A 72089-nucleotide genomic window follows, 5' to 3' on the forward strand; every position below is an offset into this window, starting at 1 on the left:
TTTTGATTCTCATCACCCCCCCCCCCCCCTTCTAACAATTGGAATCAGAGCAAGGTTTTTGAAAGTCATTCAAGTTTTGATCCTAAACCTTTTTTTAAATGGCTGAAAATTACCCATTGGGGAGGGTGCGTCAATAAACAGGTCACCTCTATTTTGTGGACTGGATTATCAATTATGGAAAGTTAGAATGAAAATGTTTGTTGAATCAATTGATAGAGGAATTTGGGATGCTATTGTAATTGAAAAATATGATGTTTTCTTTAAGAAACCTTAGTCCCAATGGACTGAGAGTGAAACTAAAAAGGCTCAATATGATTGCATTGCTAAAAATAGCATCTCTTCTACCTTAAATTCCAATGACTTTTTTAAGGTCTCAAAATGTGCTTTTGCAAAGGAGATGTGGGACACCCTTGGGGATTTCCATGAAGGCACAATTGATGTGAAGAACAGCAAGGACAAAAACCAGCCATCAAACAGGTACAATACCAAAAATGTTAATGAATTTCATTTTACAAACTACACTTGTTTTGGATGTGGTAAATAAGGACACATCAAAGCTGAATGTCCAAGCAATGTGAGCAAAGAGAAAGGTGGTTACAAGAAGTATAAGAAGAAAGGCAAACCAAGAAGAGCATACAATGATGATTTATCTTCAAGTTCTTCATCAAAGGATGATGAGGAAGCCAATCTTTGTTTCATGGCAAAGGAAGAATCCGAATCAAGCAGTGTAAGATCAAACTCTTCCATTAATGTTGAAAATTATAGCCAACTTCTTGAGGCCTTCAAAGAGACTCATGAAGAAGCTAATAGGTTGGCCCTTTTGAGCAACCGGTTGAAAGGTTTAAACAACTGGTTAAAAAACATAGTCAAAACTTTGGAAAAAGAATTGAAGAATTCAAAATTAGATTTTGAAAGTTTGGAAATGATTTACAAAAACTCTTCTTCCAAGTGTCATTCTAGCTTTTGTGAAAATTGTGAATCACTTGAAAAAAAGTCCACTACCTTTTAAAAACCATGGACAAGTTTTCTAAAGGCCAATCCAATCTTGAACCTGTTCTTGATTCTCAAAAATGTGTTTTTGGCAAGGTTGGGTTGTGGTTTAATCCAAACAGCAAGAACAAATCTGTTTCAAAACCCTTTTCAAGTTTCTTTGAAAAACAACCTGTTGTTTTGTCGAAACAACCGGTTAAAATTTGTTTTTACTACATGAAAAAGGGTCATACTGTTAGATTCTGCAGAGTAAAAAGGTTTTTTGTTCCCAGAGGTATTTTGAAATGGGTTCCTAAAGTTTTTAAGTTTCCTAAGCTTTCTACTAACATCATTGGACCCAAATTCATAAAGGGACCAAATGTTGCTTCTTAATCTTTTCTTGTAGGTATCCTTGGCAGCCAAGAATCACTTTTGGGCTTGAAGAATGACTGTTAAAGGGGAGAATATCAAGAGAAAAGTCAATCTTTGTACCTACACTTTTCAATTGTATATGTCTTGCAGGGTACTTTGAAAGTCAAGAGACAACTTGGCACATGCATAGTGGTTGATCAAAAGAGAAACTTCAAGAATAAAGAAAGTATGTGTGTTTTCATTTCTCAATTTATGTAAGTGTGCCTTGTGATCATATGAACATCTCAAAGTCTTATTTTTTGGGTGAATCTATTGGGGTTCTCTGTACAAAGGTATGAACAAATTGTATATTGCATTTTCATCAATTTAAAAGGCAATTTTTTGGTTATGAAAAATGTTTTCTTTGCTGTCAAAGTAAAACAACTGATTGTTTTTTCAAAAACAACCGATTGTTTTTCCTCTAACACCTTTGTATAATGCTGCCAAGTTTGCTTAAGCATGATTAAACATATTTCTCTTTTTCAAATCTTGCTTTTGGACAAATATACATTGAGTGTGCCTCGGAATCTGATAATAAAATACTATATCCATTTGTTTTCTTGAAAGTTCTATATCATTTTCTATTCTTGAAATGTCAACATTGTTTGTACTGCTGGATTACTATATTATCATTCTGATTTCTCCTTTGTACAACCCTTCTCATTGTCTACTTGTGTGAACAAATAGGGGGAGAAGTTTATGCTTGATTTGGTTGAATAGATAGCTTTAAAATTGTGCATTATGTTGTTGTTCTTCTACACTTGAAAGCACTTGAATACTTCATTTTTTCTGGTTTTTCTGTTAATGTTGTATATGCAAAAAACTAGTTTGTGTGTGTCTTGTTATCTTGCTGCTATACTTGCTTTGTATATGCACCAAATCTATGTTGCATGACCTTTTAAGTATAGGTGTTATGCTGACGAATAATCAAAGTGATGCTTATGGTTCAAGAGCATACACCTTACTCAAATTCTTGACAAATCAAAATTCATGACCTATGTAAAAAGAGAGAATATTTCTACCAAATCCACCTGTTGATCAATCATTTGACCAACTCGAAGATGAACCTTTTTTAAGTGCTCCATTGCTGGGAACTGTTGGATGTAGAAAAGATAGGGGGAGAAACTGTGGTCTCCTTGTTGAAATTTCTGGGGTCTATGGTACTTTAATTATGTTGTTATCATAGCTATGATACACCATAGACTTTTGCTGCAATTCTGATATGGTATCACAGGTTTGTTGCTGCAATGGTACTGTTACACACATTGGTATTCTGGTTTTTCTTAATTCTGTTTTTACCCCTTCTTCTATTCTATTTGTGAAGACAAATAGGGGGAAATTATATGGTTTGTATGTTGCTAAGTATCTGCTACATATCTGCTTTAAAACTAGGTTTATATGATTTAGTTAACTGTTGCATAACTCTGCTTTTGCACCTTGTTTTCACTAGTTTTCACACTGATTTTGTTGGTTTTCCTTATGAGAATCACCTAGTGAAAACTGGTTTTGTGGTGCTAACGATATATGGATATGATTACTTTTGGTACATGCACATATTATGTTTTGCAGGTACTAAAAAATTCAAATAAAACATCACAAGCACATCACAAGCAAACCAAGGATTTGTCTTCATCCAATAGGGGGAGATTGTTGAACAAGATGCTTTGATGTCTCCAAATCCAAGTGGAAAGCTTGAAGACCTTGCTATTGTTGAGTGTGTGTGTGTCTAGTTCTTTGAAACTTGTTAATTCACTCCTTAAGATGATCCAAGCTCAATTGAATCTTTAACATTTTGAAAATATGGGTTTTCTAAAAGGAAGTGAAATTCCAACAGGTTGAAATTTTGAATCAACAGGTTGATTAACACTTAGTGGTTTTTAAAATGATTTGGAAAAGCTTTGTCTTTGCCTTTGCTGTCAAACAAAAATCAATCGGTTATTTCGAAAAATCAACCGATTGTTTTGCTGAAAACCTTAACAGAATTTTGTTAAGTGGTTTTTCTGTTTTAAATGATTCCAACAGCTTTTGGACTTTTGTTGTAACTATTTTAACCATTTGATTGAAAGATAAAAAGGTGGTTTTACACGTCTATGCATTAACTAAGTAAGAAAGATCAATCAAAAACAATTTTCAAGTTTTCAAAGAGCTTTTGGATCATCTCAAGTGTGTGGAATAGGATTGGGTCTTGTATTCTGAACTTTGATCTTGTGATTTACCCAGGTGTATTCTATTCCCTTCCTTCTTGATAATTTTATTTTTGTACTGATTTTGCCAAGAAGTGTTGTGTGTTCTTGAGAGGATCAAGATCAACACTCTTGGTTGTGGTTTTTTCCAAGGAGTGGTATATGTTCTTGAGGGTTCAAGATCATCACTCTTGGTGTGTGTAGCTTGTAATTTAGGGTTGATTACATAGTGAATTCTCAGTGGTTTCTGAGGATTAGATGTAGCTCAGGTGTTGAGTGAACCAGTATAAACTTTCTGTGTGAATCTCTCTATCCTTACACTCTTTAAACTGCTTTAACTTTGTTTTAATAAACTGCTGATAAAAACAACCAGTTGTTTCGTAAAAGCAAAAGGTTGATTTTCTCCATCAAGCTTAGAAACAGTTTTATATTTGGCTGGACAGATTTTTCATTGATTAATTCTTCATAGCTTTACACTCTACCTTCAATACATGCAAAAATCTTTCAAAAAAAATTCACCCCCTCTTGTTTTAGCCCTATAATTCTAACACTTTTAGGATGTTATATCCACGCCATGAACTGGTTAATAAAAAAAACCTCGTTAGTAGATGGTTAATTAGTAACATTCAGAGTTAAGTTTATAGTGTACTTACATGTCAATGATATTCTTAAGACTTGGAGATATCTTCTTGTGTAGGGAACAAAACCACACAACAGTCTTATCAACCATTGATAAGACAAGTAACTGTCAATGACCCCTATATCATCCATGAAAAGAGTTAGTAAATATTTAAAACAAGAACTAGTAATAATTGACGACATATAATTAAACTTACTCATTAATATAAGGGCATAAATAAATTTGTTTTCCCTCTTTTTCCAAGGTGGTAGTGATGTATGATTGGGTCTCATTTGCCTTTGCTCCAGTGAGATTAGTATATGCGGGATCTAAGAATCCATACACATTTTCCTTCTCCTCAGTGATAGGACACCATTCAAAAACCTACAAGTAATTAGTTAAAGCATAATGAATGTTAATTTAACATAAATTAAATTGAAATATGGGTAAAAATACTTACATCAGAAAAAAATACTTACATCATAAAAACATAAATTATATCATAAAAATACTTACATCATAACAAATTTGACATGTATATGTACAATGGCAACTCAGTTTTTGTTTCAAAAAATGTATCATCCCATGGAACTTCCAGAGGGTCCCGTCCAATCTGTTTAGCAACTTCCAGAAGGTTATTTGCCTTCACAATGGATTTATGAGCTTCTATGTAAGGTATAACTTCATCTGTGTTATTCAATATATACAAATGTGCTTGCAAGACTTCTAATCGAGATTTGCTTACAATATTCACACCATGTAAACATTTACTTTTAGAACGCCTGTGGTGCCATGAATTAGCTGGAAGACCTATTGAATTTGCTTTTGACATGTACTCTAAACAAAATTCAATATTTTCTTCAACAATGTATCTTTCAATCATTGAAGCTTCTGGACGATAATGATTTTTCACATAACCTTTCAAATTTTTCATATACCGCTCAACAGGATACATCCATCTTAAGTACACTGGTCCACACAATCTAACCTCTCTTACCAGATGCACAACTAGATGAACCATGATGTCAAAAAAAAGATGGAGGAAAAAACATCTTCAATTAACACAAGATAACAACAATTTCATCTTAAAGTTCATCTAGTTTTAATGGATCAATGACTTTACAACAGATGGAAGAGAAGAATGAGCACAAACGAGTTATGGCCTAACATTTTTTCGTAAGATCCCACGAATAGCTACCGGCAGCAAATAGCCGCATTTGTAAATCAAAGCACTTGATTTATGAATGCGGCTATTACAAATAGTCGCATTTGTAAATTAACTTAATTTAAAAAATGTCACCGCATTTTTAAAGACTGTGTCTGATAGTAAAGTCGCACTTAATAAACATTAGTTGTTTCTAAATTTTGTACTAGTGCCAATTGCAGTTAAATTTAGGAATTTAGGAAAGAATAGAAGTAAGAAAAGAAAAGAAATGCAAGGAGAAGTTAGAAAAGAATCTTTAACTCACATTGAGATAATTCAAAAAGAAAGTAACATGGATGAGGAAGGACAACAACACCTAGAAGAACACTTGTTAAATCCTATGGAGTAGTGGAGTTGGAGGACCCAATGTCACACAAAAGCTAGGTAGTCAGTGGTCAAAGAGTGAAACCTTATTTAGGTGATGAAATTGAAAGGCTCATCACATTGATTTTGTTGAAGGAGCTATAAAGAAACATGTGTCAAGCTATATGACGTTAAATAAGCGCTTGCTAGGAGGCAACCCAATATTTTAATTTCTATGTTTTATTTTTGTGTGTTTTGTTTAGTTTTTGTTTAAGTTGTGTGTTGAGTGGTGAAACTAGGTTTGATGACCCCAAAACAATTCAGATCATATGTTGCATGCATGACCAAGGGACATGTACTATTTTTCTGAGGGGCAGATCCAATAGATAAAGCAAGACCGTCTACAGTTGTAGACGACGATGTTAACACAGAAGTTGGATGAATCGCTAAGAAGAGAAGATTGAGCATAAAGCAGGACAAAAACATGGTTTTATCTTTCTAGTTATTTCTTTTCAATTGTTTGTATTTTTCAGTTGATTAGTTTGCTTATTTATTTCTTTTCAGACATTTAATTTGCTTGGATTTTATTGTTGAGTTATTTTTCAGTTTTAATTTAATTGTTGAGTTGTTTTTCTAGTTTTATTTTTTAAAACAATATCACAAGATCTGTAATATTAATTTGAATTGTGGAAAAAAGTATTAATCAAACTTTGTTAAACTGTGAAATATATTAGACACAGGTTTGAAAGGAAAATATGATTGAATCCATATTCAAATGTAGTTGAAATTGTGATACATGAAAATTTAACAGAATGATTGATTAGAAAATAGAATGACAAAACAATAAGGAATGGGACTAATTAAACCAAGTGAGTGTGTGAAGCTTAAATAATTTGAGAGATTTACTAGTGAATTGACAGTTGTGGTTGCTTAATTTTTATTTTATGTTACATCAATAAAAGAGCATGAAGATGATTAAGGCATTTGTGTTAATTAGGAACCCAGGGCCAAATAGTCAACCTTTATCTTATTAGAATTCATTTTTTTATATATCCCCTTTGAGCCAAAAAATTTTGTTATTATTGCACCCTAAATCTTTAACCGAACAAAACACAACATCAAGTATCTTTATACAAAGATTACATGGTACATTACCAATATTATAGAGGAAATATCTCAAGAATATTTATCAAGCACAATGGTCCTATTTGAAGTTTATATAAAAACAATGATACTAAAACATAAAAAAAAAAAGACATAATTATAACGATATTTTCTTATAATTCTTCTTGTAAAAGTTTTTTTTGTTAACTTATGGGAGTGTGATACACATTTATATTCTTTACTTTATGAAATCACTCACCTCCTAAGGAAGTAAATTGTCTATCCTCTCTTTGATAGTTATCTTATAAAGAAACTATTTTTGTTTTGAAGCCAAGGTTTTAGGATGTTCCCCAAAAATTTTAGGGTTTTGATCTTGTCTTACAAAGAGCTCAACAGAATAAAATATGTATCAAATTGTCACCAAAGTTGGTTGGAACCTATCAAGTGAGAGAAGTAGTAAAAGAGGGAGCTCTTGGAAAAACATGATGGAGGTATGAAACCTTGGACATGAAATGCAACAAGCCTTTAGCTTTGTTGTAATTAAAGTTTTGAAATATTTTAGGTAGGTTACATGATGTACTCTATCCCTTAAGGTTTTTTCCCTAATGAGTTTTCCTCGAGTTTTTAAGAGGCACGTAGAAAATAAATGAATTTAGTTTATTAATATTCATCTTGGCACTTGAAGCATCATGACCATCATGTTTTCTTAAATCTATTAAGGTAATAAGTGGCTTGGTATTGATATGTATATCACACGAAATTCAAACTTATTTAAGGTAATAAGTGGCTTGATCTTGATTCGTACATCATATTGAAGTTCAATCTTATTTATTAAGGTAATAAGATGTTTAGTCTTGATTTGTACATCATATTGAAGTTTAGCCTCATTTAAGTTAATAAACAACTCGGTCTCGAAACATACATCATACTAAAGTCCAACCTTATTTATTAAAGTGATAAACGTCTTGGTACATCCTATCAAAGTTCTACCTCATTTATTAAGTAATGAGTGATCCACTCTTAACTTGTACATCATATTGAAGTATAACCTCATTTCTCAAGGTAGAAAGTGAGTCAATACATCATATAGAAAACCTCATTTATTAAGGTAATAAGTTAATCGATCTTAATTTGTACATCATACCGAATTTCAACTTCATTTATTAAATTAATAAGAAACTTGGATGAATTTAATATAATAAGTAGCTCAATTGAGATCATTATATCAAACCAAAGTCCATTTTTATTTATTAAGGTAATTGACTGTTGGTGGACGTGGGACCACTTAAGTTGGGTCCCACGAGCGGCAAGGGCCAGCGCCTTGCATACGGTACGCCTTGGGCGTCGAGGAGTGGTCAGGCCTTGGTCATGTAAGGTGGGTCCCACAAGCAGTACATCCAGGGTGTGATGGATTTGTGCCTTCCTATTTTCGGATTTGTAGATGAATTGCGGAAGCTTCATGGATTGGAGATGGAACAAGATCCTCCTAAGAGTGGTGGTGACCTTGAAGGTGCATGAGAAGTAGAATTTGAGAGCGGTGAGGCCAACTCTACTTGGAAGGGGACGGTTTAGGAAGATTAAGAGCCTAACCTAGGAGGTTTTGGGCAAAGAGTGATATTGGCACAATTTTGGCAGCAATTCACTCATGTATTAATCTTGAATTTACATGACCCAAGCTCCTCTATATATAGCAAGAGTGGGTTGAATATGAAAAGATAATTGGAGGGAAATTCAAAAGTGTTGGCACATGTGAAGTGGCGCCTATTTCAGCCCATGTGAGGTAGATTCTAGAATGCTTCCATGTGCTAGAAACTCTAGAACCTTTCACTCACTCTAGGTTAAATGTGGGTCGGACCTATGTTCATTTAGAAGTAGGAATTTCTAATTGAACTTAGGTTAAACTTCTAAGTACCACTTTGCATGTTTCAACACAATTACAAAAGAATTAAACTATGCTACTTTTGAAAAGAATGTAAAAACTATTCTACACTAGAGTTTATGACATGTAGAATGTGTCCTCTTTACCCCTCTTTGACCATAACTCTAGTGGTTGCCTCAATTTGATATTTTGGTGGCCTTTCAATGGATTGGTGTTGGAGCCTCTTCCGTCATCCCCTCCCTCTTGAAAAGGATTTGTCCTCAAATCCAAGGCTTCATCCTTGTCATTAGTAGGTGGATGTATATGGCTGGATGGTGTCCATCATATCCTCCTTCTTGAGAAAATCTATCCTCAGATCCATAGGATCGATCTCGGATAACAGCCTCTTGCTTTGACAACTATGCTCATCCTCCCGGATCAAACGTCCATCTATGGGAGTCATCAAACAAAGAAAATGTGTTAGTTTGAGCAGTTGTATAAAAATCAATTTTATTAAGTTGCCCTTCTTGTTTTTTTATTGTTTTTCGCAACTTGTCACATGATTTCTTTAGAGAGGAGTACATAATTTTCTTTTCTAAGTTTTGCCTCCCTTGTCCTAAATTAACCTCTTTAAGAATTTTTCTATGTGTTCCTTTTATAAGACTTGAAGGTTGTTCAACAAGAATCATATTTTCAAATGTGTTTTTAATTGTTTCTTCTTGTTGAATGACATTGTGGGGAGGAACACTCTTTTCCCACTTCTTTATCTCCCTAAGGGCTTTTTCTTGGTTTTCTATTTTTATTATTTTTTCTTCCTCACTCTTTTTTTTCATTTGCACTTGATCCTCTACCACTTGTGAAGGTGATAAAGGATGAAGTATAAACATCTTTTCTTTGTGAGTGAAAGTAATCTCGTTGGTAAGACCATTGTGCATAGTTTTTTTATCAAATTGCCAAGGTCTACCCAACAAAATATGACAAGCTTCCATGGGAACTATATCACATAAAACTTTGTCTTTATAATTTCCCATAGACAACTCGACTTTCACTTGCTTATCTACAACTAATTCCCCATCTTCATTGATCCATTGAAGTTTATAAGGTTTAAGATGAGGTATTAATTGTAGATTTAGTTTTTCAACCATTCTAGTGCTACAACAATTGCAGCAATAGCCACTATCCACAATGAGAGAACAAAAATTTTCAAAAACTTTACATCTTGTATGAAAAATGTTTTCTCTTTGTGTCTCTTGGTTCACACTAGATTGGTTGTTGAGGGATCTTTGGATCATCATTAACTCCCCTCTAAAGCATATACTCTCTCATTATCCTCCCCCTCTTCTTTTCCACTAGGTGCTTCATCACAACTTGTATACTCATCTATGCCCCTTAAGAACAAGGTTCTTTGGTTTGAACATTGAGCTTGCACATGGCCTCTTCCAAAACATTTGAAACACTTAATATCCCTAGTGCGAATGGGTGGAGTGAGCATATCTTTACTTATATTTTTGGGAGTCTCTTTTGTTGCTTCCTTAAGTGTACTCTCCTCCCTTTTAAATTCTCTTCTTGGATAGGAGTTGAAGTATGAACCTTCCTTACAACTTGAAGTTTTCCTTAAATTTTGTTGTTCAACTTCGATACATAGTTGAACCAAGTCATTCAAGTCTTGGTAAGGTAGAAGCTCAACTCTGTCTCTTATCTCAAGATTTAGCCCACTTAAAAATCTAGCTATGGTGGTGGACTCATTCTCCCTAATGGAGGCTCTCATCATATATAGTTCCATATTTTGCCTATACTCCTCTACACTCATGGTTCTTTGTTGGAGTCTTTGGAGCTTGTCCATTAACTCCCTATTATAATAGGAGGGAATATGGTGACGTCTTAAGGCTCCCCTAAGATCATTCCAATATTCTATGGGAGGTTCCCTATGATGACGCCTATCCCTTTCTAGGGTCGTCCACCAATACATAGCTTTGCCTTGAAAACTAAGAGTGGCTAAGGGTACTTTCCTCTCTTCACTTACTCTATGACAAGCAAATAATTGTTCTACCTTCATTTCCCAATCTAAATAGACTTCTACATTTTCTTTTCCATGAAAATGAGGTAGATCTACCCTAACCTCTCTTGGGCTCTCTTATTCTTTTCTTTCTCTTCTAGTTCTCCTAAGGGGTGGCTGATAATATTCAATTATCCTAAGACTTTTTTCCCCAAAAGATTCATGATTGTGAGAACTAGATGCATGTGAACATATTTTTTTAGATTTTTGAGAGCTTTCATCCTTTTCTTTAGCCATTTTCAACTCTTTGATTTGTACCTCATGTTCCAATTGTCTATATGAGAGTGACTGAAAGTCCTTGGCTAATTGTTTTATAAGAGATTTAATGGACTTTATATCACTTTCACTAGATTTAGAAGAGTGAGTTGACATTACTAAAGCTTTGTGTTAAAAGTATTTTAACTCAAGAAAGAAAAAGGAAAGTAATGAAGGTAGCTTTCCAGGAAAGAGAGGTGGATCACTAGGATCTCTTAAGTACCAAGTCTTTCCTTGCCAAAACCTATCCCTCAAGACTTCACACAATTCTTTTTCTAAGTAATTTACTTAGATCACAATTAGGAATGAAAAGTCAATTTTTATGCAAAGGAAAACAATGCAAAGCAATTAAACAATGCAAAACAAGTAATTAAAGCAAAAACAATTACTAAGCACAAATTAAAGATTGCTAACTAGAAAGCTTTAAACTAGACGATTCCTAAGGTGAGGCTTCTAGACAGTTAGAGCCATTGAAGACACACTCACCGTCTACACATAATTAATCCACTAATTAATCAAGGTTGAATGTAATTACAACTCAGAGAAATACAAAGAAATTGAATTACACAAAATAAAATTAAAATTTCCTAAACTATGCACTCCTTGGCTTGTGATTGATCTTCCTTGTCGTATTCTACAAAGTGTATTTGTTTGTATTTGTATTTGTATTTGCTGCAGCTCCTTGCCTTAACCGCTTATGGTTAGCCAATTAAAATCGTCAAAACAGTACCTACTAAGTAGGGATAGACTCACCACAAGGTTAATTCTACTTATCAAGGCCCAACTTGAATTTTGTTCACCAACAATTTAGAGGTCAAGAAATAAAAGCAAAGAACAATTCAAATTTGAAATAGGACAACAGCAAATGGATTTGAATTATATGACACAACTAGAAAGAGTTCTGAATAATATTGGACAAGCAATAAAAATAGGCACTCAACAAAAGATGGCACACAAATTGAACCTAGAGAATGGCACTAGAATTTGATGGAAGAGGGCCAAGCACAACCTCACAAGAAAGACAAGAGCCAAGACATAAGCATCCAAAGCCAAACCAAGAGCGTCTAGGCCAATGGAGGAAGCGTCTAGACCCATGGGAGGAGCGTCTAAGCCAATGGAGGAAGCGTCTAGGCCAATGGAGGCAGCGTCTAGACCAATGTGAATCCAAGAAAGATTTGTGTAAGATACATGGACGGCCCATTAAGGGTAGCATGGTATTAATTGTGGTGTAAATAGCACACATGGTTTCATAAGGACTTAACCTAGATTTGTTAAGATTTGGTGCGTTTTCTAGAAGGAATCTTTAGGCTAGGGCCGGCCATGTGCCTTTAGTCTTTGGATGTAATTTGCATTTCATTTTGGTAGCATTAGGGTTGCATTATGGTCCTCCTTAGCCTATAAAAGGAGGAGCCTACACCTTGTATTTTCAAGTTTATTGTGAGTAAAGTTATGCTGCCATTTTGTGCCAAGTTTTGCTTCTCCCTAGAATCCTAGGCTCTAAACTTCAATTCCTTCATCTTTTCCCTTGGGCTGGCCGAACCACCCAATACCCACACTTATCATGCACCTACAAGATCAACACCACTCTTAGGAGGATCTTGCTCACCTCATCCATTGCTTCCGCCCCCTTACTCTACTTTGATTCAAGAAGAACTTCATGAAAATGCCATCAGAATTGATTAGAAAAACCAAAACAGTACTACTGGAAATTTTAGGTCCAAAAAGCGTGACTTAAAAGATTTATGCTGAGCTGGCTATTTAGAATTTGATTCTGAAATTTTAACCACAAACAATTCAAGGTCTTAGCAAACTTTTGGTGCTGGAATCCCACCAAAATTATGCACCAAACAATTGTGATAAATTTTTCAAAAGTCTTGTCCAATTACTATTTCTTTTGGCATCAGGATGCACATTTTTTTTGTTTGATTTATCATTTTTTCTCTGTTTTGTCTTTTGATCTGATTCTTTTTTTTCTTGATTTTTTAATACATCAATCTGTATAGATCCAGATTTTCATAATTTTTCTTCAACGTATTTTAATTTCATAACAAAAAAACAGCCAGCACAGAATTCAAAAACACAATGGAGTGAATGTATTTGAATTTGTATGGATCTAACATACAAATATGAACTCAAACTAAAAAATAAAAATGCATCAAAGGATCAACAAACACAAAATTATAAATCTGTACTCAAATCAAATCAAGAAACCAAAATTATCAACAAAATCAACACTACATGGAATTGATGACAGATTAGGAGAAACATGACTTGACAAAACACAATTGGATTCAAAAATCAAAATGACTCAAATGAACACAATATGAACCAATTAAAATTGCAATAAAGACTCAAATAAACCAAAAACAGAACAGCAACACAATTCTATATGGATTCCTACACAAATGTGAAAATTAGAAGCTCAAGAACAATTTAAACACAATGCACCGATTGGATTTCTCCAAACAGCACCTAAATCAAATTAAAATGCAAAAAAAAACAACAAGACAATATGGAGAATTAAAGAACAACACGAAAACAAGAAGAACACAAAAATTAAAATGAAAGAAGACACTTAGCTCTTGTATAACCATAGCTCATGATACCAAATGATGGATTTGTGCCTTCCTATTTTTGGATTTGTAGATGAATTGCGGAAGCTTCATGGATTGGAGATGGAACAAGGTCCTCCTAAGAGTGGTGGTGACCTTGAAGGTGCATGAGAAGTAGGATTTGAGAGTGGTGAGGCCAACTCTACTTGGAAGGGGACAGTTTAGGAAGATTCAAAGCCTAACCTAGGAGGTTTTGGGCAAAGAATGATATTGGCACAATTTTGGCAGCAATTCACTCATGTATTAATCTTGAATTTACATGACCCAAGCTCCTCTATATATAGTAAGAGTGGGCTGAATATGAAAAGAGAATTGAAGGGAGTTGACACATGTGAAGTGGGGCCTATTTCAGCCCATGTGAGGTATATTCTAGAATGGTTCCATGTGCTAGAAACTCTAGAACCTTTCACTCACTCTAGGTTAAATGTGGGTCGGACCTAGGTTCAATTAAAAGTAGGAATTTCTAATTGAACTTAGGTTAACCTTCTAAGTACCACTTTGCATGTTTCAACTTCATTACAAAAGAATTAAACTATGCTACTTTTGACAAAAATGTAAAAACTATTCTACACTAGAGTTTATGACATGTAGAATGTGTCCTCTTGACCCCTCTTTAACCATAACTCTAGTGGTTCCCTCAATTTGATATTTTGGTGGCCTTTCAATGGATTGGTGTTGGGGCCTCTTCCATCAGGGTGTCTCACACACAGTACGTTCAGGGTGTCGAGGTGTGGTCAGGCATCGGTCATTAGGATATGCTGACATGTCCTCGGACCTCGACAAGTCAAACAACGAAGCTGGGCCACGAGAGGTGGATCCCAGACCACACACCAGTTATCAGTTAGGGAGAAGCCTAGCTCACGAGGGGTCCATGCGTGCGGTGTGGATGACGCGTTCAGGCGTGACACAAGTAAAGAGCCACTGGGAGATATACGACTTGTGAGGGTCACGTTCCAGGGGTAAGATGCATGCATGGCACGTGAATAGCTAGGGCACTCCCCGAACGAATGGCCCCAGAGATTAGGTGCACGAGTTGGTACCAGGTGGTCATCCCGTCAGAGGTTGCACTCCAGTAAGGGAGCCTTACGCGCTAGATTGCCCCAAGAGTGGGTGATAGCGGCGCTAAGGCACACCCTCAGTAACCCTAATTGTGGTTAGCAGAAACCCTAGAGTATATAAAGGGTAGTATTAAACCTAAGGAGGTACGCGCTAATTCTTACGCGTTTTACACATATTACACACAGAGCTTTTTACAGCTGAGTTTTGGTGTTTCCTAGTCCGATATTGACTTGAGCGCCGGAGTGCAAACGGCCTCTAGGGCGCCCTTTGTCTTTGCATTTTTAGGTTTTTTATCGAAGAAAGGCACGAACGAAGGCAGGGATAACTGGGCGTGCGATCTTCGTAGACGCGAGAAGATAATCGAGTCACCGGCAGAAACATTTGGCGCCCACCGTGGGGCACTATCTAAAACATTGTCCCTTCCGCAAGAACAAGAAAAATCCATCAAGATGAGAAATACGAGGCAAGGATCCATTGCACCGAATGGAGGCAAAAGCCTCACCCTGCAACAGATCATGGAAACGATGCAGGCTCTCCAAGAAACGGTGGTTGCATCAAGAGCGAATCAAGAACGCATCCAGATTGATCTGGCTGCGTCGCTGGCAAGGAATAAAGAATTGCAAAGAACCAATGATGCAAGTTGTTCATGAGCACGCTGGTGCGATGCAAGCTGTTCATGAGCACGCTGGTGCGATGCAAGTTGCTCATGAGCACGCTGGTGGGAACGGTGATGGATTGGTTCATCAGCCTCCCTGATGGCCACGTGATTTCATTCGCGCAACTTTCCAAGTTGTTCAGAGAGCAATACATTGCGAATCGGGCTCCCCCACCCATTTATTACGACCTTTTTGACGTAAGAAAGTATCTGGGAGAGTCCCTGAAGGAATTCCTCAACCGTTTTGGGGCACAGGTGGTGAGGCTGAACACCAAGGATGAAACCATGATGGTGCATGCATTCCGGAAGGGAATCGTGTCGGGACCTTTCAGCGAATCACTCATCAAGAACCTCCCCAAAACTTTCGGCGAGATAAGGCGTCGAGCGGTGGATCACATTGCCACGGAAGGAGAAGTCAATGAGAAGGGCACGTGCGTTGTCCCCACGCGCCCACGAGCACTTGGTCGACCTCAACCCTTGAGGGTGCATAAGGCAACGATAGAGAAGAGGGTTCTAGCGAAGCAGCAGCCTTGCGAGCCCAGGAAGCCCCAGACTAGGGGGTGCGCAAGGGAGAATGTGCCACCTAGACACAACTTCGTGGTAGAGTTGAAGGACCTGATCGTCGTCCCCAACATAGCGGAGAGATTGAAGATACCCGCTAAGACCGACAAGAAGTTAGGGCCTAACAAGAACGCCTGGTGCGAGTTTCACCGAGCGTTTGGCCACCCCATACGCAACAACTTGGCGTTAGGGCATTAGTTCGACGAGTTGGTGAAGAATGGCTTCCTAAAGGACGACTTGGTGGAGTCACAGGGTGATGGAGGAGGGCCCAAGCTCACCACACGATGAAAGCCAAGCCTCCAAGACTAGACAGTCTAGCCTATGATGAGGAGCGTCTAGACTCAAAAAGGAGCGTCTAGCCCATGAAGAGGAGCGTCTAGGCCATGATGAGGAGCGGCTACATAAGGAGCGTCTAGGCCATGATGAGGATTCCTTCTAGACCGTCTAGCTTCACATACACATGGGTCAAAGCTACGGTTTTGGGAAGAGAAGACCTTTGTAATTGTTAGATAAAGGCCCATTAGGGGTGCTTAGTAATTAGAGTAGTGTAGAAAGCATATTTGTGTGAACATTCTAGAAAGACCATGGAGGGGGTGAGCATAAAAACTAGACACACCCCTCCCCATGTGCTCATTTGTGCACCCATGTGCTTCACATTTACATTTCATTTGGCTAGCATTAGGGTTGCATTATGGTCCTCCTTAGCCTATAAAAGGAGGAGCCTACACCTTGTATTTTCAAGTTTATTGTGAGTAAAGTTATGCTGCCATTTTGTGCCAAGCTTTGCTTCTCCCTAGAATTCTAGGCTCTAAACTTCATCTCCTTCACCTCTCCTTGGGTTGGCCGAACCTCCCTAGCTTCATACATATCATGCACCTTTAAGATCAACACCACTCTTACGAGGATCTTGCTCACCTCATCCATTGCTTCCGCCCCTTTGCTCTACTTTGATTCAAGAAGAACTTCATGAAAATGCCATCATTTGGTATCATGAGCTTTGGTTCTTCAAGATGAGTAGCTCTTGGTCTTTTCAATTTTAGTTCTTCTTTATTTCATATTGTCATTTAATTTCCATACTTGTCTTGCTGTTTTTTTACATTTTAATTTGTTTGGTGTGCTTTGTGGAAGATCCAACCGAAGCACTCTTGTTCAATTGATCTTGAACAAGTTCTTGTGCAATTTGTGATAGGATTCCATACTCCTTTGAGTTGCTATTTTCTTTTAGGCTTTTGAGTCTTTTTTGCTTTCATTATTTGGTTCATATTATGCTTTGACTCTTTAATTTTCTGAATCTATACATGTTTTGTCAAGTCATGTTCGTCCATATTGTCAACAATTCATTATAGTCCTTTTATTTGGCTTGATTGTTTCTTGATTTTGGGTCTCTTTAATTGCTTGAATCTGTTGTTCTTTGCTCTTTTGGTGCCTTTTAAATTTTAGTTTGAGTTCATATTGTGTTTAGATACTACACAATTCTATTTCACAAATTTCCATTGTGTCTAAACTTTGGTATCTTGCTGTTTTTGTTTCCAGTTTTCAGATTCCCCTGTTTTCACCTTCTCTGTTTTGGCTGTTTTGATCCAGAAAAATATTTCCACTCATAGGAAAATTTTGATTCTCTGGAATATGCAAGTTTAAAGTGTTATAGAAAGGACAAAAAAAGAATTAGATCAAAAGAAGCAACAGAAAAAAAAATGATAAATCTTTTAAAATCAGAGTGCAAATCTGAGGCGCTCCAGCTGGCCTAACTGAACACCAAAATTGCAAAATTTATTAAAACAAAATGGTGCATGCGTTTTGAGTGATTCCAAAGCCAGATTTTAGATAAGATCCTGAATATCTTGCATATCAAATTTCAGAGTCAAATTTTAAAAATACAGCTCAGCATAAATTGGGGAACAAACACGTTTCTGGCCCACAACATTTTCCAGTGGTGCTGTTTTTTTTATTTGGTCATCTAATCTAGTGCTTTTCTTTAGGAATTCTTTTGTGTGCCAACCTTTAATTGAGTACCTTTTATTTGTTTGCTTTAATTTCTTGACTCTCTTTCTAGTTGTCATAATCTAACTCCTTTTGGTGGTACTGTTTTATTCAATTTAATTGTTTCTTGCTTTTGTTCTTTGACCTCTAATTTGGGTGCTGGAATTTCTTCTCTCCTTTGGTGCTTATGTGAATTGAAACTTGACTTGGTTAAGGTTTAGCCCTTTGATAGGTGCTGGAAATTGGAGAATCAAGACCTTCATTCTAAGGGGAAGACAAAGACAAAGCCGAAGCAAACTTTCTCAAAACACTACACACATTTGGAGGACTAACAAGCAAAGACAACAAGAGAGAGTGATACTAGCAAAAAGAGGATCAAAAAAGGGGGTTTTCTTAAATTCCTTACAACTTAATTTGTGTTAATTACCTCTTAATTACGCTTTAGACGGTGAGTGTGTCTTCAAGGGCTCAAAGTGTCCAAGAAGCCTCACCTAGGGCCGAATAGTATAGCATTCTTGTTTAGTAATTGTTACTTGTTTGTAATTGCTTTTCTATTGCTTTAGTAGTGACGCTTTGCATGGTTAGTTTTGTTTAAATTTGTGTTAAACCGACTAGCTTTTGTTGAATAGATAGCTTACATTGTTTTCTTGCATTTATTTCTCAACTTATTTGTGTTCTAAGTGTTTCACTAAGAGAAAGTCTTGTGTGAAGATATTGGAGGATAGTTTTTGGCAAGGAAAAGGCTTGGTACTTAAGTAGTCCTTTGTGACTCACCTCCCTTACCTGGAAAACTACCTTCTTTAACTTTCCTAAACTTTCTCAAAGTAAAACACCTATAAACACAAAGTTTTAGCCATGTCTTCTTCTTCTCACTCTCCAAAGTCTATTGAAAGTGAAGTAAAATCTTTGAAAACTCTTTTGAAAGAAGTATCACAAGTGGTACAATTGATTTCTTTTAGACAATTGGAGAATGAGAACAAAATCAATGAGATGGCTAAAGCTCAAGAAGAGAAATCACAAAAATCCCAAAAATCGAAAAAAACTCATGCATCCCATTCTAAAAGTAATGAGTCTCTAGGGGAGGGAAGCCTTAGAATTAATGACTATTACCAACCACCCCCTAGAAGAACTAGACAAAGGGAGCAAGAGAGCCCAAGGGAAGTAAGGGTAGACCTACCCCATTTCTATGGTAAGGAAGATGTAGAAGCCTACCTAGATTGGGAGATGAAAGTAGAGCAACTCTTTGCTTGCCATAGGGTGAGTGAAGAGAGGAAGGTACCCTTAGCAACCCTTAGTTTCCAAAGCAATGCCATGTATTGGTGGACCTCTCTAGAGAGAGACCGACGTCTTCATAGGGAACCTCCAATAGAATATTGGAATGACCTTAGGGGAGCCCTAAGACGTCGCCACATACCTTCCTACTACCATAGGGAGTTGATGGACAAGCTCCAAAGACTCCAACAAAAGAACTTAAGTGTGGAAGAGTATAGGTAGAAAATGGAGCTCTACATGATGAGAGCATCCATTAGAGAGGAAGAAACCACCACCATATTTAGGTTTCTAAGTGGGCTCAACCTTGAGATAAGGGATAGAGTAGAACTATTACCCTACCAAGACTTGAATGATTTGGTTCAACTTTGCATTAAAGTTGAACAACAAAATTTGCGCAAAACTTCAAGTCAAAGGGTGGGTTCTTACTCCAACTCTTATCCCAAGAAAGACTTTAAAAGGGAGGGTAGTACACCTAGAGACGAATCCAAAGAAACTACCAAACCCTTAGTAAAAGATGCCTCCACCCCATACATCCGTGCTAGGGACACCAAGTGTTTTAAATGTTTTGGAAGAGGGCATGTGCAAGCGCAATGTCCAAACCAAAGGGTTTTGTTTTTAAAGGGAAAAGATGAGTACACAAGTGGTGAGGATGAACCTAGTACACAAGGAAAGGGGGAAGGAGAGAGGATAAATCCTTTGGAGGGGGACTTATTGATGATTCAAAGAATCCTCCACAATCAACCTAGTGCATCCATTGAGACACAACGAGAGAACATTTTTCATACTAGATCCAATATTTTAGAAAATATATGCTCTCTTATTGTGGATGGTGGATCATGCTGCAATTGCTGTAGCACTAGATTGATTGAAAAACTAAAACTACAAGTAGTTCCTCATCCAAAACCGTACAATTTACAATGGATCAATGAGGATGGAGAACTACGTGTAGACAAACAAGTGGAAATCGAGTTTTCTATAGGTAACTACAAAGACAATGTTTTATGTGATGTAGTGCCTATGGAAGCTTGCCACATTTTATTAGGTAGGCCATGGCAATTTGATAAGAAAACCTCGCATAATGGTCTAACTAACGAGATCTCTTTCATTCACAAGCATAAAAAGTTTGTACTTAGTCCTTTACCACATTCCCAAGTGGTAAAAGCCAAATACAAATGAAACACAAAAGGGATGAAGAAAAAATAGAAAAAGAACAAAAAATTGGGAAACAAAAGGCGTGGGAGAATAGTGTTCCTTCCCACAAGGTCATTCAACAAGTCAATCACAATGAAACTACCTTTACAAACATGCTTCTTGTTGAACAACCTAGCCTTTCCTATTGTAAAGGAACACTTGCAAGCATGAGCACAAAAGAAGAGTCTTTAAAAGAAGCTTGCATAGATCAAGACTATTTCTCAAATGTGCTAAGATATCCCCAAAAGAATGACAAGTTATCTATAAGCACCTACCAATTTTTGTATGAAGTAGTGCCTAGAACAACTTGCCATGTCTTATTGAGACAACCATTGCAAAATATACAAATTTTCATAAACAATGGTTGTACCAACGAGACTCTCTTTGCACATAAGAGAAAAAGTCTACAAGAAGGAGAACTCATGGGACAAATGAGAGTTGATAAAACTCTAGAGTTTTTAAGAGGAAAACTTTTGTCACCCATGAGGAAAGACGTTCAAAGACATTACTTTAGGTATAACTCTTGTTTTCAAACTACACCTAAAGCAACGTCCTAAGAACTCTATACTTCTTCACCTTTTGTAAAAGATCCTTGGGAAGACACACATTTCAAATTAGAGCTTCCTAGGACGACAAAAGGTCTTGATTCTTTCTTCATGGAAGTGGATAAACTCTTCTTAAGAAAAGTGACAAGCCTCCATGATTTATTTTCAAAAATAAGGGATAGAGCTCCAAAATTTGAAAGCATAGCTCTCCCTTCTATGCTTCACGAAATCATGAGGGACACCCACAATTCTTGGGATAAGAATCCTTTTCCTTTTATGCATGCATACAATAGAGTAGTCCACAAGCTTACTCATATCTCTCCATTTGAAGTTGTATGTGAACATAGTCCTCTTGCCTTTTTAAAGTTGTCACCATTTCCTAAAGGGATTATGCCTAAGGAAAAAGTAACTACTTTTGGAAATTTTAGAAAACATAAGAGGATTAGAAGGCACCTACAACCATCAAAAGGAAAGCATTGTGAGAAGTTGACCAAAACAAGAGAAAAACAAAGATGGCAACTTCACACAATTAATTGTTCTCCAAATACTCACTCTAACTCCTTTGCTTTGTTTCAAGATTCTCATAGGTTGATATTTGATCCGGGAGGACACACCTTGACGAAGCAAGAGGTTGCTATCCGAGATCAAGTTAGCAAATCTGAGGATAGATCTTTTCCCAAAGGAGGAGATGATGGACACCATCCAGCCACAACAATCCCCCTCAAAGGCAAAAGCTTTGGATTTGAGGACAAATCCTTTTCAAGAGGGAGGGGATGATGGAGGAGGGCCCAAGCTCACCACACGATGAAAGCCAAGCCTCCAAGACTAGACAGTCTAGCCTATGATGAGGAGCGTCTAGACTCAAAAAGGAGCGTCTAGCCCATGAAGAGGAGCGTCTAGCCCATGATGAGGAGCGGCTACATAAGGAGCGTCTAGGCCATGATGAGGATTCCTTCTAGACCGTCTAGCTTCACATACACATGGGTCAAAGCTACGGTTTTGGGAAGAGAAGACCTTTGTAATTGTTAGATAAAGGCCCATTAGGGGTGCTTAGTAATTAGAGTAGTGTAGAAAGCATATTTGTGTGAACATTCTAGAAAGACCATGGAGGGGGTGAGCATAAAAACTAGACACACCCCTCCCCATGTGCTCATTTGTGCACCCATGTGCTTCACATTTACATTTCATTTGGCTAGCATTAGGGTTGCATTATGGTCCTCCTTAGCCTATAAAAGGAGGAGCCTACACCTTGTATTTTCAAGTTTATTGTGAGTAAAGTTATGCTGCCATTTTGTGCCAAGCTTTGCTTCTCCCTAGAATTCTAGGCTCTAAACTTCATCTCCTTCACCTCTCCTTGGGTTGGCCGAACCTCCCTAGCTTCATACATATCATGCACCTTCAAGATCAACACCACTCTTAGGAGGATCTTGCTCACCTCATCCATTGCTTCCGCCCCTTTGCTCTACTTTGATTCAAGAAGAACTTCATGAAAATGCCATCACAGGGAGCCCAAAAATCGACAGCGCCAGGAGAGGATCAGGGACACGAGATACCCGTGCACGGCGAAATCCACACTATTGCAGGGGGTTTCTCAGAAGGAGAGTGCACCGCTTCTCAGCGGAAGAAGTATGCACGAGCAGTAATGTCGGTAGAGGCGCAAGAGGCAGACGAGGCTCTTGACGTCGATCTTGTCTTCACCAAGGCTGACCTCCGAGATGTTGTCCCCCACGACAATGACCCAGTGGTGATCTCAGTAGTGACCACGGGGAGAAAGGTACACCGTGTGCTGGTGGACCAGGGAAGCTCAGCAGAAGTGATGTTCTGGACGACCTTTAACAAGTTGTAGTTGTCCCCTGACCAAATGAGGCCTTACACTGGCTGCTTGTACGGCTTCGCAGGAGACTAGGTGGAGGTGCGTGGGCACTTAGAGCTGAGGACCACCTTCACAGATGGTACCGCGTCCCGCACGGAGAACATCAGGTACCTCGTCGTCAATGCCCCCTCTGCGTATAACATACTGTTGGGTAGACCTACGCTGAACAGGCTGAGGGCGGTGGCGTCGACGAGGCACATGAAGATGAAGCTGCCTGACTTGGGAGGAAGGGTGATAACCATCAAGTCAGACCAGAAGGAGGCTAAGAGATGCTACGAAAATAGCCTCAAGACCAGGAGAGGGGTGTTCATGGTCACCACCAGGGCACTAAGTGAAGAAGGGGTCGCCCCTGCAGAAATCGCCCGTGCAGAGATCGCCTGGGAGAGGCGACCCGAACCAGCAGGAGAAGTCCTGGATAGGGAGATTGGAGGCAAGATGTTCAAACTTAGCAAATCACTAGACCAAGCAGCATAGGACCAGATCGTCGAGGTCATAGCACGGCATCTAGATGCCTTCGCATGGTCCGCCTCGGACATGCCAGGCTTAGAACCAGACTTCCTGTGCCACCGCCTCACCATGGACCCCAAGGTCAGGCCTGTCCACCAGAGAAGAAAGAAGTTCAATGAAGAACAACGGCAGGTCATAAAGGATGAGACGAAGAAGTTGTTGAGCGTCGGCCACAAAAGGGAGATCCAGTACCCTGAGTGGTTGGCAAACGTGGTCTTGGTGAAGAAGGCCAATGGGAAGTGGAGGATGTGTGTAGACTTCACGGACCTCAACAAAGCTTGCCCGAAGGACTCGTATCCTCTACCAAGCATCGACGCCTTGGTGGACAGTGCCTCGGGCTGCAAGATGCTTTTTCTAAATACAACTAGATCAAGATGAGTGCAAGACGGCGTTCATGACAGAGTTGTCTTGCTACTGTTACACAGTGATGTCTTTTGGGTTGAAGAATGCAGGCGCCACCTACCAGAGGCTGATGGACAGAGTGCTCGCACCCATGATAGGGCGAAACGTACAAGCCAATGTGGACAACATGGTGGTGACCTCACAGGTGAAGGGGAATGCGACCAACCTCAAGTTTTATTTCAATTCAACTCTAACATTGTACATAGTTTTAAGGGGACACTCTTTTTCCCTTATAAGAGGTTTTTAATGAGGTCACCCAATAAGTTTCGATTGAAGTATCTTCTCGAATGTTTGTACAATGGAGTTATGAACCTGTTCCCTTGCGTTAGAGGTCTCAGGAGCGGGAAGGGTATGTTCGCAGAGAACCCCCCCCCCCCCCCCCCGAGTGAGAACGCCAAGGTTGAACGAAACAGTTCACCAGAGAAATCCTCTTTTGCCTTTGAGTGAAGATGAGGGCAAACACGAACTATTCCTTTGTGTTAGAGGTCTTGGGAGCAGGAAGGGTATGTTCGCAGAGAACGCCCACCCCCCCTCGACTGAGAACGCCAAGGTTGAACGAAACAGTTCACTAGAAAATCCTCATTTGCCTTTGAGCGAAGATGAGGTCAAACACGAACTGTTCCCTTGCGTTAGAGGTCTCGAGAGCGGGAAGGGTATGTTCACAAAGAACGCCCCCCCCCCTTCCTCGAGTGAGAACGCCAAGGTTGAACGAAACAGTTCACCAGAGAAATCCTCCTTTGCCTTTGAGCAAAGATGAGGTCAAACACGAATTGTTCCCTTACGTTAAAGGTCCTGGGAGCGGGAAGGGTATGTTCGCAGAGAACGCCCCCCCTCCTCAAGTGAGAACGCCAAGGTTGAACAAAACAGTTCACCAGAGAAATCCTCTTCCACCTTTGAGCGATGACGAGGTCAGTTACGAACCGTTCGCTTGGGTTAGAAGTCTCGAGATAGGGAAGGGTAGGTTCGTATAGAAAGCCTCCCCCTCAAGTGAGAACATCAAGAATGAACAAGTATGGTTTACAAGAGAAATCCTCCTTTGCCTTTGAGCGAATATGAGGTCAGATATGAGTCGTTCCCTTACGTTAGAGGTCTCGAGTGCGGAAAAGGTAGGTTCGCAGAGAACGCTTCCCCCTCGAGTGAGAATGCTAAGGGTGAAAGAAATGGTTCATTAGAGAAATCCTCTTTTGCCTTGAGCGAAAATGAGGTCCTTCATAAGCTTTCCCTTGGGTTAGAAGTCTCGAGAGTGGGAAGGCTAGGTTTGTAGAGAACACCTCCCCCCTCGAGTGAGAACGCCAAGGCTGAAAAGCCCAGTTCACAATTAAATCCTCCCCAGACTTTAAGCAAAGGCGAGGTCAGTTTTGAACCTCCCCCATGGGTTAGAAGTCTCAAGGGTGAGTAGGATGGTTCGCAGAGAACACCTCCCCTTCCCTTCGAGTGAGAACACCAGGGGGAAGATATAAGGTTCGCCAGTAAAATCCCCCATTGACTTTATACAGCAAGGATGAGGTCAGTCATGATTTTCTCCTTGGGCTAGAAGTCTCGAGACTGGGCAGGATGGTTCGTAGAGAACACCCCCTCTCTCATATGAGAGCGTCGTAATGAAGATAGTGTGGTCCAGAAGGCGAGTCCTCCCTAAACCCATGGTGGACAGGTAGGGAGCAAACACAGATTTCTCCCTGGGCCAAGAAACTCGAAGTGGGATACCGCGGAGTGCGCCTCCCTCTTGAGTGTCAATAAAGCGTCTCCTTGCTCAGTAAGATAGGAGTGAGGTCAGTTAGAAGGTCTCTCTTTCCCAGACCTTATGAAGCAAGTTCGAAGAGTGACTCTCAGAAGTTCCCTCACCTTTGCGTATGAGGGTGAGTTTAGTTACAGGTTAGTATGCAAACCCTCACTGCCTATGGAAGAGCCTACGGTAGGATCAGGGTAGGGAAGCGTGCTACCTAAGGTTCAAGCGTTTGACAAAGGTGTTGTTAGAAGCGTCAGCGCGAGGTGCAACAGTTAATAGTCGAAGACGAATAGCGCAAGTTAAAGCAAGTAAGGCGTAGCGTTCAAACAGATCAAGGTCGAGAAAGCTAAAGCAGTTAAAGATTTGAGGCAGCTAAACGACGCAAACAGTTGTAAGTAAATAAAGCATTTATAAACAAAGGAAGAATTGTTCGCTGGAAGACCCAGTACAAGTTAAGACGGTGGTGCCCTGGGCACAATCTGCCCATCCACGATTCGGTTCGACGTTGTGAAGGGCGAGGCTTCCATCTCAGGATGCGCACAGGCAACCTGAGGGAGGGCATCCTCGAACCTCGCAACGTATGCATCAGCGACGTCTTCAATCAACTCAGCCTTGGTTTTCTTAAAGTTTTTGGCCTGTTGAGTGAGCTCTGCCTCCACCCGGTCAAGCTGCACTTCCTGGTTGGTGGCCCTTTTTTCAAGCTTTGTCATCTTGGCCTTAGTTGCCACTGCCTCTTCTTTCAGCTCCACCACCCTGGTGCACAGAGGCAAGACCCTCGATTCGAGATCGGTGTAATCCTGATCTTTTTCGAAGAGCCTTTTCTTGGCCTCCTTCTCAGACTGGCGGAGGCTGCTCAGTTCTTGCTCTAGGGCGGTTTCGCGATTGGTGAAGACTTGAACCAGTTGGGCCAGTTCTTCCTTATTCTTTTCCTCCGTCAGAGCCAAGTCTTCTTTGGCCTTTGCCTCCACCAAGGCCAGTTGCTCCTTCATCATCTCAGCCTTGTTGATTTGGGCGTTTGCTTGGGTAAGGAGTTCGCCAAAGCTAAGGCCCAAGCATTCCCTTGTCACGTTCTCATCCACCTCCATTGTTGTCCCTCGTTGGAAACCTTTGAGGGAAGCTCGGGTGCGGGTGGAGTCTGCTCATGCCCAGGGCGCTCTCACCGCCACCTTCGAGCGCGAGGAGGCCATGAGGTGAAGAAGCACTTGGCGGGTGCTCCCTGAACGACGCAAGGTGACCCGCGGTAGTGGAATGAGAGGTCGTCGCCAACATTGCCCTCCGCCTTTTGAAGGCAGGCCCCTCCGCAGAGTCCTCGTCATACTCAATCTCCACTACCCCTTTGCTTTTCTCGAGGGGGGCTGGAGCAGGTGAAGCCTAGACGGCGGCAAGGGGGACCGTAGCGATGGGAGCAGAAGGAGCCGAGGCACCCGCTGCCCCAAGCACCCCTTGGCAACGAGCAAGGGCGTCAGCCAGCCTAGCCCGTTTTTCCTCGTTCAGCACCATGTCTGTGCTAAGATCAGAGTGCAAGAGGTCAACAAAGCAGTAACCATCAGAATGCACGAGTAAACACATAGACATGAAGGGGCAGAATATACGAGTATGACAATATGTTAACAGGCATAACAAAGTAAGGCAAGGCATAACAAAGTAAGGCAGTGAAAGACGAACCAATGTAGCCTTTGAGGCTAGAGGCGCTGAATTCGTGTTTGATCAGTTGGGTAGTGTTGAACACTGCCCCTAAACTCGAGAGAACTTGGCACACTTCGCGGTCGGGAGAAGCCAGTTCCTCGAGGGTTTTGGGTTCTTCAGTTTCAATTCCCTCACCCAGTATAAGGGGAACCCGTCCAACAGAGTGGGGTCGTGCTCGGTGCAGCACACCCTAAGGAACTTCCCCTTGAAGCCCTTATAAGATTGTTGGAAGAGTGTGAGAAGGATTCTCCCTTCTACCCCGCTGAAGCTCACCCAAAAATTCTTCTCGGGGCTCTTGGCCTCGAAGAAGTGGAGGAAGACATCGACTGAGGGAGGGTGCCCAAAATGGTTGCACAAAATGGAGAACGCCCTCACGAAGGCCCAGTTGTTAGGATGCAGCTGGGCGGGGGCCACATTGATTTCCGTCAACAATTCCCTCTCGAAGCCGATAAGGGGGAGACGTAGCTTGATCCACTTGAAGACAATTTGGTAGAGGAAGAAGAAGGGCTCTCCCTCATTAGCCCGGTCATCGGCACATATGGATTCGCCCTTAGCACAGGGTTGAACTGAAACATAAGCATCACTTTCGCGCCCAAAGACGCGCCCTACATAGTTGGGCTCCCCTTCCTTGTGTTTCCTCACGTCCTTGCTAGAGTTGAGGGTAGAGGTTTCAGCGAGAAGCTCTGCAGAGGCCCAGGGGTACAAGGCTCTGTAATCTACGTTGGATGGAGGGTTGGAGGTTGTTTTCGTTTGATCCATCTCGAAGAAAGCTAAAAAGCAAGAAAAGGAAAGAAGAAAATGAAGGTTTAGAAAATGGTGATGACGTAACTCAGCAAAAACCAGAAAAACCCCACACTCGAAGAAAAACCCAGAAAAACAGAGGAAGAAGAGGAGAGGAAGAGGAAACATAAAATGCGAAGAATTTAAACAGACCTAGGCAGTTATCAAAGTGTGAAATCAGAAAATGAGGACGATCAATGGGTAAAAATCATACCTTTGGTTGATGAGAGTCGAAAGTTCTGGTTTTTCGCGAGAGAAAGATGAGACCGTTTGAAGAAGAAGAAGATGGAGCGATTGCAAGTGTTTCTGAAAGTGATGGAACAGTGATCGAAACGCGCGTTTTTGAAATGCTTAACATAAATTAAGAAGCGCAAGCGGCGTTAAGTCCTGACCATTGATCAAGACACGTGTGCGCAGATTAAAACGGGCACAGAGAAGCATCACTTCGGTGCACTGTTCCGTCCTGCCACACAGAGCCACATAGGTCGCCAGGGATGAGGACTTAGTCTTTTCGTTGAACAAGTTAACAGCTCGAGACTGGGGGGCTTGTGTACCGACCAGTCCTCGGGCGTAATTGACTGCTGGTGGACGTGGGGCCACGTAAGTTGGGTCCCACGAGCGGCAAGGGCCAGCGCTTTGCATACAGCACGCCCAGGGCGTCGAGGAGTGGTCAGGCCTCAATCATGTAAGGTGGGTCCCACAAGCAGTACGCCCAGGGTGTCTCAAAGACAGTACGTCCAGGGTGTCGAGGTGTGGTCAGGCATCGGTCATCTGGATATGCTGACGGGTCCTCGGACCTCGGCAAGTCAAACAGCGGAGCTAGGCCACAAGAAGTGGATCCTAGACCACACACTAGTTATCAGTTAGGGAGAAGCCTAGATCACGAGGGGTCCATGCGTGTGGTGTGGATGATGCGTTCAGACGTGACACAAGTAAAGAGCCACTGGGAGAGATACGACCCGTGAGGGTCACGTTCCAGGGGTAAGCTGCATGCATGGCACATGAATAGCTAGGGCACTCCCAGGACGGATGACCCAAGAGATTAGGTGCACAAGTTGGTACCAGGTGGTCATCCCGTCAGAGGTTGCACTCCAGTAAGCGAGCCTTACGCGCTAGATTGCCCCAAGAGTGGGTGATAGCGGCGCTAAGGCACACTCTCAGTAACCCTAATTAAGGTTAGCGAAAACAACGTAAACCCTAGAGTATATAAAGGGTAGTATTAAACCTAAGGAGGTATGCGCTAATTCTTACGCAAGTTTTACACAGATTACACACAGAGCTTTTTACAACTGAGTTTTGGTGTTTCCTAGCTCAATACTGACTTGAGCGTCGGAGTGCAAACGGCCTCTAGGACGCCCTTTATCTTTGCATTTTCAGGTGTTTGATCGAAGAAAGATACGAACGAAGGTAGGGATAACTGGGCGTGCGATCGTCGTAGACGCAGGAATATAATCGCGTCATCGATAGAAACAGTATGCAAAAGCTTACTCTCAAATTTATTAAAATAATAAGAAGCTTGATTATAAAGTACAAATCTTAGTCAAGTCTAGTATTAAGATTTTTAAAGCGGTAAGTTACTTAGTGTTGAAAACTAATTGGTTTCAACATTTTGTTAAAAAAATGTTTTATAACATTAAGAATTCATCTTGATAATGATAATCTATTCGATAAAGAAACTAAAATTTATTCTAATTGATAGGTTAATTGGAGAGAGATATGATAAAATAAACTGAAACAGGGAATTGAAAAATAATAAAATAAAGATTGATAAACTCTTTTGGGATATTAGTTAATGGCTAAATTAAACAGGTAACAAAGTTTCATAATGTCACTACTCAAAAAGAAAAGAAAAACATATCATAACATATGAGTTGATTGGTCCAAAGATCCACTAAAGTAATAACTTAAAAGTTTTTTTTCTTTATATATTACCTCTATTAATAGATTGGTTAAATAATAGAAAATAATCTGACATTTCATCAAAATGTTTAAAGAGGTTAATCAATAAACTTAAAACTTATGACTTAAAAAAATACCAAGTAGTTTATAGATATATTAAAGTCAATTATACTAAAGCAAATATTGTTAAAAAATTCAACCGAACAACTAAATTTTGAATTAAAAAATTGACAAGTTAAAAATATAAAGAAAATTACAAGAATTGAACAAAAAGTACAGGTAAAAACAACAATTAGTCCTCTAACTAAGTGCCCACAATGACTTTGACTTTGTAGAGGTCCAAAAGAGAAAGGTTCATGTTTGGATACAAGGCTTGCACTTGCTCCATGGCCTCTTCCAAGCCTATCCCAAATGGACTGATTTTTACTCTTCCATATCTTCTTCTCTCATTATAAATTTTCGTATTTTCAAAAATATTTCTCCGTAATATTTCAGATTATGTAATTTAAAAGTCTTCTTTTAAATTCCTAATTAGTTTTCGGATTACATAATCCATAAGCCTTTTTTAAGATGCATAATTAGTTTTCGAATTACATAATTCAAAAGTCTTTTTTAGCTTCCAGATTATGTAATTTGGAAGTATTTTTTCTAATGTATGTCTGGATTACATAACCCAAAAACTATTATATGAAGATGACACAAGAAGGATAAAAAAGTATTTTCACATTTTGTATGGAGTGGCAGAAGAACCTATGGAGATGAAAGAAGAAACAGTCTCCCAAATGTAGTGACAATCTCATTCTTCAAAGCTTCCTTAAAGCTTTTCCATTTTTGGTCCTTGGTGGACCAAGCCTTTAATTTTTCTTTTTGTTGTTAGCCTTCTCTGTGCCTTCTCCAACTTATTCAATCATTTTGGATTCATCATGGTTAAAATTTCTTCTCAAAATTATCTAAAGGAAGAAACAAAGCCTAGTTTTCATTGGCCATTGTCCATTTCATCCCTGCAATTACCTCTATCACATCATCTTTTTTCTATTATCTTGCTTAGTGGCCCTTAAAGTTATTGAAGAAAATTTATCCAATATACCTTTATAAAATAAAAATTATCTTAGCTTAAGGGTATGGCACATCATAAGTTTTTTTTTTTGTTAAATCACAAAACAAAACCCATAAATACATAGAAACATAAAAAACACAAAGAAAATCAAAAAAATCGAAGAAACACCAAAAACACAAGTGAAACCTAAAATATGTATAAAAACAAGAAAGAAGAAATGCAAGATAAACCCAAAAGTTACAAATATTGCTCAACAAATTACCCAAAAGTTAATTAATAGAAGGAGGAATTATAGATATTAGTTTTGTCTTTTGAATGGTTATTGTTGAAATGATACGATGCTTTCTTTTTTCTCGGCCATTACCTTTTGCATGGCATGTGGATAGTCAATCCCTTTCCTTTCACCACATGTACAATAAACTAATTTATATTTTATCATTGTCAAATATTGGTAATTATTTTCATTTCTTTTGTTTTTGAAATATAATATTGATAATTATCGAAACTAAACATTGATACCACCAAAAATATTAAATGCTACATTTTAAATATTATATTTTGTGTAATTTATTTCCTGGCATATAATATATGTTAATTTTTATAAATATTTTATTTCATTTATTTTATAATTAAAACGTATATTTTTTTATGAATATTCTAAGATAAATACTCAGTTGAGTATATTAAAAATTAAATATTTTTATATTTTGTTTTTTAGTAAAAAAAGCTTTATTATAAAAAAATTATTTTATTTAAAATTTATTAATAATTAAAAAACATTTGATCTTTAATATGTTTATTAAAAGAAAATATAATAATATATATTATTTTGTTGTTTATAAGTATTTTATTTAATTACATACTCTATCTATTATGGTAAGAAAATTATTAAATAAAAACTAATTTTAGAGAAAAAATAATTTTATTATATTAATTAAATTAAATATTATTTTAAAAATAAAAAATATTATTAATATTTAAATTAATTTTTATTATTAATAAATAGTTTATAAATTAATATTTAATTAATTATCAAATTATAACTATCAATTAACTAGATTCTAAATTTAATAGTTAAATTTTAATAACTAATTAAATATTAATTTAAAAATTAAATATTAATTTAAAAATTATTTATTAATAATAAAAATTATTTAAATATTAAAAATATTTTTTAATTTTTAAAATAATATATAATTTAATTAATATAATAAATAATTATTTTCATTTTAAAAAATTATCTTAATTTAATTATTTTCTTATAGTATATATACTTTTATTCTTCTCAATTTTTTCTCCTTGTATAACATCATCTCACTCACTAAATTTTTAGTTTTTTTATGTCAATTGACATCATATGTTCACTACTGATCTTTTAACAGAATTGGGTCTTACACAATCATGGTATAAGCATTTTTGTCAGTCGACAAAAACCCTTTCCCAGTATACCCTACACTCAAAATAATAAGATAATAAATTATTCTTATAATTTAGTACACCCCAATTTTAAGATTAACTATAACTAATTAAAATACAATTATGATAAAAACGTTCTTTCTCAATATATTTATCTTCAGTTATTTTAATATCATTCTCAATCGCTGATGTTAATAAAACTATTAATAAAATAAATTTTAATTATTTTTATATTGTAAACACACTACAAAGAAAATAACAATTTAGTCACCGAATTCAGCTATCGAAAATGAGTGGTTTGCAATTTGCGACTGAACTAGCTACCGAATACTCTTAGTCACAAATTTGCGATCGAAATAGCGATTGAATGAATTATTAATGATGTTAGTTAGTTTAGCAACTGAATCAGTGACTGAACATGAGAGTGACAACCATTGGTCACTAAAGTGGTGAATGTTTTCAATAAATTGGGAAAAATATATTTGCGATCGAATTAGCGACTAAAATTGTTTATTTTTTAGTCACCGATTTTCTTTTTGTCGCTAAATGTAATTGCTTATTTGTCACCGAATCAGCCACCGAATAGGTTTACTTTTTAATCACCGATTTTGTTTTGGTCGCTATGTAATTGTTTATTTTTGTCATTGAATCAGTCACCGAATATGTTTATTTTTTAGCCATCAATTTTTTTTGGTCGCTAAATGTGATTGTTTATTTTTTCCATGGAATATATTTATTTTTTAGCCAACAATTTTTTCAGTCGCTAAATGTAATTTTTAATTTAAATAATAATAATAATAATAATAATAATAATAATAATAATAATAATAATAATAATAATAATAATAATAATAATAAAGTCAATAGTAGGCGTTCAGATCTAGTTCTGATCGAGCTTATAGACTGAAACAATGACGATTAGGGGAAGACAATGTCATTTTCAATGTGCATCATTCCCATTTATTTTTCTCTTCTCTTCTCGATTGCTGCTTCCGACACCTGGTGGTTGCGCCACCCACGAACTTATCTAGTACACTGACTTGAAGCGTCACGCCTCTGATGACTTCTCCATCGCCTTTGCACATGCCAATTACAATTTCAAAGATCAAAGCCAAGTCTTCACCTCCCCCTCCGCTACCTCGCTCGGAGAGAGGTTCTCACTAATCAAATCCAATTGAATTTGATGAGTAGTTTTCTTTGAGAGTTGCAATGCGAATTAGGGATTGGACTGAAATTGGGAGAAAAAAATATATATATTAGGCATTCGATTTCTTCTTATTGTGCATGTGTTCTGCATCTCTTTCCTTTAAATTATTGTTAAGGATTGACAACAATTAATTTTGTGTTTGTCAAGGAGCGGACACTTGAAGAAAAGATGGAGGTATTGAGGAAAAGTTATGTAGAGAAAAGTGAACGAATGCACAAATAAGATGAGTTGATGCGCAAACAAAATAAGCAAATGCAACTCATCATACAACACATTCAAATGAATAATTTCATATCAGACTCTTCAAATCCTACTACCAGTGGACATCATAAAGGAGATCACATTAGAGATGTTCAAAAGAAAATTAGTTGTATGTTGAATTATATAATAAATTTAACTCTTTAAACTTGTTTTCAATAGTTTTCATTGTGTAATATGATTTACTTTTAATTTGTGTGCAACTCTTTCTTAAATTATGTATTTGAAGTTAATTTCTATTTAACTTGATTGAATTTTGAGTATCTATAAGCAAGTTTGAATTTTTTTTATAAACATATCAAAATTATTTTAAATAGGTATTAATAATACAAATCAGGTTTGGTGGCTATATATACAAAGTTGTTGTTTAGCGACCAAAACAAAATCAGTCACTGAAATTAAAAAAATATTTAGTCATCGAAATCAATTTTGTCGTTATAGGGATCTTCATTTAGCTACCACAAGTTGTTTTTAATTAATTACTTTAATCCATTAGGGACAAAAAAATGGTGGTCACTATCACCTTTTTATTTAAGTCATCAATTTAGCCACCGATTTTTTTTATAAAAATTTGGTCGTTAATTTGGATCCTAATTCTGGTGACCAAATTTTTTGCAACTGATTTAGCCATTGATGTTTTATAAAAATTTGGTTCCTGAATTTTGATGACCAATTTTTCTACGACCGATTTAATCATCGAAATTTCGGTTACAAATTTGCGACTAATTTATAATTTAATCGCTAAATGTTTTACGACTAAGATTTTTGCTTCCATCTTATTTGGTGACTATTTCAATCACAAATATATTTAGCAATCAATTATAATGTTTTTTAACGATCGAATTTAGTAATCACTAAAATGATTTTTTTAATAGTGACAGTAAGTAAAGTAAATATATTATGTAGGAAACTATTCAAAAGATTGAAATAATAATTTATTTATTTATGTATAATTATAATAAATTTTTATATTTTAATAAACCGATTTTATGTAATCTATCTCTATATTAAATTTTATTCTATTCTTTTGAAGTTTTTTTTTCAATTGTTTCTCTTCATTGTAATTACTTAAGCCTTAATACCACTAGTTCAATAATTAGTTTTTTTTTTAATTTAAGGACATATTGAATGTCTACTAGAATTAATTGTGATAGGACTGTATTAATTAAGAAACATTATATTTTTAAATTCTTAATAAGTAGTCTTTTTTTAATTGTCAAAGTTAAACAATATATTTGGTTATTACGATGCATTTTTTCACGACTAAATAGTATAACTTCTACTCGTCTTTAATGTATTTCATAAGATTTGTTTCTATAAATTTAAATATATAAATTAATTTTAAATTTTTAAATTTTTCTCTGTAAATTTAAAAATATTTAATTCAGAGTTATTCACCTTTGGAAATAGCGTTCTCCATGGAACACGTTAAGGACTAAGGAGAATCTGAATTTCTCGTACGAAACGCGTGTTTGAACTTTGAATAGACATTTTCCATGTTTCTGTGGGTCCCAAAGTGTCAGTGTTCAGAGTCAAAGTCCACAAATTTTTTTATTAAATTTTTTTAATTAAATATTAGAGTCTGAATTATTTTTAATTTTATTATTTTATCTAATTATCCTGACGTAAAATTAACGGCTAGCCTTTAAATCTAACATTGTGATCTTGCAACTTTGTAATGAATAATTTTACATTCTTTACTCTTTTTTTTTTTATATTTGCAGATATATATTCTTCTTTCTACTGAATTAAAAATGTTTAATTAGGTTTTTCTAATATTCTCACCTTCGTAAATCCCAATTAAAAAATAAATACAAAGCTAATATTTAGTTAAAAAATACTACTAAAATTTAATTTAAATTTATCAAACATTCCAATCTAACCTAAAACTAAATTCAGAACATTTATACACTTATATTACTTTGTGTCACGAAAATGTCGGTTATGTATGTAGATATATATTATGTCATATTAGTTAATTCATTAAATAAAATATAAGCCTCTTAAAATATCATTATAAATAAGTTAATATTTATGAAGTAAATATTATTTATTTATTTATTATGTGTATGTATATATTAAGTGTGACTGAGATAAGTGTCACAATATTTTTATATTCACATTACCCATTCTTATAAGTATAGCGTAGAGAAGATATATTAACAATTAGAATGAAAATAAAATATTAAAAAACATGTAAAAGCAGGTGTTAGTCTTATAAAAAAGTCTTGATTTTTTTACACAACACTTAATTATATTATATAAGTTTGATTCAGTACTGCAAATAATCCATCTAATAATATAAAATGAATCTGAGAAAAAAATTATATAATAATATAAGAGGCATTATAAAAGAAAAAATTGGAAGGTGTTACAAAGGTCAGTGACATGAATCATGGTTCATTGATTGTTGACTGAGTGCAAATGTTATGTCAGAGAAGTCTTGGTGCAGTGAGAGACCTGCAATGTCAGTCAACTCCAATCTCAGACACTTTTACCATACTTGTTCTCACTCTCCTTCCACCAACCTTCCTTCTACTCCAAACATATCTTTATATTCTCCTGCACACATTTCCCAACATTCTCTTCTTCTTCTATTCTCCATCATGTTCTCTTCATCCTCAATCCAATTCAAATAAAATACTCATTCACACACCCCAGATACATATACACATATAAAGGATAATCACACTTCAAAACTCACTGCTAAGAACATGGGCAGGTATGACTACCCTTCAACATTTTTCCTTGCTGTTGTTTTGTTCCTCTTTTGTTTCTGTCCCATGGTGTTGTCCCTGCTACCACAAAACCAAACAGAAGCCATGAACAATCTCTCAAAGAATCTTACTCCCACTATTCCCTGGAGTGGCTCAGACCCATGTGCATGGAAGGGAGTGAGTTGTGACCCTGCAAACTCCTCTGTAGTAGGGATTTCTTTATCTGGTTTTTCACTCCCTTCTTCTGACTTTCTTCCTCTTGTTTGCAAAATTGAAACTTTGGAGCATCTTGATGTCTCCAAAAACCGTCTGAGCTCAATCCCTGATGGTTTCATCACTGAGTGTGGAAAGATAAAGGGGTTGAAGCTGTTGAATTTCAGTGTTAACAAGTTAGAAGGTGTTTTACCTACTTTTCATGGCTTTGAGGCATTGGAATCCCTGGACATGTCTTTCAATGTGATGGGAGGGAATATTGGTTTGGAGATAGATGGGTTGGTTAGCCTCAAAAGTTTGAATCTTACTTTCAATGGATTCAGTGGGTCTCTTCCTACCAAATTGGGAAAGTCCATGGTTTTGGAGCACCTTCTGCTTTCTGACAATAGCTTTGATGGCAAAATCCCTGATGAATTATTGAGTTACGAAAACTTGACTTGGATTGATCTTAAGAACAATAATCTTTCACAGTCTATTCCTATTAATATTGGGAAGCTTTCTAAATTGGAAACTTTGATCCTTTCCACTAATAACCTCGCTGGTGAAATTCCAACTTCACTAGTGAACATCACCAAACTTTCAAGATTTGCAGCAAGTGAGAACAGGTTCACAGGTTCTATACCTTCTGGGATCACAAAATATCTCACGAGTTTGGATCTTAGTTATAATAATCTGTCTGGAGCCATTCCAGAAGACCTTTTATCTCCACCACAGTTGCAGGTTGTAGATTTGTCCAATAATGCGTTAAATGGGCCTTTACCTAGGAAAGTTTCTCCAAACTTGTTCAGGTTGAGGCTTGGGAGCAATCAGCTGAATGGAAACATTCCTTCAGATGCTTTTGTAGGAGTTCATAATTTGACATACTTGGAGCTGGATAACAATATCTTAACAGGATCCATACCAGCTGAATTGGGTTCTTGCAGGAGTTTGGCATTGTTGAATTTAGCTCAGAATCAGTTGAGTGGTGGATTGCCACAACAGCTTGGTAATCTTACCAAACTCCAGGGGTTGCAGCTCCAATTTAACAATCTTAATGGTACTATCCCAACTCAAATTGGCCAACTTCCTAAGTTGTTAACCCTGAACTTGAGCCGGAATTCTCTGGGTGGATCAATTCCATCTGAGATTGCAAATTTAGGCGAGCTTAATTTCCTGTACTTGCAAGGCAACAATCTTAGTGGTTCCATACCGATATCCATTGCTAACTTGAGCCGTCTTTTAGTACTCCAACTTGGGGAAAACCACCTAAGAGGTGTGATTCCAAACATGCCATTGCATCTGCTGGTTTCATTGAATCTTAGTAGCAACCTCTTTAGTGGTCCTATTCCTAGCAGTTTTGGTGCTTTGAGTACCCTGGAAGTCTTGGATCTCTCGAATAACAGCTTTTCTGGTCAAATTCCTGATTATTTTACTAACATGCAGTCTTTGACTCGGTTGATACTTTCTAACAATCCTCTGTCTGGTGAAATCCCAAAATTCAGTCACAATGTTAATGTTGAATATTTTGGAACTGGCCTAAAAAACAATACTGAACAGGACAACCGAAATTCCAACACGGAGTCCAAGAAGAATGGAATATCCCTTGCAGTTGCGATTCTCATTGCAATTGTAGCAGCTATTTTTCTTGTTGGCCTAGTCACTCTGTTGGTTGTGTCAGCGTCACGCCTTTATCACAGGGTTAGTGACGAGCATTTACAGTCAAGAGAAGATCGTCAACATCCTCAGGTCATGCAAAGTAATTTGTTAACTCCTAATGGAATGCATAGATCAAATATTGACTTCTCCAAAGCCATGGAAGCTGTTGCTGAAACATCAAATGTTACTCTTAAAACAAGGTTTTCAACTTATTACATGGCTGTCATGCCGTCTGGTTCAACCTATTATGTCAAGAAACTGAACTGGGTTGACAAGATATTCCAATTGGGAAGTCATGATAATTTTGTTAAAGAGGTAGAAGTATTGGCAAAATTGAACAATTCCAATGTCATGACTCCTTTGGCCTATGTTCTGTCCACTGACACTGCTTATATACTATACGAGTATATCTCAAATGGCTCCCTCTTTGATGTTCTTCATGGAAGCATGGATGTGTCTTTAGATTGGGCTAGCAGATACAGTATAGCTGTTGGAGTGGCTCAAGGACTTTCTTTTCTTCATGGATTCGCCTCTAGTCCAATACTACTCCTTGACCTGTCAAGTAAAAGTATTATGCTCAAGTCCCTCAAGGAGCCTCTAGTTGGGGATATTGAACACTACAAGGTCATTGATCCCTCAAAGAGTACGGGGAACTTTTCTGCAGTTGCTGGTTCAGTTGGCTATATTCCTCCAGGTATACAACTCATCAACTTTTATTTTCTTAGTTTTTTTCATGGTTCACAGATTAACTTCATATTGTAGGGGCAATCTGGATCAAAATTCCATTAAGCGAAAACAATCTTCAATAAATATTCTAAGCGAAGTTATCTCTATATCATTTGTGCAGTACAGTCCTGTGCAATTACTTAATCACTGCTTCAGTTTAGTTTTAGCTCAAAGTAATAAAGAAAAACCTGACTAAATTCATGAAACACTTGAGCATATAACCTGAAAATGGCATTTAAACATTTTTCTTCAAGCATACACTCCTAGTGATTCAGAAATCAATTTGAGATTGCCAAGCTATTATAGAGTGCGTGGTTTCATGTTGAAAAGCATCAAAATTGATTTTAGTAAAGATACATATGTTTGGTTAATGATAGGTAAACTTAATTTTGCCTCCAAACCTCAGTTTGACAAGAAGTGATGCAGTGTACCTTCTGCATTGTGTTGAAAAATTGCCATTAAGCTTTACATCAAACTTACTTTCAGCATCAAAGCATCCTAAACATAAATCACTTTACTTTAAAATCAGTTTTGCAAACACTCATCTTACACACATTTGTAATTTCGTAGCTCTTAAACTTTGTTTGTTGGTTGGCAGAGTATGCATACACAATGACAGTAACAATGGCTGGGAATGTCTACAGCTTTGGTGTGATTCTGCTTGAACTGCTGACAGGAAAACCTGCAGTGACTGAGGGAACGGAATTGGTCAAGTGGGTTTTGCGTAACTCCACAAACCAAGATTACATTCTTGACTTTAATGTCAGTAGAACATCACAAGCAGTCAGAAACCAGATGCTTGCAATTCTTGAGATTGCCCGTGTTTGTGTTAGTACATCCCCAGAATCAAGACCAAAGATGAAGAGTGTGCTGAGGATGCTCTTAAATGCTAGATGAAGTCAGATTCTTCAGGTTGGAATGAATATTTAAGGGATGTTTCTTTTGGGGTGATGCTTTAAGCCTAGAAAATATGAAAGGTAGAATATATGATTGGATAGGATTTGCTGAATACTTATATGGTGTGTGAACAGTGTACAGTTAATCAGTTTACTAGTGCTAGACATATAGCTCATACATACAATAATCGATGTCTTATTCTTGTGTTTGCAGGGTTGGAGAAGTTTTAGCTCAAGTTTTAATGTTTCCATTTTTTAATTTCTCCATGACCGTCTAGCACAATTTTGACAATTTTTGATAAGACGACCCTGTGGTTTCGATCATAACAAAAGTTCGATAAATTAATGCTTTAATCTAAGTGTGATAAATTGATCTTTTGAAGAACATGCATTTATCAAACCATCAAGCTGCAAAACCTTTAGTCCTCATACAACTTCACACAACACTCATAAGAAACTCTCCACATAAAAGATGCAATGGTCAAGACACAACCATCTTAACAAGAAGCAAATTCACTTTTGAATTTGTAAGACCATTTAAAGATTCATCTAACACTTGAGTTATGAATCCCTATAAAACTTTTTTTGTGAAGTTCTCATCTAAAAGTGAATTTGTGGACCTTGTTGTAAACCAACATTGATAGATAGTGAAATAATACTTATCTAATATTTGATTATAGAGAAAATCTTTAAGAGTTTCTAAAAGGAAAACTCGATGTATCTTAGTAGAGTGAACAATACAAAAATCAAGTGTTTAATTACCTTTGTTACTACACGTTTACAAGCGTCTGTTGTCCTTTCACAAGTTTTTTGAAAATATTCCAGAAGTTTTTTTTTTGAACTAGTAGACAATCTATCTAGACTATATCTTCATGTAACATTTTTTGAAAAAGTTTTGTAAATAATTTTAAAGTTTTACTCAACCCTACTTCTAGAACTCTTTCAGAAAACATGTTCAAAAATTTTGTGAAAAATGCATAACATGTAAAATGGTCATGCCTAATGGTCAATCCCATAAACTTTATACCCATTTTCATATCCCTAATTTTTTTTATAGATATTTTAATGGATTTTCTATTTGCATTTCCAAGATAAACAAAAGGATAGATTCAATATTTGTGGTAGTAGACATATTTTCTAAAATGATAGACATATTTTCTAAAATGATCCATTTTTTTTTTTCATTAGACGAATAGCATGTTTGGTTACATCCTCTAATTAACTTAAAATCACAATGTCTTATTGCTCTACTAATTTTATTATTCTTTATAAAATTAAAGAACAAAACGACTAGATAAATGACACTCAACGTTTTACTATGACACAAAACTAATTTTATATGTCATAATAAAAAATGACAATTGTTAAACATAGATTATTTGACTAAGAGAGTCTAATCTCATTAGTCTATTCACGACAATATAACATAGTCTTGATAAGATGGCCTTGTTAAATGTCATAGTTTATGTTATTATGTTATTATTTTCATATATAAATAAACAACTTTGTATGTATTTCACATAAGCAATTTATCCTATTTTTCTTTTTCTTTATGTTAATATGATATCACAGTCATTTAGAGTCTATCTTAACGAGAGGTTTTTGGGTTTATCAGGCTACTCGTTATCGGACGATATCAGACTACCACAAATATATAGTCTCACACATGAGTTGACAAGTCTTGACACGAGGGGATGTGTTAGAGATCTCACATAAACTAGAAATAAGACATTTTATAGTATATAAATAGGTGCAAACTTCATCTTATAAGCCTATTTTATAAAATTAAGTTAAACTTAAATTCTCACCAAATATTATTTTGATATTAGTTGTCATTTCATTTTAGAAAAATTGATGTTTGACACATCATATTGACTTTGTTAACTGGCATGATAAATTAACAAATATTTTAAGTAAATCATTAGGAGGATTATATTATTTTCATCTATTGATAAACAATAACCACAAAATGTCTAATCCATCAAACTTTTAAATGTCTAACCCTGATGTAATTTCAAAATGATAAGTTCTCCACATTAAAAACATAATGATTAAGATGCAAAATCAATTTTATGATCATCTAAAGAGCCATTATTTGACTTACGAATTCTTATGCAGATTTTGACGTAGCAAACAAAACCATTATGAAATTGCATACTAAATTTAGTATGTACAAGAAAAAGAAGAAGTTTAATACTAAAGGTACTTTATACATACGAAGTTGGCTATTAGAGAGAATAATATCAATTAAAAGACTATCAATCCCAGCTAAAACAATGACACATGAACCATAAATTTAGATGATATCTTCAATAATTTTATTTATAAATATTATTTTTATAAAATTATTAAATTTTATTTATTTTATATTTAATCATTCTTATATTAAAAATCATTATTTTTAATTTTCACTATACTTTCAACAAAAATCAAGTAATGTGTTATGATATAATTGCACTTTAAGAAAAAAAAACACATTTTACTTAAACGAAATCAAAATTCACATGTTCTATAAAACCTAAAAATAATTTTATAAATCAAAACTCTCTAATTTTATAAAGATTTAAAACATATATAAGTTTTGTATAAAATTTTAAGCGAAATTTCACTCAAAACAACTATATATTTTCAATTAATTTCTTAACATTAAATTATTCAAACACATTCATTATTATTACTAGCGGAAACACAGGTACTAAAGCGCCTGTGCATCCAATTTTTTTTATTATTACTATATTGTATATTATTATGTATTCATATTTTTTAAATATCAAATATCACTAAGTAAAAATAGGATAGAAACATTTTTTCTCATCATTTATGAGTTTCAACCTACTATTTTAATATTTAAGTTGCAGTAAAAAATATATTGAACAAATTTAAATTTATAACACAATAAACATAACCAATTTTGATTTGTTGTTCCTAACATAAAACTAAAAAAGAGAAATATAATAATGAAAAGAAAAAAGAAGAAGAATAAGATGAAAAATTCCGTAACAAACCTTAAGAAAATATACAGAATGCATTCAACAATGGTGTCAAGATAACTCTATACTTATGCAGTATTCCGCCTTCGGTGTACGAAAATGAAAAGCAGAGTAAAAACAAATAAAAATGATAAAAATAAGTAACATTAACAATTAAACAACCAAGAAAAAGAAAATTCGCTTACCGAGACTAACGTGGGATGCGTGCTCTTGTTCTTATTCTAATGGAAGTGATATGAACAAAAGAGATAAAGTGGGAAAAAGGGAGAGAAGAAAAACGATAATAAAAATTCCAAATATAAATTCAAATTGAAAAGAAACTGTGAGTAAAAACTGAAGAAATACAAATATATTTCAAAAAACTAAGTTCAAAACTGTTTTACGTTCAAAATCTTCATCCTAATAATTATTTTAATATTTACAAAATAACTAAAAATAAAATTAACTTTTTTTATATATAAAAAATAGTTATATATATCAAAAACAATTATAGAGATATAAATATATATATAAGAAATAGGAGGAATCCTATATATATATATATATATATATATATATAGGTATAGATTATTTTTGAAAATGATCTATTAGTCCACGTCACATGGGTATGAATGATATTGTACGTAATAAAACATAATCCATTTTCTTTAACTTCTCACATTGGTCGAAGCGAGTGTAGAAACTGTAACCACGATGCTCATACTATAGATAGAGAGAAGATGCAAATGTTAGAAATGAGTCTGTTGTCACACCCTTACGTTCAGCTTCACTTCCCTTGCAGCAATCGCAACACGACCTTCTCCGCATCCTGCAGAATCCAAAAGACAGCAACCATCAAAGCAGAGAAGGCGCTTTTCACTGAGTCATTCGATCAAACACGTTGCGCGCAACCTCTCTCCGAAAAGAAGAAGAGGGTCTTCTTTTTGGACGTTAACCCGCTCTGTTACGAAGGAAGCAAGCCCAGCTTGTACTCCTTCGGGCGCTGGCTCTCTCTGTTTCTCTCTCAAGTCAGCCTCACTGACCCCGTCATTGCTGTAATCTCTCTAACTCTACTTGTTTGTGAACGAATGAAATTTAGATGTGAGGGCTTGCTTTTTGGTGATGGGTTCTCTTATTAGAATTTCAAACTAACCTTTAATACACCCATCTTTATTATAGTCAAATGGGATGAATTTCCCTATAAACATTTTAAAGAAGAAAATAATAAAGAAAAGTGAAACACCCTTCTTAGCTTAAGTATCAAAGATAATCTTTTTGGAGAATCTTGGAGATGCTGATACAAGCTAGTAGTACTTGTTAGATAGTTAGTTGCTGTTACTAAGCTTTCTTTTACAGTAGTTTAGCTTTCTGCAATAGCTGTTCTTCCATTAGTTTTCTGTTAATTCATTTTAGTTTATGTATAAGTTAATTTTAATTTATGAATAAACTTGTTTCATTTTTTTCATTTTCTTATAAAAGTAGTCTGGAAGAAGTTTGTCTAAATATACATAGAGATTATTAAGGTAAAATTCAAATTGTAATTTTCTCTCTCAGAATGAGTATTTTCTGCAGTAAATCCTCTTCGAGCTGAGTAAGACCACGGCACGCGGCAAAACTCTCACATTCCAATTGTAATATGAGAGATTATATTAGTCCTTGAAGCCATATTAGTTCTTTGTCAATTTTGCATGTGGTCCATGGACTTCAAGGACTAGTTTATGGAAATCTCACTTAAGCCTGATGCACATTCTTCGAATATGCATTTTGTGGTAAATTTTCCTGCGTCACAAAATTTGATGATGGAGTGAATACTTAGAGTGACTGTGCCCGTATGTAATTTCAATCATTTAATTTGTTGATAAAATGAATACTTAGAGTGCTAATATGTAATTTCCATTGTTCAGTGACTCCGAACCATTTACTGCTGCATAGGCTTTTCTTTTGAATTCTCATTCAGAATATTTTTCTGCTATGAAATAAAAAGTTCATTCGGTATTGTATTTCCTATGCTGCCACCTCTTTCATGTTCTTTTTCTTTTATCTTTTATCTTTCCTCTCTTAAGGCATTGAAATGATTGAGCAGGTTATTGATGGAGAAGGGGGCAGCGAGTATCGCAGAAAGTTGCTACCTTCCTATAAAGCACGAAGGAAAATATTCACGAGACACGTGTCATCTTTGCATAGATTTTCAAGCGGCCATGTTGGGAGGTCCTATCAAGTTATCAATGATGTTCTTGGAAAATGCAACGTGCCAGTGAGTTGCTCCGTATCATTGCTATTATTCCATTTCCCTTCGAAATTTTAGGTGTACTTGCATATAATTTTAATTTCTGACGAGTAATGTGCTTCATTTCTTATATATTTGTTGCTAAAACTTACATAAAAAGAGATGCATGCTTGGCTTCCTAGTAGTTCAAAATTAGTATTTCTCGCAATCCTCAAACCAAATTCAGAACTACAAGTGTAACAGAAAAGTTATCTTAGTTCTCCTATGTGTTTTATTTGGGGTTTTCGAACAAACAGTTGAAATCTTTACCAAATTTCTATGCTATTTTAACATAGAAAAGTGTTACATAACTTCCTTGTTTTATTTTAATCTTAAACATATCACTGGTTTCTGGGTCTGTAGATGGGTTTGCAGAACAGAAATCTGTCGTGAAGCCATCATATTTAGAAACATAAACATACACAGGCTACATATTTGGATGTGCTTGACAGGGAAATTGATGAATCGTGCTATTTTTGTTATTCAAATATAATCTGGAACACTAGATCAATTTACTGTCTCCATTTGCGATTATAAGTTATTAAAATTTTATATAGAATATCTTTATATTTTGAGCATTTCTGATTATTGTCTCAATCTTTTGAATATATTTTAACTTTTTCTATTAGGATATTCAAGAATATCTTTTGGTTGAATATAAATCCCAAAATTAACTTCAAGAAACCCTGATGCATTGAACCATCATACACTTAAATGACTATATGAAATCATTAGTGGACATGAAGATAGTAAGGGTGTGACTTATTTATGTGAAATGATCATAGTCTGAATAAATAGTGGTCAATGACAATATGTTTACTGACTTATCCGAGATTAATTGGATCCCAAATGTTCTGGTACTTGCATTACTAAATTGTTTGTTGAGTTAAACCATAAACACTTATCGAGGAAAACCATACAAATTAGAGTTATAAAATTTCTCATACAGAGACACGTGTTTACATTTGATTGCGAACATGACTGACTCTCTAAATGTTTTTGTCAGATGAAGGTTCATGACTGGTTTATTTATATCCAACACCCGTACTTGTACGTTTATGTCCATGATTACTTTTTTCCTTCGGAGCTCAGTAGCGAAATTAGCTGTGCAATTTTTTTATTCTACTAGTGAGATGTTTGGAGACTAGTCCAAGAGAAATTAGGTTTGCAAAAGTCTACATTAAATACTACCTCTGGTCCCACACCTATCCCTTTAACTACTTCACAAGAATTAAAAAATTTAGTTAGTATTTAGCAGTATTAAATTTATCAGCAATTTGTATAATTTGTCAAGAATTACTATTGAAATTACTAGGAAGCCATTGTCTTAATCATTGTTTCTCCACTTAAACAATGACTTTTTTGCGTTCTATGCCAATAGGTGGACTAAATGAGGGAGGTTTTGGCCAGTGATATACCTTTTCCTCATGAGAGTCTAAGAAACTAATTTCTGTTTATTGACCAGAAAGTTATTGAATAATTAAGGGCGTTAACAAATAAGGTAATAACAATTTGGAGAGTATCTTAAAAAAAGGGACCAAGTTATAGTTCTCAAAAGTTTCCTATGTATTGGAAACTAATACTTTTGTAGAATAGAACAGATTTTATTCATGGTTAAAAAGTTCAATCAATACACATTTATGCACTCTCAAAGAAGACTGCACGTTACTTACATTAAAGCAATAATCAGAAACAATGTAACAGAAAAATTATTATAAGAGGAAGTTGTTACATCATATAATGATAACCTGTTTCAATGATAACAAACTACTAGCTGATATATACTAACCCTATGAAACGAATGAGAGAGAGTTGTCTAACCTATGAAATCAAAAAATTTGGAAGATTGAATAATATTTTGTAGCAAATGCTAACAACTGATCAAAGGACACTGATTAAGGAACAATGTTATCAATCGCAGATATCAGAAAATGGTGAAAGCCAATATATGTTGTGAAGATTTAGTTGTATGCTAACAAAAATAAAATGTATATAACCTAGCATAACATTAACTCAAAATTCAATCGGTTGTAGAATTGCCAGAGATGACATGAGGATGCTGGAGGAGGTGAACAAATGCCGATGGGAAAAAGTTCAATTAGCTGTGTTGAGTTTTAGTTAGCACTCAGTGAAGTTAAGTGTTGTTTAGAAATTAGGTCTAGTGGGCCTTCAACCGATGAGGCTATTTTAATAATTTGAATATTGGGTCTTCCTGGACAGTTTAGGCTGCCCGCTTTTTTAACAGCTTAAAGTTTGTTTAGAGAAATGATTGGTACTTGGTTGTAGATACAAATAACAATGAAACTTAAATTTTATACTCTTTTTTTGAGCTCCACTTTCCCATTCCTCCCATTTGATAAGTTGGGATGTTGACTACCTAACTAACAGGAAAATGAGAACATTGATTTGCTTTTACTATTAACACATGATCCCTTAGTCATGTGTAAATCAGTTTCTCTGGTATCATTTGTCTTCATTTTTATTTCATTACAAAATTATAATTACAGGTAAATAACAATATGGAAACTTGTAAGGAAAATAATACTATTCCTTTTCTTTTCAAGCATTCTTAAAGTTATTGTTTATGTTTATCAATCCCTTTAAAATAATATGCACATATCATTCTCATAAATGTATGGAAAGTGAAAAGGTCAGTTTACTTTTTATTCAATCATATCATTCATTAGTGACAAGATGAAACCATGCAGGTTATAAAAGTTGATGGTCATGAAGCTGATGATGTTGTAGCTACTCTAGCTGGACAAGTTGTCAATAAAGGGTTTCGAGTGGTTATTGGCTCCCCTGATAAGGATTTTAAGCAACTTATATCTGAAGATGTGCAAATAGTTATGCCTTTGCCTGAGTTACAAAGGTGGTCCTTCTACACCCTGAGGCACTACAGGGATCAGTATAATTGTGACCCAGAATCTGATCTGAGCTTTAGTGAGTATAACATACAATACAGTTTATTTCTGTTTGATATTTTCATCAACTACATTTTAACAGTAGTATCCGTTTTCAATATGTAAATAATGTGAGGCTGAGCCAACTTACAAACGTATTATTTTATACAAATATTTTAATTCTTTTGAATAAGTTGTATGTTAAAAATTATGTTGATTTGGTGGCCTTTAATGGGCTTTTCAACTTAAGTATGTTGTTTCAATAGAACTTTGTAGCATGAAGAACTAGAATGTGATTTCAGAGATAAAATTCAACGCAGTGGAATTTTTCTGACCCTTTTTGAAGTTGGTTTACTTAATGGCTAAACTGTGATGCCATTAGGACTAACACTTTGGTTTATGTATGCTGTGATTGTGTAGGATGTATTGTAGGTGATGAAGTTGACGGTGTTCCTGGTATCCAGCATCTGGTCCCTAGTTTTGGTCGGAAGACTGCTCTGAAACTTATTAAAAAACATGGTACCTTGGAAACTCTATTAAATGCGGCTGCAATAAGGACTGTAGGCAGACCATATGCACAGGATGCCCTTAAAAACCATGCTGATTACCTACGGAGAAACTATGAAGTTCTTGCCTTGAGAAGGTGTGTTGGTTTTCTTTCTAAAACTTCCTTCACATCTATGTCTGTCGTTTTATTTTCTCAGTTTGTGTTTATTTACTTGTACAACTTACTTCATGGAAATAAATTATATATAGGTGCTGGTATGCCGCGTTTCTTCCCTTTTTATCCTCCTTTTACTAAATATGGATCACAATTTCTGACAGGGATGTAAATATCCAACTTTATGAAGAGTGGTTGGTTAAGAGAGACAACCACAATGATAAAATTGCACTATCTTCCTTCTTCAAATATTTGGAAGAAAGTAAGGAGCTCACTTACAATGGCAGACCTATCCTTTACAATGGTTGAATTCATACAGGTAACTTCTACCAAACATCTATCTATCACATTCTTGTCGTTTCAAATGTTTGGGCAGAGAAATCTTCTAATCACAGGAAACATTAGCCTAAGGATGCCGTCACTATTTACCAATATAAAATTAGAGCTTAGAAACTATGGTTATCCTAATATTAGTCATTTATAAGCATAGAATACTCTGCTTACTTTTCATATACGAATGATTTCTATTCTTATTAATCCCTTAATAAAATGATACTAATTTGACTGTTTTCCTTCATTATGATGCTGGAAATTTTTAGAGTATGCAATTTTTACTTGAGTTTGCATTCTAGGATGCTGTCAGTATCATTTTTGGTCACTATAAGATGGAAGCTTGCGACAGCTTTGTCATCGGCATTCACACAGTACACATAAAGTCTTTCCTACCACCACCTGAAAACAATATCTAGATGTTACGCTGATGAAGTAGCATTTTAAAATTTTCCTTGAGCATCAGTAGTTAAGTGATAACTTGGGAGATATTTGAAGATTCATGTGCAATACCCTAGGTGTAAGACAGAATGAGTTGAATCCATTGGACCAACTCATTTAATTTGAAACGAGTTGGGTTGGATTACATGAATCAATCTTTCAATCCACATAATTTGCCAATCCAGTGGATCAAGGACAGGTTGAGTTCATTGGATTGCGCCTTCGGGTTGGACTTTTTGTTATCTTGTAATGAATTGTTTAGTTAAATAATGCTTTGTGGATTATTATGAACTTACATTATTTCATGGCTTAATTACCTTATTCAATTGGATCTTATTTATTTATTTTGTTCTTATTAATAGAACATTAATCAAGTACCAAATTTTGAAAGTGCAACCATCTAATTATTTTTTTTTCAATTAATATAATCATTAATAAACAAATATTGATAGTTTTAATTCAATAATGTAATTTATAACCAATGTATAGTAACAATTTATAAAACTAGTGATATCAATTTTAACAGAGTCACATTGTCTTTTTAAAATTAAGGGAATAGATTAAACATGTTATCCATTCGTATATCAAATTACATAAGAAAATTATTAAATAAAAAAATTAATTACTATATTGATTAAATTAAATGCTATTTTAAAAATTAAAAAAAGTATTGATCTAAATTAATTTTTATTATTGATAAATAGTTTCTAAATTGATATCTAATTAGTTAGATTTTAGTTATTAATTTTAAAATTTAAATAATTAATTATTAATTATATTTCAATTTAAAATTATTAATCAATAATAAAAACTAATTTATATATCAATAATTGTTGTAGTATATATATATATATATATATATATATATATATATATATATATATATATATAATTTAGTCAAGTAACTAATTATTTTTATTTTTGAAATTTATTTGTATTTAATGATTATATAGTAGTGAATAACAGGATAAAAATTATAGTTAAATATTATTTTATTGCATTTCTATGTTTATTTAACTCAATATAATAGTTTAAGAAAGCAAATATGTATGGATGAATTTCTTTGTAAGCATATTTAGGAGAAAAAAATAGATAAATTGATCCATACAATAAAATTAGTTTATTATAAGTTACTTTGCTGAAGTTTCGTATCAACATTTTCAAAATCTAATTTTTAATTTAAATATATAAACTAATTTTAATATAAGATACTATTTTTTTTTTTAAAAAGTGCTTCTTTCTTCTTTATTAGTGTGTTTAGAAAAAAATTATCCAAAGCTACCCTAAGATAATTTAGGAAGATAAATATTTGCTACTGCAATATTATGGATAGATTATATTTAATTTCTTTAAATAACATATGAGTTTATGAGTAATTATTTTTTTATAAAATTAGATTTTTTATTTAGACAAGTGAATCCAATGAAAGGAGCACCCCCATTATGGTTGGTTTGAATGAGAGTAGGGTTTAGGGTTGGTACATTTCTTCATCTCTGCTTAATTAATGGTCCAAGAGTTTTGGCATGACTTGGAAAAATGGCTCCAATGCAAGATTCTTTTGAGACAGTGAACCAAACCTATGAATGGATATCATTCACACACTTTCTTCAACCAGCTCTACGACAAACCCTTCACACACTCCACTCATTGCTCACTCTCCCCATTCATGTGGTACCCATTTTTTTTAAAAATAAATATTTATTATTTTTCAATGATTTCTTCAAATGTTAAAAAATGTTTTTTAATAAGGTAGTTTAAGTGTACGTTTAATTTGTTATATTAAAAAAAAATTGTTTCCATAATTAATAATTAATGTTACGAATGCAAATTGAATCTTATCAGTTTCCATAATTTAGTTATGAAATATTTTATAAAAGATTATAATTAAATATAATCTTCTATAAAATATTTCATAACTAAATTATGTAAATGTATTTATAGAAGGGAATCTCAATGGATTTGATAATTGGATTATATAGGTGTTATATTAAACCTTATACTTGAACTAGCGGCATTACTAGTAAAATTTTCATGGACTCTAATCTTCTTTAATTTTACTAGTTAATGAGGAAAGTATAAATTACTCTCATATATATATATATAAAAGACAGGAAGAACTAACATTAATTTATTAAAAACTGACTTAAAATTAAAAATATCAATATAAGTTGGTAACAAATAAAATTAATTAAATATCCTAATTATTTTCTTATAAATAATAATATTTATAGTTTGAAAAAAAAAAAATCTTGTAAGTTATTTGAAGATAGGTGATTAACGGTTGATAGGTAGGGTTTTATCCTCCTTCAGTGATGTAGTTTTTTGGAGGTGTGTGAATGTAGTTTTTTGGAGGTGTGTGATGTGTTGCGCTGCAATCTGGTTTGTTGTGTTGGTTATCTTATTAGCGTCCCATTTTTCATTGTTCTTGGTGGTTGGTGGTCAACATTTTGTTTCTTATGGCTCGGTTTGTCGCACGTTTAAAGCGTTGGTTTCTTTTGGTGGATGGAGACAAATTCTTCCAATTTTCAAATTCCTTGGAGGTGTCTTAAGGGGGAAAATTCTCCTTGCACCTCCATTGCTCCTTCCTACACCTCTGTATAATTTTGAAAAGCTAAATTAACCTTTGACAATATACCGGATTGGCCAATCTAGACACCTCTTTTCTTATTTTGAATACTGGCTTGTACAATTTGGTAGTTGAAACTAGATTCAGTTTTGTATATTGGATTGTACAAACAAGTTTGTTTTTATTATTTACAAATTGGTTTGTACAATCCAGTATACAAGCCTGTATACAGTTTCAACTACCATATTATACAAGCCAGTATTTAAATAAATAAAAAATGAATTATGGAATGGCCAATCCGGTATGGAAACAAATTTGTACCCACAAAATTTCTCTTGACAACATAGATATGTTTCCTTCATAGATATAATGAATGGATTAGTGATCAAACTTCAAAGATATATGCTTTCATTACTAATTCACATTCAGACAGTTATACATGTATGCTGATGGGAAAAAATGTCATTTTCTTCTCACCTTTTATGTAAGTAAAATGGAAATGAGTATGAAATTACAAGGATCTTATGCAAGTTTTATGTTAAGTTCCATATATCAAGGAAAATTGTTATGGTCACATATTATTCCAATAAGATAGGATGAAGTGCTTAAATGAATAGGCAAGTCATAGACATACCACAGTTTCAGGAACCCCTGGTGGGGATTAACACTACAAGAAAATCATGAAATAGAAACCAATATTTAGAGACCAAAATAATTAGTTGCAATAGTAACTAAATTAGATACCATTTTAGAAACTAAACAAAAAATTGGTTTCTAAATTAGTTTATATTATTTTCTATTATTGTTAAATAGTTTCTAAATTGGTATCTAATTAGCAACCAAGGTTTTAACTACCAAATATTTAGTTTCTAAATTTGGTCTCTAAAACCTTGGTTGCTAATTAGATACCAATTTAGAAACTATTTAACAATAATAGAAAATAATAGAAACTAATTTAGAAACCAATTTTTTGTTTAGTTTCTAAAATGGTCTCTAATTTAGTTACTATTGCAACTAATTATTTTGGTCTCTAAAAATTGGTTTCTATTTCATGATTTTCTTATAGTGTAAAGGCAAGTTTTTTGGTGGAGGTCCTTGTAGATGTGACCTTTTGTCAAATCTTGATAAGTGTCATAATATTTCATAAAAAAAATAGACACTTATGGACTTTAATTGATAAAATAATTACAATTCAACTTCTAATTCAAGATTTTTAACTATTTTACATATTTTTGGATTATGAGATGATTAAGAATGATTTATTTCCAATTTTGTGTTATTTTCATGAATTTAATGAGAGATGAAACATATAAATATATTATGAATAAATATATCACTTAACCCAAACTCACTTAGGTTAAATAGAAGGCATGAGGCATAACCCTAGAGATCATTGAGATCATTGGGGGAACCAAAGGAAGGAAATCCTAATGGAGGCAGCCAAAGAGGAACACTTTGGGTATTCTTTTCTTGTTGTCCATGTTTGTAATAATCACCATAAGTGGCTAATTCTTTCCTTTAGGAGTTTGAGTAATATGTTCAAATTCTTATGTATTAAAGTGATATTTATCTATAATATTCAGTTTTTGATCGATGATTGGTATTACAATTTTATTCTCAAAGATTTGACTCTTAGATTTGACTGGAAAGTATTTCTAAGCATATGACCTAAAAGGTTATGCTTAACATACTTAAATGCTAAAAATAGATTTGAAATGTTAATTGCTTTATAATATTTGTTCGTAATGATGAGGAGTTTTTATAAATATGCGAGCAATCAATATTTAACAGACTCTCTTAATAATTTTGTATGCGAAGAACCAATACGAATGGTTTTTATATGTCTCAATGTCAGTCAAGATGGAATGTTATATGTTTAAAATTATAGATGAGTGAGAAAGATTAACCTCATTCCCAATTTTCTTTATTAAGATATTTTACTCATTTACTTTTCTTTTATTTAATTTTCATGCAAACTATTGACAATATCAAATCAAATATAATTATTGTACATATTCTTATACTTAGTAAATACTACAATTATGATTTTAAATAATTGTTCCTAGTGGATTCGATATTCATTTTTAGTGACAAATTATTACTTTTGACTCGGTACACTTCCCGTAAAAAAAAGTGATGAAATCTCCACTCACCAATTTTGCCATAAGTCAATTCACCTTTAGCATCGTGAATTTTTGGTGAGACAGCTATGAGAAATACACAACCGATGAAAAAAAATCTAGTATGTTACAATAAAAGTATATCTGCAAAAGCAAAGTTCCACAACATAGAAAGAAGTAAAGCAGATTTGACAAGTTCAAATATTAGTTCACTGAGTGCAAATTTATGGAAAATGTTTGAAGATCACAACTACGTAATTCAAGGAAAAGAAATGATTTACCTTTATACTGTAGTCACACTCGTAAGTATAATGAATTATGTATTTCTTGTTAGTTTCAAGATCCCAGGGGCTGAAAAGTTACAAACAAGAAAAGTAAAACTAGAGTTAGGTATGCTTGTCATATTTGATACCCAATTGACCTTAAACACCACATGCAACAACATAAGCATACCTTGGTTCCAAGAGAAGAAAACCATTAACATAAAGCATCAAACTACTTTGTGTTGGGTCCAGGAAACAACAACCATAGAACAAAAGTCACAAGTAACAATTTTTTCTACCAAATTGGCCATTCCAAAATTCATTTTTTTCTTATTTGAATACCAGCTTATTCGATATTCAAAATAAATAAATAAAATGAGGTGTTTAGATGGGTCAATATACTGTTAAAGATATAATTAACTTTTCAAAAATTATATAGAGATAAAAAAATCAAAGATCAAGATTGTATTTTACAATTCAAATCATCCTATGTGCTCAAGCCAAAAAGAAGAAGAAGAAGATGTGTAAATAATAAAAAAAACAATTATATACATCTTATGTTCAAATTGAAAACGATTTTTCAACTATTCTGCCGACGAAACAAAACAATTCCTTCAAATTTCAAAGCAAGCACAAGCAAAGTCACTTTCTTTCTAATTCATATGAATCCACCATTAATTTCATTCTAAATAATAATTCAATTATATAAGTAAGTATTAAAATTTATGTTACATAGTTTTTAACTTTTTTTAAAAAAATTAATCTCTAAGTATTAGTAAAATATATTTTTTCATGGCCTTAACTTATCAATATTTAATACTTTAAAAATTATTAATATAACTTTTTTAATGAACAAGAATCGAGATTTTTTTTACATAAGGATCGATATATTCTTATACGTCTAGAAATCATCATTCTTAGTCACATGAGGAACTCTGGAAATTTTGATTTTTAGAAATAACAAAATCCAGTTTGATTTGTAAAAAATATTATTTAAAATGTTAATATATATTTTCATAAAATTAAAGAATAATGATATTTTTACTAACATTTTTTTATTTATTATCACATTAAAATTACTTATAAAATTTTTTTACTATTTTTTTAAACAATCTATTACAACTTCGAAAAGTTAAATTTCTATCTATTCATCTTAATTTTTTTGTAAAAACTTGACTTCAAATCATTTCCGAAAATATATGATTTTATAAAAAGATAATGGAAAATGTAAACCCTAAACTTTCACAATTTCCGAAAATTTTCTTTCTAACAAATGTCCTTTTTAAAAGAGTTATTCATTATTCTTAATTTTATTTTTTAATCTAAAAATCAAAGTATAATTACTTGTAAAAATCAAAGTATAAAAATTGAAATATTACAACGAATATTACTTTTTTTTAAAACATTTTACAAGTAACGTGTAACACCCCGAAAATACATCTAACTATTACAATACAGATTTGGAGTTTTTCAAAATATTTTTATTATAAGATTATGACTTAAATAAATCAAATATTAACAATATAGAGTTCAAAACTAAATCCTAAAGCCCTTCAAACCCTCCAACACGTGTATGATCATCTGCTCGTGTACGTAGTATAATCATTGCAGTTCAAACACAACAAGAAAAATAAGGGTAAGCTAATGAAAAGAAATTCCATAACATATTTAATTCATGAAAAAGAATCAATCAAACTAATCATTTATAAACATTTCTTTAAATGTTGTCATATAAAATTTCAATATCAATTACATCATTCATATAGACCACACATGGATATATTTTCAAAAACAATCATTGGATTTTATTTCAATCTAATCGTCTTTTGGAAGACTCATTAAGTATGCCCCTACCAGAGATTAACACCTCATCCAAAGATTATCAACGAATCCAATATAAATGATCAGGGTAAGTTCAAACATCCAATACTGACTGTCTACAGTGGGATCCGGTGTGTATGAACTCTCTATCAGCTTCTCATCACTTGATATCTCGGTCTATATGACTTAAATCATCAATGAAGCTAGAGGATATTCGTTAAACATAGGCTTTTCATACTTAATGCCATCAAACAACAACACATACATGGGATAATGTATGACATCAATTTCATACAATTTTCATTATTCATATATAATACATATCATTCAATCACATAACATTTAAAAATTCATACCATTCAGAAACTTTTTTCAACATCAAAAACAATATTTAACTTTCAAACTATCAAAATATAATATTTATACATGTTTACACAAAATAAAATCAAACAATTTTATCAACTAACATTCATGCAAGAGAAACTAAAACTTGGGACCACGTCCCCTCCATATTCAAATCTTCTAGCCTAGGGTACTATTGAAAGTTAAAGTTGTCTCCCTTACCTGAAATTCCACTTATAGAAATTCTACTTCAAACACTCAAACAGGGAACCACTCCAAAAATTTAGGAACCTAGAGCAAGTTATCCTAATATTATCAAATTTTAGTATGAGCTTAATCGAGTTGAGAGAAACACTTTTCTTAATTGGTCCCACTAAGCTCAATGACTAAATCATAGAGAAAAACAAAGAATAAAAGATCTTTAGAGTAAAAATAAACTTAGTCTGTTTGACAATTTGATCGGATAGAAATGTACCCTGACTCCTCAACTATACTATGGTGTGATCATATTTTAAAATAGATGAGGTATGAAAGAGAAATCGAAAAGAGAAGGAAGAGGGAGAAAAAAAGTGAGGGGGAGGGGTTTCTTGTTGTCTCAGTCTTACATAACTTAACTCTCATTTTATTATTATAAATATTATTAGTATGGAGTCGTTCTTTAAATTTGTATTTGTCTTTATATTATATATTATTTTATTTTATTTTTCTGAATTAAAATTTAATTATAAAAAGTTGTTCACAGGATTTGAATATTGTAAAATATATCAATTAAAGAACTAAATGGTAAATATTTCATACTTTAAAAACTGTTCAAAAAAAAAGTATTATAAAATTTTTTAATAGAGAAAAACATTGCTTGATAAATCAAATTCCTTATTTTTTTTAAAAAAAAATGTAACTAAAGTAGAAATTCTAGAAGAAAAATATACATGAAAAAAGTTAAAAAGTTGGGTTTTTCATAAATTAAAATTAGTTATACACGAATTCAAAAAATTGAATAAATTACATAGAAGAGATTATATAAATTAATTTTTATTTTTGAACAATCTTTTTAAAATTAAAGAGAAGGTTGTCAAAATATCACTCCAGTAAAAACTACATTGATAGAAGTTGCTTTGGTGCAAGTTCTATTTTCCTTTATTGCCTCAGTTTTTCAGTAATAACCAAATGAAGTACTTTTCTCTATTATCATTTTTTTGCATAGTGAAAAATGATTCTTTTCATTCTTAAATCATTTAAATCATTAATGTTGTGCATATGGGTCTTCATTATAGTTGTCTGTAGAACTAACACTTGCATAAAATACAAAAAAGTTTCATTGATTTAATCATACCTATATTATATAATTAATAGCTCATGATTATTTTCATAGTCAAAGATTTTTTTTTTATCATTAGATAAACTTCAAAAAAGAAAGACAAAAGAAATTATATCTTTACATCACTAGATTAAAAAATATATATTTATTTTGGAAGATTATTAGATAAGAAGTGTAACTAATTTAGAAATTGGTCTCTTAGTTGAAAAAGACTTTTGAGATTATAAAGGTATTATCTTTTAACACGTATTCAATTTAATATATTCAAATCCATCAATCGTGTCAAAAATAGAAACTGCTTAAAAAACTATAAATCAGAAATGCATAACATCAAGATTACTTACTTTTTTTCAAAAGTGTTCAATTATTTATAATAAATAAATAAAATCTACAAAACCTTTGAAGCATTAAGTGTCACCAAATTTTATTTATGGAAGTTGTCCCAAGTCAAAGTATATCAATGTGAATTCAGTAACAATGGAGGTAAAATGAGGTAGGTTCAATAAAAGAGACATAGTCAATTGTTTTCATTGCGTAAACATTTTTTGTTCATCCTCTTTGAATGAGTTTTTCAAAGAAGCATTAATTTTTCATACTTAGTAGTAAGTTTGTCCTGCCTGTTTTTGAGCTCCAGAAGTAACATTCATGTTTTTTCTCTTAGTCTTATTGGTTAATTTTGGTTAACTTGGATTGATTGAGATTTGATTTCTTTTGTTGAATTTGACTCATTTGTGAGTTGTTTTTGTTATGGGTATCTAAATAGTTTTTCAGTCCTTTGCACCTCAAGAGAAAAATGTTGTTTTTTTAAAGATTTAACTTTGTTAAAAATAAAGACAATTTGCTTAACCTCTTCGTTGAATTCAATTGGCAATTGTTCACTTTGGAGGAAGGTTATTTTATTAACCATTTGTTGAATCGTGTTTATTTTGATTGTTTGTTTTTGAATGATGTCTTTCCAGAAAAATTCATGTGATAATCCAAAAAATGGTTCAATGTTAGAAAAGAAAAGAAAAAAACTTAACTTTATTCTAAATAATTTTGGTTAAGTGTTTTACAACAAATAATTATTATGAGAACATCTTTAAAGTTCAGATTTTGACACATACAAGAACTTCATCTTATATCAACATATGTAATAACATCTTATAATCTTATCTTTATTTGATAAGCTCACGTTTATCTGACAATACAATATTGTCTTTAGTAATTCATAGTACATTTTTAACTTATAAATGAATATACTAAGTGTTCTCTTATCTGCTCATCAAAATGATCTCACAAAAAATTTCAACATCAGATTTTTTTTTTAAGAGTGACAAATTTTTTTATACCAACAATTTCTTTTAAAAAACAAAAAATCACCTCTATAAGTCTATCAACCTCATACAGTCATGACTTTTCCCAAGAGTTAAAATATTTCTAACCTAAACCTAATAAGTTAAGCTAAGTATCAAAATGTTTCTTCAAGTTGAAGTTTGCATCAAATGTTGCATGAAGAACATTTAATGCAATCCTTAACATTTACGAGGATAGATGTCTTTAAAGAATGTAGAACTTATCAAAGTCTCACAATAGCTAGAAAAAGAATTTGCAACGGCTATCTTCCTAAGCTTTTTATAAGTAGAAGATACCTTGAATAATGAATAACTTTTGCTGATGAACAATCCTACAAATGTTTAAGTAAAAGCTCTTAAATCTAGCCTATTGATAGAGCATTGTTTATAGAATATTATAGTGTTCTTTAGTGTTCTAAAAGTATGAATCTTTGTATCCATCTTATGATGCAACATGTCTTTCAGTTAGCAACCTTGTGATCTTTTGATCACATCTTTTGTAAACAAGTGTTTTATCTATGAGTGACTGCTAATGTTTTAGCCAAAAGTGGTTACTGTTTCAAAGAATACTCATTGTCTTTGTCGAGAATGACTGTTGTTTTAAAGAATACTCAATTGCTTAACCAAGAGTTATTGAGGTCCAAAAATACATGGAGTGTAATTTATAGTGTTAGTCTATGTAGTGAAACTTGATCATGTTGACCAAAAACTGACAAAGTCTTTGTTAACACACGAATTAGTATAAAAATATAGAATAATGGTGTATGTATATTTAACACACCAAGCTTGGAAAGAAGTCTATAAAAAACTTCACAGTCGAGAGGCTTAGTAAATATGTATGCTGGTTGATTTGCTTTGATAATGGGAAGGAGATAAAATAAGCCTTGTTGAAGCTTCTCTCTAACCATATGGATGAGATCAAAGGGACCCAATCTACAGTTCCAAATGTCCACATTATCAGTATGTTCAAAAGAATCTTAATTATGAAAAAGAAAAATTATACTTCATGTGTTTTATGTAGAGACATGACAGAGACCATTATGTATTTCAGCTTGCCTAATCATCTTCAACGAATTATTCTCCTGTATCTGGCATACATTTTGTGTGAAAACAAGTTAAAAATTCAAAGAGATAGAGAGGCGTTGCACAAATATTATATTTAAGGTAAAATCAGGTATGTATAATACATTATATAACGTGATGTGTTTGGAAAAAACAATAGTTCATACACATATAGTAGTGACTTGCTGATTATTAGGAAATTTCACAACTATATGTTTGATTTTATAGAGACTCAAATAAAAAATGAAACAAGCTACATGGTCTATAGGTCATGTATCAAGAATCTAGGAATATATACCTTTATCAACTTGTTGCTTTGAGCACTCTCCAACAACACTATTTATCATTTTATCCTTTGTTATGAAACTTTGTATCATATCTAGGAATTGTTGTAGTTGTTCAAAACTCAATTTCTTGAGAATTTGTTCATTAAGAGTTTTACCTCATGAAGAACTTTCTCCTTCAGTTTCATACTCCTCTTCCTTGTCAATCACATTTGTCGTGTGATTAATTTTCTGCTTCATCCATGGCGAAAAGTCATGCTTTGAGTAACACTCGTCTGCATTGTGGTTCATTTTATTGTAGAAAGAAATTGTTTTCCATAATTCTTACCCCTTCCGCTTCCTTTCCGCCATCCATATGAATTACTACCAATTTTATTCATTCTTTTTTATAATTAGCACTATTGATCAAAACTTTGGTTTTGACACATACAATATCATTCAACTGTCTTTCTTGTTAAATAATCAATGAGAAAACACGATTAAGACCTGACAATGGCTCCATAAGCAAAATCTATGTTTTAATAACATTGTAGGTTTCTCCTAACCCTTTCAAGAAACATATGACACATTCTGAATCTCAATAACTTGCAATAGTTTTGATCACATCACATTTACATTTCTTATTGCAAACACATGTGGGGTATAGAATTCTGTTTTTCCCATAAAATTTTGGAGTTTGTGTAGTATTCAATGTTATTTCTCTCTCCTTGCTTGATGGAGTTGATTTCTTGTAGAAGATCTAAAATGCGAAAAATGGTTACTCTTTGCAAATCTTTCTCTAAGTTCATCCCACACTTCTTTTTGCATTGTTAATATAAACAGTACTTTGCTCTATTTGCATCGAGAGAGTATGTGTGACCCAAGAGATCACCATAACGTTGCATCTCTCTCAGGCTTTGTAGAGATTATCACCATGCAATGGGTCCGGTGTATCTCCATTGAAAAATTTAAACTTATTATTTGATAATAACGCGCACTTCATGGCCCTCATCCAAGAATAATAATTTAATCTATCAAGTTGCAGAGTAACGAGAACGATTTCCGAATTCTCTCTCGGATGAAGGTAATAAGGGCTTGTAGGATTTTGTGGAACCTGCATGATTAAGGAAAGAAACAAAAAATATCAAAAAAACAAAAGAAAGAAGTAGAAATAAAGAGAAAGCGAGTGCTCTTATACCATCTTAAGAATTTCCATCACGACAAAAACAAATAAGTGAAAATGGAAAACAAAGAAGAAACAGAGTAAAAAAAACATGGATATTATTATCTATATTTTGCTTTGTATATTCAACATAAGAATCCATATACTTATGTGTACAGAAATAAAATAAAAAAAAGCAAAAAGAAAAAAGATGAACTGACCCAAAGCAAAATTCCACCATAAATAAAACTTCAAAATATGACAGGAGCTCGATCAACTGTTTTCAAAATTTAAGAAAACAAAAATATCCCTCTGGATCTTATTCACCAAGTCAGTATGAAGATTGACTTAAGCCTTTGATGCATTGAGAGTGGGTTCCTTAAGACCATTTTCTTCCACAATTTCTCAATTTCGTTCAGGTTCAACAATCTTCACCTTTTCAATATATATCATTTTCTCTCAAGATATATATTATTATCTACACTTTTCAAGATATATATATATATATATATATATATATATATATATATATATATAGCAGTTATGCAACTCTTCTTTGAGCCACATGGCACATAATTAAGGTAGTGTTTTGCATTTTTTTTTAAAACAGAATAGAGGGCATATAAGTCCTCCACACATTTTTCTTAGGTGAGAATGCAAATTGTAAGCATATTTCTGCAAATGTCTCCACACAATGACTATCCAAGAAATTAAATGCACTTTTGTATCACCTCACCAACCTTTTCTATCTCTTCTTTCTTTATTTAAGCTCTTCTAAGGCCTTTAAATTTACATCATTATAATTTTCATTTGTACTTTATTCTTTCCTTAATTTCAGTTTTTCCTCCTAAAATTCTAAACTCAACCAAAATATTAGATGTTCATATAATAAAATGTGTTTACTGTTCATTTTATTCAAGTGTAATCAAGTGGTTTGTGTTAGTTTAGTCTAATAATAATAATGTTTTTAAACACACAAATCTATTGGAGTTTGTTCTTTAAATAATTGTCATTAATTATTTGTTTTTAAGTGGAAAGTAATTTTGTTAAAGAAATAATATAATTTATTTTTCACATAAAACAAGCATATATCTATAAACCTAGCATATAAAGTTTCCAAATATATATATATATATAAAATTTGGGGAAAATAAAACAACTATCAATATAAACACATTCTCATTTAAAAGCATCACAACAATTTACAATTGAATCATATAACAAAGATATAATAATCATCAATCACATCTCAACAAAGGAGTATAACTTGTCATATACTTAACACCTTTCAAAGAACTCATATTAAATGTGTCATACCATATTAAGCATGTGAAAAAGTCATTCTTATGCTTAAATTGTTAAAGTTAATTAATACTTACCTTATTTTTCTAATTATTGTAATTTACCTCACATATTAATACCTAAAACATTCTTTTCATTTAATTTTCCCATTAACAACATAATTTTTCTTAAACAAAGTTACAACACTGCTTGTATATGCAATTCCAATGAAAATACTCAAAAGGGTTTATTAATGTTAAATATTGTTGTCTAATTTTTTTTTTTGCATTATAGCATATGAGCTAATTTTAAACAAAAAAAAAAAACGCTACAAACAAGAGAAACTCAATCAAAACTGTAAAAATAGATTAAACAATTATTTTTATATGAGAATTTTATTAAATAACATTAAATATATGTGGATTATCATATTAAAAAATTAAACTAACCAATCCGTTTAATTAACCATTAACCATCGGATATGTTCTTAAAACAACTGTTTTGTATTGGAGATGAAATAATTTTACAATACAGGATATTCTGGCTACAATTAAGCCTACCATACCGTATAAATTTCCAAAAATAATAAAGGAATGAGTTAACAAGCATATTGAATTTATATATAGCAAAAATATTTATTTTCTGGTGGAATATTTATTTGGTGTACCAATAGTGAAAATAATGGTATTGTTTTTTCCTTTTTCATTATTGTTTAATAAGAAAAAGGTACTGACTTTTTCATATGCAATCCTTAGATGTGAAAACGAATAGCAAATATATTTAGTCTTAAACACAAATTATCTATTACCATACCACTATTGAATTATTCGTAATTATATGAGTAGATAATGAGATATTGATATATATCATTGTAGAAAAAAATAATGAAAAAAATGAATTGATTTAGATGAGCTAATTAAGTTGGGAAATGAATTATAGGACCATATGGTGGTGGGACTGTAGTGAATTCGATGAAAAATGTGTAGAAAGAATCTTTTTGTTCCACGTGGAGAAAGGAAAGAGAATCATCCTTGTTATGTAGGGTACCCCCACTCATCCCTAATCAAACCACATGTCCTTTCTCATCTTTTCTATCCTTTTCATCACATTTCATTTTCATACTCCATTCTAGTTACCCATTAAATTTATACATAGTCTATTGATTTTTATTTTTTTTTATTGTAGTGAATTATAAGTTACACCATATGAATGTATTCAAATTAACTTTTATTATAACTTCTAACACATTTTAACTAAAAAATAAGTTGGTATACACTAACAAATCTTAAAACCATATGTTAACAAACTATGATGCAAGTATATTTTAAGATAATTTCTAGTTATATTAATATATTGCAAATTAAGTAAATTTATGTGTAAGAGGAAAATATTTTCTAGGTAAACAAATTTAACTGTAAAAAATTATCATGTTTAATTAATTTCAATTAATAATAAAAAGAGTGTTAAAAGGAAGGGTGAGAAATAATATTTATATATATATATATATATATTTATATATATATATATATATAAATTTATGTTCGCAACTTGAGATCTCAGTTAGGTTGATACTTCAAGTAACAACAATCATTTATCAATACATGAAAAAAATTATTATTAAAAAAGAAAATACAAAAAAAATAGGAAGACTAGATCAAAATCTATATGTTAACAAAAACGATACATAGTATACCTATTCATAAAGAATTCTAAGAATAGACTATATGGAAACCTATTATACCAATGAAAAGATTATCTTTGAATAAATCCTAAATTAGCCAACTTATCAGCACACGTATTTTCTTCACGAAAAATATGAGTAACCCTAAACCTATTTTTTTCAGAGTAATTAAGACAAGCATTCTATCGATTATGAATCATCCAAAGAACATTTGTCCTAGCAGTAAACACAACACAAATCCATGCAGAATCACATTCTAGCCAGACATTAATAAACCTCGTCTTTTGAGTTTCTTTCATAGCATGTATAACTCCATAAAACTCAGAAAAGAAGTCTTAACTTTCAAGAATAGCAGAAAAAACTTCAACAAGAATAAGAAAGAATATTATTATCACTCATACTGTGTTATTACTAGGAGTAAAATAGCAAAGTACATATGTGTGTTTTAAGATAATCACCTTACAATATATTTATTCACCTTAAAATAATGCATATGGATAAAAAAAAATTATTTTCGAATAATGTATTAAGTATTTTTACATAAAACAAATCTAAAATAATCCCATTTTATATAAACTTAAAGTAGTAGTTTTTAAATTTGAGTGAGATGAAAAATATTTTATTGAAAACAAACTCAAATCTTGTTTATTTTATAATGGGAATTAAAATAATATTTTTAAATACTACGCATATATATATATATATATATATATATATATATATATAAATGAACTTGAAAAGTATTTAATGAATTATAATATAAAATATTTAATATATGTTAATTAAACTGATATTATTTTTCATTTCTATAATGGATCTTAAAATATGCATTTCTTTAAACTGTTATAAATGTTAAGTAAATTTGATAAGATATTCATTATCTTGCTTAGTTAACACTTATATAAATATACAATTGTATTTTAATTCTTTTTATAGAATTTTTTTAATATAAAAGTGATTTAATTAATATTTTTTAATATATATATATATAACTAAAAAAACTTATTAAATAATAACTAAATTTAAAGAAAAATAATTAATTATCATATTAAATAATTTATATATTATTTTATAAACTTAAAAAATTATTAATATTTAGTTTTCATTATTAATAAAGATTTATAAACTAATTTTTAAATTGATAATTATCAAAATTTTAACTATTAATTATTTTATATTCTAAATTAGTCTAACTAAAATCTTTACTTATATTAAATATCATTTAAAAATTAATTAATTTTTTTTTAAATAAAAGCTTTTATGTTAAACATCACTATGCAACTTGACATCTCAGTTATACTAACACCTTAAGTAACAACAATCATTTGTCATCACTTGAAAAAAAGTATTATTAAAAAAAGAAAAAAGAAAAAAAATACAAAAATATTGGGAGACTAAACCAAAACTCATATGTTAACAAAAACGATACATAGGTAGGTTATATCTATTCATAAAGAATTCTAAGAACAGACTAGATGGTACCCTGTTATACCAATGAAAAGATTCTTTATGAATAAATCCTAAATTAGCCAATTTATCGGCACACGCATTTCCTTCACGAAAAATATGAGTAACTTTAAACCTGATTTCCCACAGCAATTAAGACAAGTATTACATCGATTACGAAGCATCCAAGGAACATTGGTCCTAGCAATAAACGCAACACAAACCCAAGCAGAATTTTCAACCATACATTAGTAAGCCCATCTTTTAAGCTTCCTCCATAGCATGTATAACCACATAAAACTCAGCAACTAGAGCAATCTGAACTTCAAGAAACATAGAGAAAGCTCCAATAAATTCCCCCATACTCCCACAGAAAATAACTCCATAAGTAGCAAGACCAGGATATCCCCTAGCAGCTCTATCAGTGCTAATTTTAACCCAGCCTGGTGAAGGAAACTCTCATCTAACTGGAAGAGGACAAAAAACTTTATCAGTACAAGTATTAATACCAAAAAACTTGATCACGTTGAAATCCAACATATCATTCTTCATTGAAGCTTTAGACAAATTTCCCACTAGATGAGTCAAATCTTTAGTAATCGAAATAGCCCTAGAAACCCAATCTTATCATGAAAACGAGCATAATTCCTCATACGTCTCCAAATAGAAAAAGTTATCATAGCAAGCTTAATCAATTTAACCAAAGGACTACCATCACTCTTACTAAAAGAGAGAAGATCGTCCTTATTAGAGAAATGAGAAGTATGAAAAATCTGCCGAACCCAACTCCAAAATACGCAAAGCATTAGAACATTCAAAAAAATAAATGAATAGATTCATCGTGTTTTTCACAAAGCGTACACATAGAACAAATATGCAGACCTTTATTTTGAATATGCTGATTTGTAAGAAGTCGCCTATGAAAAATTTTCTAAAGAACAAGAGTTTTGGAAGACAGAAGATATAAAGACCAAATAAATTGACCCTAACCACAAGAAACTCTAGGATTCAAGAAAAAAGTTCCAATTGATTTAATTTTTTATTAATAATAAAAATTATTTTAGATATTAATAGTTTTTTAAGTTTGTAAAATATCTACTAAATAATTACTTTATATCTCTAAAATTAATTATTTTTAAGAATTATCTTATAATGTATATATATTATTTTGGCTTAAATTTACTTTTAATTCTCAATATTTTATTATTGTACAATTTTTATCTCTATACAAATTTAATGCCATATTTAATTATCTAGTTTTTAAAATTAAATAACATTAGTTAATATTAATACATTAACTAAACTTAAACGAAAATATCAACATGCTTTTAAGAATAACAAATGTTAAAGCTTATTCTTAAATATTGTTATCAATATCTACTAAAATGTAAATAAGATTGTCACTTTTGGCAACATTTTTCTAGAATTTGAATAGTATATTAGTAATAAAATAATTTATTTCGTTTTAAAAGACTAAATGTACGATTAAATTTATACAGATACTACAATTATGAATTAACAAAAATGTAAAAGAAACTAGTTCTATTATTATAAAAGACCAAAAAATATAAATGTAAGGAAGAAACATTAAACTAAAACAAAAGAAACAACGGTTGTGATTGATAGATGAAAAAGCTGATTAGAAAGTTTGTCATGAGATTGGTGGGGTCCTCTATTTGAGTGAACAAAATTGACCTACACAAATGCAGGGTCATAATTGTGGGGTTGACTAAAGCTATCATGGTGCTGCTACTGTTTTCAGCACAACATATGCTTACAAAGAGAATGCCTATATAAACATTTGCTTGAAACCCTTCTCTTCTTTCTCATGTCTCTTTATTTTTTTTCAATTTTTTTCTCTCTGAAATGGAGCACTTTGCTTGGGGCCTCTTTTGATCTTTGAATCTGTAAGTGCTTCCACCCCCCTTCTCTGATTTTATTCTATGAATTTGTGTTGCTTGCCCTTTTTTTTTATTTTTCATTTTGTTATCTTTTCCTGGGTTATCTCTCAAAAGGGTTTTTGCTGTTTTGGGTAAAAAAATGATCTTTCTATTTTCCATGAAATCAATTCTTCAGTTTTGGGTTCTCAGAACAAAGAGTGAGGGGATGAATTAGATATTGAAGTTTTTATTAATTGGGGCTTTTTACAAGGTGACGTGCCCCTTCACCTGGGAGTAAAGGGTCTGAAGGGTAAAGGGGGTTTTCTTTGTTCTGATTTTATGGTATGATATAAATATCTACATAAAAGGGAAAATTTTGGAATTTGGATCCTGAATATACTGTGAAGAAAATATTAGCTTGGTCTTGTGATTACTGTGTTGGTATTGACTTAACTTAAACCTTATAGCCTTACCTAGGTAATTTACCACGTCAAAAGTTAATTTAACTAAAGTGCAGAGAAAGATTTTGTTTCATGGATTTGATTCCTGTATTCAATCGTAATTTCAAGTGGCATGGGATATTTATTTGTATTCTTATGGAAATCTATGTTGAATGGCATATTTCTTCTAATTGGTGGTCATGCTTAATTTTCCTTTTATCTCTCCCCTTTTGTCTCTCTTTCCTTTCAAAATTTTCCCTGACCAACCTTTATTATTTCTTAGTTGGACCGGACCATTGAAACATAATCTGATGCAATATGGTCCTTGTTTTTTGTAAATTATTTATACACTATTGATGTTCTTTGAGAATGATCCATGGTTGGTTTTGTGGGTTTTCTGAGTTTTGTGTTGGCTGCTGAGGGCCTAACGCAACCATCCTCTTTAACCTGGGCTTGTAAAATAGTGTTGGTTTTTTATGGAGCTGACTTGGCTGTGTAATCCATGTAGCTGACCTTACCTAGTGGGATAAAGCTTTGTTGTTGTTGTTGTTGTACTTTGTTTCTGTACCAGTTCCTTAGTCATATTTCCTTTGATTTTCAGTGATCAAGATATCTTGATAAAGAATTTGAAATGGATACAAATGGGAGTCTACGTGCCAACACCTGGGCGAGGTCGTCGTCTTTAACCTCGGATCCCCTGTCATTCCCAGGTTTTGGTTTGCAGAATAATCAACCCAAATGGGATGACCCTTCAAATTCAGATTATGGGATCAGGGCAGAAGTACCTTTCAAAGAATTCAACCAGCCTTCTCAAACTCAGTCTCCACTTCCTTGCAACTCAAACAATGAGATTGAGATCCCTAATCAAGAAAACTGTCATCTGAATGAATCTTCACAAACCAGTACACTCCAAGATTGGGACCCCAATGTGATGTTGAATAACCTGTCTTTCCTGGAAGAAAAGATTCATCAACTCCAGGATCTAGTGCATTTGATTGTTCATCAAAAAGGCGTTGGACAACCTAATGAACTTGTAACTCAGGAACAGCAGCTCGTCACAACTGATCTTACATCAATCATCATTCAATTGATCTCTACTGCAGGTAGTCTTCTCCCATCTGTCAGGCACAACCTTGCAAATGCAGCCTCATTGTTTGGACAGATTGATCAGCTTCGTGGGACAACGGTTCCTTCTGGGACTGGTGGAAGTAGCAGCTGTATTCAGCCACAAAATAATGGTGCAAAAAAAGTGTCTGATCAGTCCATGCAAACTGATCTACCAAATAATTGTGAAATGGAGCCAAACTACAATATGGCAGAACAAGAACTCAAAGATGAAGAAGATGTAGATGATGGAGAAAACCTTGCCCCTGGTTCATATGAGATTCTACAATTAGAGAAGGAAGAAATCCTTGCCCCTCATACCCATTTCTGTACAATTTGTGGGAAGGGGTTTAAGAGAGACGCAAATCTCCGAATGCACATGCGTGGTCATGGTGACGAGTACAAAACCCCAGCAGCTCTTGCAAAACCGCACAAGGATTCCGGGTCACCAAAGCTCATCAAGAGGTATTCCTGTCCCTATCCTGGCTGCAAGCGCAACAAGGATCACAAGAAGTTTCAACCTCTGAAGACTATCCTATGTGTCAAAAACCATTACAAAAGGACACATTGTGACAAGAGTTACACTTGTAGCAGATGCAACACCAAGAAGTTCTCAGTCATGGCTGATCTGAAAACTCATGAAAAGCACTGTGGTAAGGATAAATGGCTCTGTTCATGTGGCACAACATTTTCTAGGAAAGACAAGCTTTTTGGGCACATTGCTCTTTTCCAGGGCCATACTCCAGCCATTCCCTTGGATGACAATAAAGGGGTAGCTGAGCCACCCAATCATGACAGCAAAGAAAACAGTAAGGTGGGGAATACGAACTTCACTTTTGGATCAAGTCCCTCAAATGGAAATGAAGTTGAAAATGTGATGGATGTAAAAGGCAATAATAGTGATGATCCTATTAGTTTTTTCTCGTCATTGAACTTTGACACCAGCTTTGGTGGGTTTAATGAATTCACTAGACCTCTATTTGATGACTCAGAAGGCTCATTCTCTTTTGTCATGCCCGGATCTTTCAAATCTGGAGGAGAATCGAGTGCTGACAATCTTTTGTAACAATGTTAGTATCTATGTTTGTTTCTTCATATGAAGAACTACAACTCTGGTTTGTATTAAACTTGTAAAGCCGCTTAGTTTCCTATCCCTTCGAATTCTTAAGAAAGATGATAGATTTTCTTATCTTTATTCAAACCCTTTGAACACATAAATATAAATTGCGCTTTGGCATCTGGGTTCTTCAACTACCCATTGTTGTGCTACAAAATGATTTCACGTTTTCAGTATGAGGACTAGCCTATAATTAGAACTCTTAGTGTGATGAGCTGGTCTAGAAAACCATCGACTTAGAAATTTAATTGGATAATTTTTTTTAATATGATTTCAATTTCAAAAATATATATTTTATTTATATCTTTATTTTAACATTGTTTGTTAGTTCAATATAGGATCAAAACAGACCTCTTTTTCTTCAGAAACTCTAGAAATGTTGTTTAGAATACAAACTTGCGTTATCTGTTCTAAAATATTATGCATTTAAGGAGAACTAAGGTGAAATTAGGATCGTAAATGAAGGGGTCTAATATAAAACTAAATATTATTTACAAATATTTTTTCTCCCAAAATATAAAATACTAATAACTAATTTATACTTATATAGAAATTTAATTAATATTAATAATTTTTTATATACTTGTAAATTTTTCAAAATTATCTTTAAATAATTAATGAGTGAAAGAGAATAATAGTAATGCAGTTTAAACTTTCAAAATTAAACTCTACTAATCTCTAATTTTCATAAGAGAATAATAGTAACTAAAAGTATTTTGGTAAAAAAAGGTAATCAGTGAAGAAACATTTAGAAAATAATCTAATAAAAAAAGACAAATAAATTTTAAAAGAGAAATTGTGCCTATCTTTTTTCTAGCTTTTTAAATAAATATTTACTTTTTTTATTTTAATAAATCACACTTTACCTTGAATTTTAAAAAAGTGACACTCTAACATCTTATTTTATTTACAAAATATAAAAATTAAAAATTACATATTTAAAATATTCAAAATTAATAGCTTTTTATAAACAGAAATTAAATGGTTTAATTATATTGAAAATATCATTAAATTTATATTAATACTAAATTTTAAACTATCTATAAAATATAAAAAGTTGTATATTTTGAAAAAACATATTTAATATAAATAAAGAAATAGCTATAAAATATTTTATTAAGCTTAATAAATTATTATTATGTTTACATATGATTTTAATCTAAGTAAAAATATAACTAAAATAAAAACTACTATTTTAACTTTATTAATAATATTAGGGAAGTTGATGTTTCAAAATCAGAGTGTTAATTTCTTTTTCAGACTTTCACCCCATTTATTAGGCTACAGATTAGTTTCTCTTGTGATATCATGATTTTCTTTCTTCTAGCAAGTTTTGGATTATGATGAAGACTTAACACACAATTTTTTACTACATCCACCGTACTTGTGAACATCGTTTAACTTTTTATCTTTATTTAAACTATTCACTATTTTGTTTATAAAAATGTTTAATTTAATATTTTAAAACATTATTTTTTTATTTT

General features: G+C 33.4%; 4 protein-coding genes and 1 pseudogene across 6 annotated transcripts; 4 read left to right on the forward strand and 1 right to left on the reverse strand.

Moving 5' to 3' along the window:
• Nucleotides 1–4285: 4285 nt before the first annotated feature.
• On the reverse strand, nt 4286–10707 carry LOC150027943 (uncharacterized; annotated as a pseudogene).
• A 4602-nt stretch (nt 10708–15309) lies between these two features.
• On the forward strand, nt 15310–16047 carry LOC150027944 (uncharacterized). The gene has a single exon (XM_090300966.1). The coding sequence runs from the start codon at nt 15310–15312 to the stop codon at nt 16045–16047; it is 738 nt and encodes a 245-aa protein (XP_090157092.1).
• A 19978-nt stretch (nt 16048–36025) lies between these two features.
• Nucleotides 36026–40048, forward strand: LOC137837420 (uncharacterized). The gene is made up of 2 exons (XM_068646405.2): nt 36026–38907; nt 39538–40048. The coding sequence occupies exons 1-2, from the start codon at nt 36363–36365 to the stop codon at nt 39834–39836; spliced, it is 2844 nt and encodes a 947-aa protein (XP_068502506.2). The 5' UTR covers nt 36026–36362; the 3' UTR covers nt 39837–40048.
• Nucleotides 40049–43451: 3403 nt separating this feature from the next.
• On the forward strand, nt 43452–49731 carry LOC137837419 (5'-3' exonuclease family protein). 3 transcript variants are annotated; one of them, XM_068646402.2, is made up of 6 exons: nt 43452–43859; nt 44888–45058; nt 47779–48013; nt 48394–48616; nt 48799–48953; nt 49267–49731. In XM_068646402.2, exons 1-5 carry the CDS (start codon nt 43545–43547, stop codon nt 48941–48943), a joined length of 1089 nt encoding a protein of 362 aa, XP_068502503.1. In that variant the 5' UTR covers nt 43452–43544; the 3' UTR covers nt 48944–48953; nt 49267–49731. The 3 variants fall into 3 exon arrangements, with proteins under 3 accessions (XP_068502503.1, XP_068502505.1, XP_068502504.1); XM_068646404.2 differs by having other exon boundaries at nt 43457–43859; nt 49234–49731; XM_068646403.2 differs by having other exon boundaries at nt 43457–43859; nt 49278–49731.
• Nucleotides 49732–67738: 18007 nt separating this feature from the next.
• On the forward strand, nt 67739–70739 carry STOP1 (C2H2 and C2HC zinc fingers superfamily protein). The gene is made up of 2 exons (XM_068646401.2): nt 67739–67971; nt 68986–70739. Exon 2 carries the CDS (start codon nt 69016–69018, stop codon nt 70552–70554), a length of 1539 nt encoding a protein of 512 aa, XP_068502502.2. The 5' UTR covers nt 67739–67971; nt 68986–69015; the 3' UTR covers nt 70555–70739.
• The last annotated feature ends 1350 nt before the right edge of the window (nt 70740–72089 follow it).

Source organism: Phaseolus vulgaris, chromosome 4 (genome assembly GCF_051622355.1).
Source record: "Phaseolus vulgaris cultivar YP4 chromosome 4, ASM5162235v1, whole genome shotgun sequence".
Lineage (NCBI taxonomy): Eukaryota > Viridiplantae > Streptophyta > Magnoliopsida > Fabales > Fabaceae > Phaseolus > Phaseolus vulgaris.

What these genes read in the sequence shown, in the direction of transcription:
- LOC150027944 (XM_090300966.1), top strand. Translation starts at nt 15,310, where the DNA reads ATGAGCACGCTGGTGCGATGCAAGTTGCTCATGAGCACGCTGGTGGGA.
- LOC137837420 (XM_068646405.2), top strand. Translation starts at nt 36,363, where the DNA reads ATGGGCAGGTATGACTACCCTTCAACATTTTTCCTTGCTGTTGTTTTG. An exon ending in AGTTGGCTATATTCCTCCAG is followed by an intron (nt 38,908 to 39,537) that starts GTATACAACTCA and finishes GTTGGTTGGCAG; the next exon opens with AGTATGCATACACAATGACA.
- LOC137837419 (XM_068646402.2), top strand. Translation starts at nt 43,545, where the DNA reads ATGCAAATGTTAGAAATGAGTCTGTTGTCACACCCTTACGTTCAGCTT. An exon ending in AGAATCTGATCTGAGCTTTA is followed by an intron (nt 48,014 to 48,393) that starts GTGAGTATAACA and finishes GTGATTGTGTAG; the next exon opens with GATGTATTGTAGGTGATGAA. An exon ending in GAAGTTCTTGCCTTGAGAAG is followed by an intron (nt 48,617 to 48,798) that starts GTGTGTTGGTTT and finishes AATTTCTGACAG; the next exon opens with GGATGTAAATATCCAACTTT.
- STOP1 (XM_068646401.2), top strand. Translation starts at nt 69,016, where the DNA reads ATGGATACAAATGGGAGTCTACGTGCCAACACCTGGGCGAGGTCGTCG.